The sequence below is a fragment of the Lissotriton vulgaris genome, chromosome 3_1 (assembly GCF_964263255.1).
Source record: "Lissotriton vulgaris chromosome 3_1, aLisVul1.2, whole genome shotgun sequence".
NCBI classification, from domain to species: Eukaryota; Metazoa; Chordata; class Amphibia; order Caudata; family Salamandridae; genus Lissotriton; species Lissotriton vulgaris.
The window spans coordinates 1,389,227,926-1,389,300,014 of NC_141689.1; positions in this window are offsets into that span (position 1 = coordinate 1,389,227,926).

Genomic DNA, 72,089 nt, shown 5'->3' on the forward strand with positions numbered 1-72,089 from the left:
TTGGAGTCTTTTATAGATCTCACCTCATATTCCAGATTCCCATCCTTGGCCAGCACCGGAGGTGCAGTTCTGCGTGAGGTAAGAGCCTTTTTTAGCAACTGGACATGAAACACGGGGTGGATTCGTAACGTGTTTGGCAACTTCAATTTGTACGCCACAGGATTGATGCGGCGCACCACAGGATATGGTCCAATGAAGCGCGGATGAAACACGCTTCGGAGCTTGAAACGTATATATTTGGTTGAGAGCCACACCTTATCTCCTACCTTGAACTGAGGACCAGGTATCCTATGTCTGTCCTCCCACCTTTTGTATGTTTCTTTGGCCTTTAGCAGATGTTTTTGCACTGCGCAGTGTATTTTCCTCATCAGTATCACCCGCTCCTTCACCGAGGGCTGATCGTTTACCTCTTCTGGTATATTTATCGGCAAAGTACGTACATCATACCCATAATTGGCTTTGAATGGGGACATACCTATGGAGCTATGCCAAGCGTTGTTGTATGCCATCTCCGCCATCCACAACAGCTCCACCCAAGACCCATGAGCCTCCTTCGAGTAACACCGCAAGTACTTCTTTAGAGTCTGATTTAGACGTTCTGTCTGTCCATCAGTTTGTGGGTGGAAGCTAGTAGATAGTGCTGCTTCTATGCCCAAGGCACTACACCATACTCTCCAAAAACGAGCAATGAATTGTGGCCCCCTATCGGACACAATGACTCTTGGAATGCCATGTAAACGAAAGATTTGTGATGCCATTATCTGTGCTGTTTGACTAGCTGTGGGGAGGTTCACACAAGGTACGAAATGGCCCATTTTTGTCGAGTTGTCCACAACCACCAGCGCTGCGGTGTTCCCTTGATCTTTTGGGAGGCCCGTGATGAAATCCAAACTAATGTTTGACCATGGGCGATCAGGCGTGGGCATTGGCATTAACAACCCTTTCTTTTTTGATGTTTCCCCCTTGCTTCTAGCACAGACTTCGCAGCTGCCTACCCATTGAGTGGTGTCCTTCACTAGAGTTTCCCACCAGAAATGCCTTCTAAGCAAATCCACAGTCTTTGTAATCCCTGGATGTCCAGCCGCAGGCGCTTCATGACACCAACTGAATGCCTTCTTCCTAATCTCCATATTAGGCAGAAACAAGCACTCTCCCTGGAAGGGTAAACCCTGCCTAATCTTCCTGTCTGGTTTGGCGGAAGCCCAACGAACCCAACATTCCATGGACCTAGAGTCTTTGATGTCCTCCAGAAACCTCTCGGCTCTCACTACACAAACCACCTTCGTGGAAGGGAGTATGGACTGTTCCTCTGCATTTTGTTTGGTGGGGATTCCCTGTCTAGAAAGAGCATCCGCTTTTCGATTCTCCGATCCAGGACGAAATGTCACAACAAAGTTATACTCGGAAAAGAACAGCATCCACCGCATCTGCCTTTGTGTAAGGTGCCTAGCTGCGGACATGTACTGGAGATTCCTGTGATCTGTGTACACAGTTACTGCCTGTCTTGCTCCCCACAGGTACGGCCTCCACTCCTGGAAAGCCTTTTTTATTGCCAAGAGCTCTTTTTCTGCGATTGAATAGTTGACCTCAGCAGGACTCAGTTTTTTCGACAAGTAGGCCACAGGATGAAGCTGACCTGTTTGTACATCTCTCTGGGACAGGATTGCCCCGATGGCTTCATCCGAAGCGTCTGCTTCAACAATGAATGGATGTTCCAAAACCGGATGTGCCAACACTGGAGCAGTAGTAAAAGCCTTTTTCAATGCCTGAAAAGCGTGCTCAGCCTCCACTGTCCACTCAAAAGACCTCCCTTTCCGTAATAGCCTAGTGATAGGGACAGCGGTCTGGGAAAAATGTACGATAAACCTGCGGTAATAGTTGGCAAACCCCAAAAAGCTCTGTACCTCTTTTACATTCTTGGGGGCTGGCCAATCCCTCACCGCCTGTACTTTCCTCTCTGACATCTGTAATCCTTCAGGACTTAGGTTCACACCCAAAAATTCTACTTCATGCACCCCGAACTCACATTTACTCAGCTTTACATATAGATGGTGTTCTCTCAATTTATCCAGAACCTTGCAGACATGGTTGTTGTGGCATGAAACATCCTGAGAGTAGATCAAGATGTCGTCTATATACATCACCACGAATTGATCCACGTATTCCTTTAGCACATCGTTTATAAAAAACTGAAAAGCTGCAGGGGCGTTGCAAAGCCCAAAAGGCATCACTAGGTATTCATATAACCCAAACCGTGTTTTGAACGCCGTCTTCCACTCATCCCCTTCTCTTACTCTAACCAGGTGATAGGCCCCACGTAAATCTAAACGGGTGTAAATCCTGGCCTCTCTCACCTGGTCGAGCAAAACTGAAATGAGCGGAAGAGGGTATCGATTACGAATGGTGTTCTTATTCAATGCCCTGTAGTCCACACACGCTCTCAAGTCCCCGTTGGCTTTTGATATAAAGAAAAGAGGGGAAGCTGCGGGAGAGCGAGAGGGGCGAATAAAGCCCAATCGAGAATAATGGTCAATGTACTGCTTCAAATGGGAGGTCTCTGGCACAGACAAAGCATACACCCTACATGATGGTAATGATGCCCCCTCTACTAAATCAATTCGACAATCATATTCTCGATGAGGGGGCAGTGTTTCTGCCTTCACCTCACTGAACACATCACTGTAAGAAGCATATACTAATGGTAGCTTGACATCCTTTTCCGCAGCAGTGGCAGCCAAAAACGGTGTGGCTAACACGGTGACATTAGCAGACATACAAGGAGTTAAATGGTTCCTACAGGTCTCTGGTTCGAACGTAATAGTTTTTTCCTGCCAATTCACCACAGGGTTATGTTTATGCAGCCATGGCATGCCCAATATGATCTCGTACTGGGGAGCATCTATGATATTTAATGTTAACACCTCAGAATGCACACACCCATGCGTCACCATTGACAGCCCCAAATCACCAGTTCTCTCCGTTATCTGACCTGAGGTTAAAGGCTGCCCATCCACTGCCAACACATCTTCCGGCGTCTCCCTAGGAACTCGAGGCAATTCTAGACGTCTTACCAGACCTTCATCTACAAAATTACCAGTCGCTCCTGAATCCACCATCACCATTACCGGACACCTCTCTAACTCATATTCTAGCATCATCACCACCACCAGGTGAGGCTCTGTTTCCTCATCACCCGAAGAGGACAGGGAGGTAAGTTTCCATGCTTGTTCTCCATCTACTCCTGCTGTGCGGTCCTCCTTCTGCTCGTTATCTGATACAGTTTTAGACACCGCAACCTTCTTAAATCTACTGAAAGTCCCTGATGCCTTTGGTTTAGAAGGACATTCCCGGACGTAATGCCCCTTCTTACCACAGTACATGCACAAGCCCTGTACCCTTCTGGCTTCTCTCTCTTCTCTAGACAATGGTGCTCTAAGAGCCCCTATTTCCATTGGTTCAGACGTAGCGTCCGTACCCCCGGATGCTTTCTTAGGGTTTCTTTCAACAAAGTACGCTCCTCTTTCCCACCGTCTCCTATTACTACCCCTGTCCGTTAATCTACTGTCTAACCTTAACACCAGGTTTACCATGTCCTCAAAAGTAGTGGGCTGAGGATCCACCTGCGCTACTACATCCTTTAAATCATCATGTAACCCCTGATAAAACAAAGATAGTTTTTTCTCCTCCGGCCATGATGCTTCTACCACCAGCCTATTGAAGGCCGTTAGGTATGTTATCAACTCTCCTCTACCTTGTCTTAATGTCAACAACTCACGATCAGCACAGAAAGTGGTGGCTCTTCAGTCAAAGACCCTTTCAAATTCCTTTTTGAACTCTGCCCAATTAGATAAAAGAGCATCATCACGTTTCACCAATGGTACCACCCAATCAGCTGCATCCCCAATTAGATAAGAAATCAAAAATGCCACCCTTGAATGATTTGTGGGGAACGAGGACGGTTTACAGGAAAAATGCATGAGCACCTGTGTCATAAACACATGCACCTTACGTGGATCCCCTGAAAACCGTTCAGGAGTAGCCAATGGAATGGGTGGGGGTACAGTAACCTGAACGTTAGAAGAAGATGCGGAAGCGTTGAACGGGTTACCACTCAAACGCTCCACCTTCTCACGCAAAGCTGCGGTCTCAGCCTTGGAGGAGGCCAGCTCCTGCTGTACCAAAACCAAGGCTTGTAACACATCCTCCATGGACGCCATTGCTGCTACATATGAATCGGGCAGAGTGTATTTCTTGGTTCAGTGATTCTGTAAGGCTTTGCACTCCGCAGGATTCACGTGCAGCAACAATGCTCCACCTCCGGACCCTCCGAACACCCTGAAGTATAAACACAGGGTGTTCAGACGATACGGCGAGGGAAAAACCCCAAAAGGGGAAAAAACCCAAAAGAATAAAGAGGAGAAGGAAGGGGCAGCAGGGATAAAGAAACTGAAAGACAAAAATACACAGGTTAGTACACTGCTAAACCCTATTCTCATAAATTCTTAATAACACCTCACCAACATGTATTCACCTGAATATGTTTGACACTAAACCTCCCTTTTGCTGTAACTCCCGTTTTCCTCCCTGATCAACACAAAAAGAACAGAGTTACAGTCAAGCCTATATTGGGAAGCGTAAAGCCTAAAGATTACAGCCATACACATACCCCACGGTGATAACGTATGAGCTTGGAACAAGGACCCAAAAACGTGAAATGAAAAGTCACTTCCTGTGCTTGAATAAATGCTGTAACTTAATACTGTTATTCGTTTTACACAGCAACGTATAAGTTCCTTCAATATATGTCAAATCCCCACAGAGTACCCAAACACGGCAGTGTGTAGTTTAATCACTACTACACTCCGCTTTGGTATTTGCCATGTCAACAGTTACTACATGCCACTGAACCATATGCCTTGAGTTCGTAACGGCAGTGCGGAGGTCCAACAATACCCCCCTGCACTCCGCTACTTGAAAGAATATATATAGCTTTAACTACCCAAATACGGCAGTGTGTAGTTCCATCACTACCACACTCCGCTTTGGTATTTGCCTTTTCGGAGAATTCACAATGCACTTGAACCCTATGTCTTGGGTTCGTGACGGCAGTGCGAAGGTCCTTCAATCCCCCCCTGCACTCCGCCACTGGAAGGGATGTAACCTATAATCCTCTGCTCTCCCTCCAAATATCTTGTTCCAGGAGAGCGTAGCGCTTGACCACAACAATGTTTTCCCTCGCAGCCGCGAGGCTAGATTCCAACAAACAACAAAACTCGGTTTCCGTTTTAAAACGAGAAACCCTCAAGGTATCTGTGATGCGCTGCACGCTAGCCAGCGCGCTGATCGGCACCCGCCTAACCTGAACGAAGATCAGCCGGTCAGACGAACACCCCATGCCACGAACAGGAGCAGAATTCGAGGAGCAGCCGCGTCCTCGGAAGCCAACGAAGAATCACTGACACCGGCGTTCCTGGGCGACCGGCAGATATCCGGAAGCCGCCGGGAACTCTGGGTAATGTAGTTCCGCGCCCAGGACCGCCGGTAAATGTAGTTTGTATGCAGGCGCGTCGGGCTAGATCCCGACAGTACGCCCTCCTCCCAAGCGCCTCCTAGGCCCAGGCTTGGCGGGGTTTTTGACATGAAATGTTCTCACAGCTCTGGGAGCATGGACATTGTGCACGGGTTCCCAAGAGTCCTCCTCCGCCCCGTAACCTTTCCAGGACACCAAGTACCACAAGACACCCCTGCGAAACTTGGAGTCTTTTATAGATCTCACCTCATATTCCAGATTCCCATCCTTGGCCAGCACCGGAGGTGCAGTTCTGCGTGAGGTAAGAGCCTTTTTTAGCAACTGGACATGAAACACGGGGTGGATTCGTAACGTGTTTGGCAACTTCAATTTGTACGCCACAGGATTGATGCGGCGCACCACAGGATATGGTCCAATGAAGCGCGGATGAAACACGCTTCGGAGCTTGAAACGTATATATTTGGTTGAGAGCCACACCTTATCTCCTACCTTGAACTGAGGACCAGGTATCCTATGTCTGTCCTCCCACCTTTTGTATGTTTCTTTGGCCTTTAGCAGATGTTTTTGCACTGCGCAGTGTATTTTCCTCATCAGTATCACCCGCTCCTTCACCGAGGGCTGATCGTTTACCTCTTCTGGTATATTTATCGGCAAAGTACGTACATCATACCCATAATTGGCTTTGAATGGGGACATACCTATGGAGCTATGCCAAGCGTTGTTGTATGCCATCTCCGCCATCCACAACAGCTCCACCCAAGACCCATGAGCCTCCTTCGAGTAACACCGCAAGTACTTCTTTAGAGTCTGATTTAGACGTTCTGTCTGTCCATCAGTTTGTGGGTGGAAGCTAGTAGATAGTGCTGCTTCTATGCCCAAGGCACTACACCATACTCTCCAAAAACGAGCAATGAATTGTGGCCCCCTATCGGACACAATGACTCTTGGAATGCCATGTAAACGAAAGATTTGTGATGCCATTATCTGTGCTGTTTGACTAGCTGTGGGGAGGTTCACACAAGGTACGAAATGGCCCATTTTTGTCGAGTTGTCCACAACCACCAGCGCTGCGGTGTTCCCTTGATCTTTTGGGAGGCCCGTGATGAAATCCAAACTAATGTTTGACCATGGGCGATCAGGCGTGGGCATTGGCATTAACAACCCTTTCTTTTTTGATGTTTCCCCCTTGCTTCTAGCACAGACTTCGCAGCTGCCTACCCATTGAGTGGTGTCCTTCACTAGAGTTTCCCACCAGAAATGCCTTCTAAGCAAATCCACAGTCTTTGTAATCCCTGGATGTCCAGCCGCAGGCGCTTCATGACACCAACTGAATGCCTTCTTCCTAATCTCCATATTAGGCAGAAACAAGCACTCTCCCTGGAAGGGTAAACCCTGCCTAATCTTCCTGTCTGGTTTGGCCGGTAAATGTAGTTTGTATGCAGGCGCGTCGGGCTAGATCCCGACATGACTCTCCTCTGCCCCCGCAAAAACATACATCTGTGCCAAATCTGCAAGTAGCCGCTGAACGGAAGGTACTGGCTGCCCACAGCACCTGCTATTCCAGCCAAAAAAGACAGTGTGAACTGATAAACAGTGACATGCCTTCTGTCTGGGCGGTGAAATAAACGAGGCCACCGGTTTGGGCCCAGTACTGCCAGCATGAGTGGCAGGCCCTGTGAATTGGTGGCACCACCTGAAACTCTAGGAGGCGCACAGACAAGACCTCGGAAGCAGCCCACCCGACTGCTGGCGGCTGAGATGACAGATGCTGGGACTGCCTGCGGCTGTCCACTGGGCGTCCCTGGAGGTATAATGAAGCCAGGGGCAAATAGAGCGGCTGAACACTGCTTAGGGAGGTGAGGCCTGACTGCACAGTGTTACCCGGAGTATGGGACTTAGCTCAGTGGTACCAGCTGCGGCAGAACTGGGCTGCGGGACAGGGTGATGGATAACTGCGGGCCTGCATAGTCATCAGTAGTACAAGGGGGTCGGAAAGCTGAGGGGACCCAACAAGGCTATGACAAGCTACATCAGAGCACCACAGCCTTGCTGAGCCAAAAACAGAGATGCCGGGCACACAGGATGCCTAACTGCGCATTGCACAGCCCGCCGCGTTGTATGAGCCCTGGTACAGCGACATGTGACTTGCAGCGTGGAGGAGGCAAATTTGGTCCCCACACGTTACAAGTGCACAATATCCCAACAGCCATTTTGGTATCACAATAGGAAGGCCGAAAGGGAAACAAGTGGAGCAAAGCCTTGCTGAGAACTCTAGTACCACTTCTATGAGAAACTCACAGACATCACAGGAAGAAATCCCAGATTCCCCAGCACAAGCACCCCCACCCCCACCCCCAGACAAACTGGTCATTATCTTGAAAGAAATACGAGAATCTAGAGCAGTGTTGGAGCAGCAACTGGGCACGCTCACAACTGATGTGAACCTGCTACGGGTGGACCACAAAAACCTGGTTGAGAAAGTTCAATAACACTCAATGCCTTTGTCCGACATTCCGCCATGGCTCAAAGCACAAACGGAAACGGCCACACAGCTAAAACAACAGGTTAAAGAGCTCCACGTGAGGGTGGATGATGCGGAGGGTTGGACACGCAGGAGAAATATACATATAGAGGATGTGCCTGAAAAACATGAGGGACACGATCCAACGCAATTTATAGAACAATGGTTACGCACTACTGTCTGATATGTTCAGCATGGAGAGGGCCCATAGGGTACTCACTGGGAATTGTGCTCCTGGCCTACCACAGAGCCAATGGTGGCGAAAATTCGGAATTACAAAGATAGGGACACCCTCCTCCGCAAACCTAGAGAGTGAGTGCCCCTCCACTATGAAAACACAGGGGTCTCACTGAATTACAAAGTGCACGTGCAAAGGTAGAGGGAAGCATTCTTCTGGGTCAAAAAACACATTCAGCAGTTGAACTTGCGATATGCATTGATATTTCCAGCAAAGCTCAAAGTTATACATGATAATGACAGACATTTCTTCCAAGATTTAGAATCAGCATGGTTGTGGATAGAAACCAACTTTCCGGACTTGGCGATACTGGAAGAGCACAGACAGCCCGGAAAGTTGAGCCAACGTCGGGGGCACATTGAGCAACGGAATGCCAGAAGGCAGCATCTAAGGGAAGAAAGAGCGCCTACTCTAGAGGAAGAAATAGAGAGTAGGAGAGCAGCATTGAAAATGGTAGCTGGCTAGCGATGAGGACTGCAAGAGATGCCAGCAGACGCAATCCGTCCTCGGATGGGATATTATCAATGGACTCAGAGAATAGGCAACCTTTGTTTCTATCAATGACTCCACAAACAGCCACGGATCTGCTGGACTGAGCAAAGTTAATGCACAGAGCAAATGGAAATGGAAAATAGTAATGGACTGGAGTAAACAATGCTGTATTGGGCAAATATGTGACGCTATTAAGCAAATGCAGATACAAATACACATGAGCCAAAAGGCCCAGAGATGGGGTCTAGCAAAAACTGGACTATATGCAGGCATTGATGTCATTCAGCCAGATTCATCATTGTAAAATCGGCTCGCAAAGGCTAGATTCTGAGAGGCCCATAGGAATGAATCGGGAGTCATTCCTTATTTGCGATTAGCTATTTGCTAATCGCAAATAAGGAAGCTGTAGAAATCGCAAATAATATTGCGATTTCTACATGAATCCTGTTTTGCGAGTCATTAATAGCGATTCCTTAATAATCGCTATTAAGGACTCGCAAATCGGGACATTGATGAATCTGACTGTTAGCGAGATATTGGTGACCCGACTGCTACCACATCTCAGCAAGCTAGTACATGAAGACCAGTGTGGATTTGTTCCACATAGGAGTACAACACATAATGTGAGTAGGTTATAACAGGTGGTGTGGGCCCCACTGGAGCACCTTTCGAACGCAGGTTGCCTTTCTCTGGACCTCCGGCAAGCGTTTGATATGCTTAGCCTGGAGTATATGCTGGCGATACTGGTTGAGTATGGCATCCCCTTGGAATACCTGACCTGGATCAAACTATTATACACCGCACGAATGGCCCTCATAAGAACAGGTATGTATGATACACACGGGCACCAGGCAGGGATGCCCACTTTACCCCAATTATTTTATATTAGCACAGATGATATTATACTGTACGCTAGAGATATGAATGACGAGTTCCCTGCTGTGGCGCCGCTATTTGCTGAATTCAGCAAGTTATCGGGTCTTTGCATACACTTTAATAAATCGGTTGCATTCCCTTTTTATGTAGCTAATTCCCCACATACGATCTGCTTCATGGGTGACAGTATTAAAGTAGCCACAACTACATTCAAATACCTGGGAGTGGGGATATATAGAATGCAACAGGATCCGTTGGATGGCAATGTTCAGAGCACAATTGCTGCACTACGGTCTCAAATAGCATTCTGGGTAACGCTCCAGCTGTCTGTACCAGGCCACCTAGCCATAGCAAAAAATGGTTGTGTTACCACGAGTGCTGTACTATTTTACTACCCTTCCTATATTAATACCCCCAAAAACATTCCGATTATTAGACTCGTTGCTGACAGAATTGATATGGGGTCATGGAAGGTGAAGAGTCAGCATGAAAAAAATGCAACTTTTGGATGATGCCGGAGGAATGGGAGCCCCAGATTTTAGAGCCTACTCCATGGTGAGTGAGCTGCAATGGCTCTCATACTGGCTAGTGGGCAGGAATCTGCAGGAAATTGCCTTTACGCCCAGAATGCTTGCAAAAAGGAAATTGCAATCCTTGCAACCTAACACACGCCCAATTAATGATGATTGGTCGCCAATACTGCCGGTGACCTTGCGATACTGGAAGCAAGTACTGAAGCACACAGCACAGCGGCTACCCTGTGCACCATACACCCGGCTGCTTGGTCTCCCCATTCCAACAGGAATAATTATGCATAATCAACTGGCAGGGTGGGAAGACGGAGGGATATCTACAGTGGGGGCACTGTTTAGCGAGGGCACCCTACTGTCGCATACAGACTTCATACATACCCACGGGCTGTCAGATACTCTGTTTTTGCTACACCTTGGGGTGGTTCACTACATCAAAAAGGTATGGGCCCCGGACGGACAGGAGCCGCCAACACATGAGCTAGTACACATGTTGCATTTAATGGATACCTGTAGGCACCTGACAAAATGGTAGTATTTAAGCATAAGGGAGACACTGCCTTCACAGTAGAGGCTCTACAGGCCAAATGGAACACAGATCTGGAAGAAGAACTGAGGGATAGAGAGTAGGCATATTTTATAGTGTATCCCAAAGCAGTCTCGCGTAATGCGCGCTTCAAGTGTATTCATAAGATGTTCCCCACGGCTTCAGCAAACTGCCCTAGATGCACAGAAACAAAACCAGGCTTTGCCCATATGTTGTGGGCCCGCCCAGTATTAGCTGATTATTGGGCGCAGATAGCAGGAACGCTGTCTGCAGTAGTGGGTGGACGGACGTGGAACACAGCTAAAAGCTGTGTGCTTGGGTTCTACCCGCATCCAAAGGGTTAGGCAAGCCTTCCGGGTTTAGCATTCATACTTGCCAAAAGTCTTAGAACAAAGAGGTGGAAAGCAACGAGACCGCCAACGATTGATGCATGGAAAAAAGAGGTAGAGAAATGGAGCCCGGCTGAGAGTGTGGCAATCCGTAGAGAGGAACAACGGGGGCATCGTAAGATACCCATAGCGATGGCCTGAGACATGCTGCAGGAGTCCTTCAAGACATGGGATGGGAGTACGCAGACAAAAGTAGAGACTGTAACTGCTGCCACTTGAATAGACATATAAGCTAACCATACCACTAATATGCTGTAGTACTGACATTGATTTACTCGGCACCAGTGACATAGAACAGAAAACCACAACAAAAACTGTGGTCTATGTTTTCGATGTGCAATGCAGGAATGTGCTCCTAGCATATGTTTCATAATCACAGGTAATTGTATACTTTTCGTAAAATCTCGCAGACGCCCCTTGTGTTGCCCAGTTAGTTAACTTTTTTGGGGGGTGGTGGGTAACCAAGGTTATTTTGCTATACGCATTAGCAATACTGAACTCTAGATATAACAGTTGAAGTTAGCAGATTTGTTATGGACATAAATGCAATAATTGGGAGACAAATTGGGGGTCAGTATGATCATGCCTGGTCGTAAATAGTTGCATTGTATCAATACAACTGTACTCCTAGCATTGTAGTATTCATGTATGTTAGACCTGGCACCATTGCGTGCGTCTCCCTTCCATTTTTCGCTTTTGTCTCCTCTGTGTTTGCTGGTGTTAGATGCTCTGGGCGCTGTGCCCCTGCCATTCAGTGCCACAGCGCGAATACTCCCTATTTATAAATTAACTGTATGGACTGGTATAATACTCTTTGACCCAAAGAACATGATAGGAAAGTCCAATTTAGCATGCCTGAGCTCCAAATATAAACATGCATCTTTTAGTACAAGTATTTGCATCTTCCGTGTTTAAAACTACCACTTTTGGGAAGTATGTATTTTCTGGCCTAAGCCTTCCCATGTGCTCCACTGTTATGTGTATTGGCTGTCTGGTTTTAGAGGGTCAGGCAGGCTGAGACCAACCTGGATTAAATGGAGAGATCTGAAGTTGGAGTATGGGGAGGGGTGACCCTTTGTTATGTTAACCGTTTTGTAGAGCGCGCAGCTGCCACAGCGAAGAAGCGTCCCGGCGCTAACCATGCGGGGCACACAGATAAGTACCAACTGAAAAGAAGAAGGGGCATTAGACGATTAAGATGAAGGGAACAGGAAGGTCTTGATGGCTTTTCTAAAAGCAGCCAAACAATCGATGGCGCGGATGTGTACTGGAAGAGAATTCCACAACTTGGGCGCGAGGTATCTAAAAGCACGCCCGCCTGCCCTGGACAGCCTAATTTTGAGCACCACCGCCAGGTGTTGCTCTGCCGAGCGGAGAAGACGAGAAGGAACATAGTGGGTAATAAAATTGCTCAGCAGGGCAGGACTGGAGAGTTTGAGGATTTTAAAAGAAAGACAGAGTGTCTTAAAATGAATGCGTCTTTCAACCGGAAGCCAGTGCAGCCTCCGTATGATACTGGTTGCAGAACAGAAGCGCGGCAGGCCGACTAGTGCTCTAGCGGCAGCATTTTGAATGTTCTGCATTCGATGCAGTTCCGCCTTGTTCACCCCCAAAAGAAGTGAGCTCGCATAGTCAAGGCGAGAGAGGATAGTAGCCTGCACGATGAGTTGGCGTATCGGGGGATCAAAGTATTTCAGGATGGGTCTAAGGCCACGCAAGGTGCCAAAGCACGTGGCGGCCAGCTGCTTGGTGTGGGCCTGTAAAGAAAGCGAGGAGTCCATCAGGACACCAAGATTCTTTACCACGTTCTAGGGGGATGGTATCGACCCTAGGGCTGTCGGCCACCACTGCTCGTTATATAGAGTAACAACCTTACCCATCCGCAGAACCTCTGTTTCCCCGGTATTTAGCTGCAGACAGTTAGTTGCCATCCAACTTGCTACAGCAGTCATACCATCTTTAAATCTGGAGGTGGCGGGGGAGGAAGCGTCCGCCAAGGTGATCACCAGCTGCGTATCGTCGGCATATGAGACCAAGGTGAGGTCCCACAGCTTGGTGACGGCAGCAAGTGGCTGGACATATAGGTTGAAGAGCAGTGGACTCAGGGCAGAGCCCTGAGGCACCCCCTGGTCAACAGTGTGGGTCTGAGAGGAGAAAGGGGGAACCGAGACTCTGAAAGATCAGTTGGCCAAGAAGGAACAAAGCCAATCCAGTGCTGAGCCTTCTATCCCTATCTCCTCAAGTCTATGGAGTAGAATCTCATGAGACACCGTATTGAAGACAGCGCTGAGATCTAACAAGAGCACCGCCGCACTTTGACCCCTGTCCAAAAGAGATCTCAGATGTTCAGTAGTGGCCAGAGGGCAGTTTCCGTGCTATGGCCAGGACGAAACCCATTCTGAGAAGGATTCAGGATGTATGGGAATTCACAAACTGAGTTAGCACGTTGTTAACATGTGCTTCTGCGATTTTAGCAACCCACCCGAGGAGGGATATGAGCCGGAGGCTCTCTGGTTTAGTGGGGTCCAGATTGGGTTTTTTTAGGATGGGAGAAACCCAAGCTTGCTTCCAAGGAGCAGGAACGGTCCCAGATGATAAAGAGAAGTTAATTATTTTGCGGAGGGGTTCCCTGAAGATGGAGATGGATTCCTTAAATTGTGAAGGCTGCAGGGGGTCCAGGGGAGAGCCTGACCTAATTTTGCCACTCAGCCGAGTAAATTCCTCCTCGGAGAGGGACAGAATAAAAATCAGAGCGGCCCTGGGTCTCCAAGTAGGCCTCGCCTCAGCCAGAAAGGTACTAGGATGAAGAAAGGAAAGATAGATGGTACGCACTTTATTGACAAAAAAAGCCGCCAATTCATCACAATGACACTTAGATGATACCACAGGGATATCCATTTTCCTGGTCTTAAGATCCTTAAGGATTTTAAAGATACATTTGGTAGGATTGGGAGTGGAGCTGATTTCCATGGCGTCGTAAGCTGTGCGTGTTTTACAGATCTCTCTATGGTAGTATTTGGCTTTCGTCTGGTAGAGACTTTTTTCCTCCTGGGCGTAGTCTTTCCTCCAATCGCGCTCTGCCTGTTTACAGGCTTTCCTTAGAGTGGTTAAGGCATCGTTATACCAAAGGCTGTTGGTAGAGGTGCGCCCTTTAGTCCATTTAGCGGGAATTAGAGCATCTAAACCTCGCAAGATCCAATCACAGAACAGCTCGTAATCTAGACAATTGTCTGGAGGATTGGCATTAAGAAAGTGATGAAAGTCCTCTAGTTTTAATTTATGCCACGAGCGCTTAAAATCCGATCTTGGCGTTCCACAATTGGAGCAGACCAAGAGCGGGACGGACCACTTAACCAAGAAGTGGTCCATCCAGTCCATTGGAATAGGCAGTTCCATATTTACCGATTGAAGATTGGTAAATAGGGGATCTAGCAGATGACCTGCAGAGTGCGTGGGACTGGACACCAATTGTTCCAGCTGGAGAGAGGCCAGGTCAGAGATAAAGCTACATTATCATGTTTGAGGTCCAGGTGGAGATTAAGATCCCCACAGATGCTAAAGTTTGCGGAACCCGCAGCGAGCGTACTGCCTAAGTCTGGGAGCACTTCTTTAAACTTAGCAGCCGGGCCAGGAGGGCGGTATATTAAGAGGCCTGATAAGGTAAACTGAGGGCTAACTGACACCTGCAAACTCGTCGCTTCACATCTGCAACATTAGCTTTCTTAAGTAGGCAGGTGTACTGAGATTTAAAGACAACCGCTAGGCCGCCACCCCTGGAGTCTCTGTTAAGGGTACACATGGAGTAGCCTAAAGGCAGGCAGTGCCAGGTTCGATATCGCTGCCATATCATCTTTTAGCCAGGTTTCACACAAGAAAAATATGTCTGGCTGTTCGTCTGAGATTAGATCGAATACTTCGGCATGGTGTTTTGCCAGAGATCTAACATTGAGTTGTAGAAGTCTCAGTTGGAACTGGGGTTTAATGAGATGGCCACAGGAAGGGAGGACAGGGACCGAAATAGTAAAGGTATCATAGAAAGGGCAATCCCACGAGGCTTCCTCTAAATTCGGAGGATAGGCCATACAGAGCGCGGAACCGGTGTTAAGAGCCAGAAGTTCGTCCCTCCCATAACCGATGAGGCAGGGCTGAGATTGACCAGGGGCCCTGGCGAGAGGCCACGTACAGGCGCGGACGGGCGCAGGCGGGCTTGCCTTAGGCGCGCCTTCGGCACGCCCGCTGTGCGCGTCCGCTGCGCATCATCCAGCACATCGGTAATGAAGGGTAGCGGTGGAATGACAACTAGACCGCTCCCCCCTTTCGCCGGAAGTGTGAGGAAATGCAGAGCAAGTGACAGAAAGGAACTCCCTCCACATCAAACGAGCTAGGCTCTGGGTGGAACGGGGAGTATGAGGCAAACGCAATAGTAAAAATAGGTAATTGAAGTTTTAAAACAAAGACACAGTGCGAGCACCTAAATCGTGCTTCCTGCAATTACCCAGCTAGCGCAAAAGTTCCACAACAAAGAAGCGTAATCATACAAGTAGGAAGTGAAGTTTTTTAAAAACAGAAAACACAGTGCGAGCACCAAACTCGTGCCCCCTGCTATTACACAGCTAGCGTTAATGGTCTGAATCTAAGCAGCGCGGCACCTAAATTGTACCCTCAAGCGTATGGTCCGCTGCTCAACCACAGCCTTGCTTTATGAAGGGTAGCGGCGGTATGACAACTAGACCGCTCCCCCCTTCCGCCGGAAGTGTGAGGAAATGCAGAGCAAGTGACAGAAAGGAACTCCCTCCACATCAAACGAGCTAGGCTCGGGGTGGAACGGGGAGTATGAGGCAAATGCAATAGTAAAAATAGGTACGTGAAATTTTAAAACAAAGACACAGTGCGAGCACCTAAATCGTGCCCCCTGCAATTACCGTGCTAGCGCAAAAGTTCTACAACACAACAGCGTAATAATACAAGTAGGAAGTGAAGTTATTTAAAAACAGAAAACACAGTGCGAGCACCAAACTCGTGCCACCTGCTATTACACAGTATAAAAGGGGGTGGTCATGGACGGAGCATCTGAATCAATCAAACACTCACACCCAGTCAAAAGATCTGGGTTTAATCCATCACCGTTCTTTAGCTCACTCTGCCACCCCAGTTCAGACATGGCTATATGCAAATCAGTCTGACCCAGTGCCTCATGGGAACAGTCCAGCCCGATCTGCCAAGCCATGTCTTCCCTGGACCGGAAACAAGCATCCGAGGACTAGTTTCTGGCATTCCAGCCGTCTTCAGCCCGGCTTGCTTGAATCCAGTGGCAAAGTGAGCAAGGGACTCACGTCTGAGCATACCCTGCCACACTTATGGCAGCCAAAAGCGGTACAAAAGGGTGTGGTGATGGACGGAGCATCTGAATCAATCAAACACTCACACCCAGTCAAAAGATCTGGGTTTAATCCATCACCGTTCTTTAGCCCACTCTGCCACCCCAGTTCAGACATGGCTGTATGCAAATCAGTTTGACCCTGTGCCTCATGGGAACAGTCCAGCCCGAACTGCCAAGCCATGTCTTCCCTGGACCGGAAACAAGCCTCGGAGGACCGGTTTCTGGCATTCCAGCCGTCTTCAGCCCGGCTTGCTTGAATCCAGTGGAAAAGTGAGCAAGGGACTCACGTTTGAGCATACCCTGCCACACTTATGGCGGCCAAAAGCGGTACAAAAGGGGTGGTGATGGACGGAGCATCTGAATCAATCAAACACTCACACCCAGTTAAAAGATCTGGGTTTAATCCATCACCGTTCTTTAGCCCACTCTGCCACCCCAGTTCAGACATGGCTGTATGCAAATCAGTCTGACCCTGTGCCTCATGGGATCAGTCCAGCCCGAACTGCCAAGCCATGTTTTCCCTGGACCGGAAACAAGCCTCCGAGGACCGGTTTCTGGCATTCCAGCCGTCTTCAGCCCGGCTTGCTTGAATCCAGTGGCAAAGTGAGCAAGGGACTCACGTCTGATCATACCCTGCCACACTTATGGCGGCCAAAAGCGGTACAAAAGGGGGTGGTGATGAACGGAGCATCTGAATCAATCAAACACTCACACCCAGTCAAAAGATCTGGGTTTAATCCATCACCGTTCTTTATCCCACTCTGCCACCCCAGTTCAGACATGGCTATATGCAAATCAGTCTGACCCTGTGCCTCATGGGAACAGTCCAGCCCGAACTGCCAAGCCATGTCTTCCCTGGACCGGAAACAAGCCTCCGAGGACCGGTTTCTGGCATTCCAGCCGTCTTCAGCCCGGCTTGCTTGAATCCAGTGGCAAAGTGAGCAAGGGACTCATGTCTGAGCATACCCTGCCACACTTATGGCAGCCAAAAGCAGTACAAAAGGGGGTGGTGATGGACGTAGCATCTGAATCAATCAAACACTCACACCCAGTCAAAAGATCTGGGTTTAATCCATCACCGTTCTTTAGCCCACTCTGCCACCCCAGTTCAGACATGGCTATATGCAAATCAGTCTGACCCTGTGCCTCATGGGAACAGTCCAGCCCGAACTGCCAAGCCATGCCTTCCCTGGACTGGAAACAAGCCTCCGAGGACCGGTTTCTGGCATTCCAGCCGTCTTCAGCCCGGCTTGCTTGAATCCAGTGGCAAAGTGAGCAAGGGACTCATGTCTGAGCATACCCTGCCACACTTATGGCAGCCAAAAGCAGTACAAAAGGGGGTGGTGATGGACGGAGCATCTGAATCAATCAAACACTCACACCCAGTCAAAAGATCTGGGTTTAATCCATCACCGTTCTTTAGCCCACTCTGCCACCCCAGTTCAGACATGGCTATATGCAAATCAGTCTGACCCTGTGACTCATGGGAACAGTCCAGCTCGAACTGCCAAGCCATGTCTTGCCTGGACCGGAAACAAGCTTTCGAGGACCGGTTTCTGGCATTCCAGAATTCTTCAGCCCGTCTTGCTTGAATCCAGTGGCAAAGTGAGCAAGGGCATGTGTGTGCGCAACATATGTGCACATATCAATTTCAGGGGTGCAACAGGGTGTCCTTTGGACACCCCTGCACCCTTGAAATCGCAATCTCAATTTGCGAGTTGCTAATTGCGATTAGCAAATTGGGATGGTCTTCCCATTCATTCCTATGGGCCTCTAGGCCCATCGGAATGAATGGGGAGATATTTCTTAATTGCGACTCGCAATTTGCGAGTCGCAATTAGGGAATTATTAGAAATCGCTATTTTTTAATGGATTTCTTGATGAATAGCATTTTGCTGTTCCTTAATAGCGAATCTGTATTTTTCGCTATTAAGGAATCGCAAAACGTGTTCTTCATGAATCTGGGGGTTAATGCCTTAACCGCGGCGGGAATTCCTCTGCTGTGCGGGCGTTCTAAAAAGTGGGCAGGGCTGCGACGGCCGTTGGCCGTTCGCAGCACCAGGGAAGGAGTGCTCTCGTCGGCCGTTGGCCGACGGGAGCACGGAAGGTGTTAAAACAGGAATCTTGAATTGGGATCTTCTTTGTGCCTAAATACCTGGTTAACATAATGTATACACAAGCTCTCAATTCTAGAGCAATTCTTATATCCTCTAAGTAATTTATGTAGTAATAACGTGGTATTCCTTTTTACTTGCAGGAATACAATGGTGCAAAAGAAAACAGAAAAAAACGGATCTCCAGGGACCTGGTTTCCAACAGATAAGTATAAGTCAATTATTAGCATAAACACTTACTTGCAGCGTGAAACACTGTTACCGTCTTACTGACAGTTTCATTTCTTTGTTTCGGGGAGATTGGATGGCCAAACCACGAAAGACAAGGAGGAGAAGTCAGGAGTCTGCTGCAGAATCGAAAACGCCTGAAGTCAGGAGTCTTCTGCGGAATCGAGAACGCCTGAAGGAATCCTGGATCTGGCGCGGGACTCGTGAATGCCTAGGTGAAAACAGGAAAGACTCAACGCGAACAGGAAACTCCGGACCCCCAGCAGTGAACCAGACGAGCATCAGGTAGGTGACACAGAAGTGAGGCAAGCGTCCTAGTGCAGGATCGGAGTAGTTTTATGCTCCTCTACAAGTACCCGCAATTCCTCGCAGTGGGACCGGAATGCATGATGGGACACCCCCCTTCCCCCCAACAGGTTTAGCTTTCTCAGGATGCCGAATGTGACAGAGGCGCAGCAAACAAGAGGCGTGAATATGGCTTGCAGGTTCCCAAGTGAGGTCTTCTACACGTAACCTTTCCAGTGGATGAGATTTTGCAAATTGCGTCTAACCCTTTGTGAATCAATGATAGCCTCGACCTCGTATTCAGGTTCCTTGTCAATTATCACAGGAGCCGGATGGGCCGCTAGATCTGTTCCTGGCACCACAGGCTCCAATAGGGAGACATGAAAGGCAGGATGTATCTTAATGGACACTGGGTGGTCTAGTTTCATGGCAACAGGATTAATAATTTTACAAATCTTATACGGGCCAATAAAGCGGGGTTTGAATTTACAGGATCCCCTTAAAGTGATGTTCTTAGTGGATAACCATACTTCATCTCCCATTGCATAAGTAGCATCCATGCGTCGATGAAGATCTGCCTTTCCCATATACACCCTCTTAGCTCTCTCTAGAGATCCACAATTATGAGGATAGTTGTGTTGCCTTGTGTATTCTTTGGCAAGTCAACAATAAAATCCATAGATATAGTGTGCCATGGCTTAGGGCGAGTGGACAATGGATTCAGTAATCCTACAGGAGCCTGATGAGATGCTTTTCCCTGTGCACACACATAACAGGTTTGAACGAACTGTTTGGTATTCCTAGCCATATTGTTATGTTATGTTAAACGAAATGTATTAAGCGCACTAACACCGATTGGTTTCATGGCGCTATAAAAGACAGGGAGCGGGATCCCGAAGATTGTACTTATGTGTTTGAGTTGATGATATGCTTGTTGATAGAGCCAGGTCTTGAGTGCTCTTCTGAATTTCATGAGGTCCGGACAAATCCGGATCTCAAGAGGAAAAGAATTCCACAGGCGAGGGGCCAGTGTCGAAAATCGACAGCCACCGGTGCAGTTCCGTTTGAAAGAGGGTGTATGCAGGAGGCCAAGATGGGCGGACCGCAAATTGCGGGAAGGGGTATGCCTTATTATAAGTTTGTCAATGAATATGGGACTTTTGCAGTGTAAGGATTTGAAAATCGTGCAGCCTATTTTAAAGGTGCAGCACTGGGCCATGGGGAGCCAATGAAGTTTCATAAGCAACAGGGTGGCAGGTTGCCATCTAGGTTGGCTCAAAATCAGTCTGGCCGCATAGTTCTGCACCATCTGGAGTCGCTTCAGAAAGTAGAGAGGTAAGCCAAGAAAAATAGAATTAGCATAGTCCAGGTGGGACAGCACTGTAGCTATCACCACCTGGGTAATGGCCTCCGATGTAAGGAGGTGCTGAACCTTCCTAATTTTTCTGAGTTGAAAAAAGCACTTGGAGACCACCTGGCCCACTTGTGTTTTTAGTGAGAGATCACTATTTAAGGTGACTCTGAGTGTCTTTGCCGATGAGGAGGGAGTCGGAGCTGGTGCCCATATCTAGTGGCCAGTAATGGGGGCCCCAGTGTTTGACACAGTCCCCTGTCAGTACCAGCTCGGTCTTACCCGGGTTCAGTTTCAGATGATTTTGGTCCATCCAACCTTGGATGAACCTCATGGTCGACTGAAAACTGGAGATGGCGATTTCAGAGTTATCTATTGTAAAAAGCAGTTGCAAATCATCTGCATAATTGAAAACTGTCACTTGTCTATCTCTAAGAGACTGAATTAAGGGGGAGATATAGAGATTAAACAGGTGGGGGGACAGGGAGGAGCCCTGTGGAACACCGCAGGTGATGGTCTGTTTGTGGGCAACCAGATCTCCAAGACGGACTGCCTGAGATCTGTTCTCCAGGAAGGATTTTACCCAGCTGACCGCAGTGCCCTGGATGCAGGCCTGGATGACACGGTCGATCAGGATGGTATGATCGACCGTGTCAAACGCGGCCGAAAGATCCAGGAGCACCAGGGCCTGGGGGGAGCGGTTGTCTACACAGTCACCGAGTGTATCCAGAACCGTAAGTACCACTGCCTCAGTCGAATGGGTGGGCCGGAACCCTGCCTGATGGGGCTCAAGGTAATTTGATTCCTCCAGAAAGTTAGACAGGCATCTGGCTATGTGGGCCTCCATCACCTTTGCTAAAAAAGGGAGAAGGGAAATAGGGCGGTAATTTGCCTTGCATGTGGGATCAGCCCCGGGTTCCTTCAGAAGCGGTACTACCGTCGCTTCCTTAAATGCTAGTGGTACCTGTCCCGACACTAAGGAATCGTTCAGGAGGGTGCAGGCAGTTTCCGGGAAAGCAGAAAAGCAGTCTTTTAGAATATGAGGGGGGCAGCTATCAGAGGGGGTGCCAGATTTGACTCTCATTAGAAGCTCTTGAAACTGCTCTGGGGTGATAGGGGGGAAGCTGCTGAGTATGTCGTTGATTTTGACAGTAGCATTTATAGGGGTAATGAAGATGGGGGATTGTGAGATACTAGCTTTAATAACCAAGATTTTCTCAATGAAATAATCATTGAGTGAGTCACAGAGGGTCTGGGTAGGGGTCAGCCTGGGGCGGACACTGTCTAAATTGGTTAGCTCATTCAATATGAGAAAAATGTCCTTCGATCTATTCGTCGAATTAAGGATACGTGAGGAAAAATAAGCCGCTTTAGTGGCAAGGATGGCCTTCATGTATTCCTTCCGGGCAGTAGTGAATCTTATCTTTAGGTCGGGGGAGTAACTACGGCGCCATTGTCTCTCCAGTTGGCGCAGGGCCAGTTTCTTTGCTTTTAGCTCGGACGAGAACCATCTCTGGGCGTCTGCACGCTGAGCCAGTTTAACTTTCTTATAGGGGGCGTGTACGTCACTCGCTGCTTACAGCCAGCCAGAGAGGTTAATTTCGTGTGTATATTAATATCAGGATGGGGGGGAGGAATGGTGTTAGAGAGTGTTCATAAGAGTTCTGATTTATCTAATGCATTCCATTTCCTTGCCCGGCCGCTATGGCAGTTGTCTTAATAGTAGAGTAGACAAGATTAAATTTGAGTAAAAGATGGTCAGACCATAGGCAGGGGACAGTTGCCGGGGTCGTGACCAACAAGGAGTTGGTCCAGACATGATCCAAGATGTGACCTTTGCGGTGGGTTGGCAAGAGAACCTGCTGAGAGAAATTCAAGTTTGTGAGAAGCTCGGTGAGTTCGCTAGAGTGCGGGCCTTCCAGGGGGTCATTAAACCAATAATTGAAGTCACCTACCAGAAGAACCCTGGCGTGGTCCATGGCCATATTTACAATTTGCTCGCATAACGCGAGGGGAAAGGACGGCATGTTATTTGGAGGTCTGTACAAGAGCACACACGCAATAGTTACATGGGAGAGGTCAAGTTTTAACACCAGATTTTCTGTGTCCGGGAGGTTTAGACAGGTAAGGGCATTTACTTTCAGATTAAAATGGGTAATTGCCGCAACCCCCGCCAGGTTTACCTGTAATGTGGTCAGCATGTAAAATGTAATAGTCCGATGGGAGTGCTGCTAGAATATCAGGGGCGGAATCCGGTGTCAGCCAGGTCTCGGTGAGTAAAAGGATATCGGGTTTGTCAGTGGCTAACAGGAGAAAGATGTCAAGCTGGTGTTTCACAAGGGAATGGGTGTTTAGGTAGAAAATGGCTAAGGGGTGAGAGCCAAGCTCCGTCTGAGTACTAGGGTTAGGACTCATAGGGTAAATCGAACCCGTGACTTCCAAGGAGGGGGAGCAGTCAGCTAGAATTCCTTGTCTCATAGCCAGGTTGTACGTGTCCTTAGACAGGCGACCTTGGCCTCCATTGTGTTTAACCCCTTTGATGCTCATGATGAGCTCAGCTCGTCATGAGTTACGCCTCTCGTACACTCATGACGAGCTGAGCTCGTCATGTTACTCGGGATTTTAGAAAACCCAGCACACAGCGGGAAAACCGCTAGCAGTTAAGGTGTTAAGGAGGTCATCACTGGAGTATGTGATCTGACAGGAGAAATGTCTGGTCCCTGGCCTCGTATGGGCGCGGACGGGCGCAGACGGGTCTGCCCCTGGCGCGCCCGCTGCGCCCGTCCACTGCGCTTCCGAGGAGGGGTGGCCATTTTATGCCGGGGAGGGCGGGAGGGCAGAGCAACTGGTCCGCTCGCCCTGCTCCTCACCCAAGATGGCGGCTAAAGGGCTGGTTCCAGGGCATCACCTGATCGGCTGCGGTGGGAGCAAGGCACTAAGAGCAGCAAGGTGTCCAGATGGGAATTAAAACAGGTCAGTGCCGATAGTTAGAGCACAAATACAATTTTAAAAGTCTAGGTCCGTGCCAATAATCCGAGCACAAAATACAATTTTTAAAAGTATGGCATACGATAACACTAGCACACAATTCCCGGCTTCCGCCTCAGGAATACACGCATGCACACTGTCAATCGGTGCGCGCGAGGAAGATCTCGGTTTTTATGCCGGGGAGGGCGGGAGGGCCAAGCAACTGGTCCGCTCGCCCTGCTCCTCACCCAAGATGGCGGCTAAAGGGCTGGTCCCAGGGCAGCACCTGATCGGCTGCGGTGGGAGCGAGGCACTAAGAGCAGCAAGGTGTCCAGATGGGAATTAAAACAGGTCAGTGCCGATAGTTCGAGCACAAATACAATTTTAAAAGTCTAGGTCCGTGCCAATAATCCGAGCACAAAATACAATTTTTAAAAGTATGGCATACGATAACACTAACACACAATTCCTGGCTTCCGCCTCAGGAATACACGCATGCACACTGTCAAATATTGGGACACCAGAAGTGTCATTTAAGAAGTTCTATGGTTTTTTTGTACCCAGGAGTTCCAGAAAGGGGATGAATATGACACCATTCTAAGGCTTGCTGTTGAAAGTGTTGTGTAGGAACCACCAACCCCCCCTTGTACATACAATAGGCTTTGGATCTTGATAGCATTATGGGATTGTACTAGCTCCTCCACCTCGGGGAGGCACCATTAGCGAATGGGGTTGCCCAGGGGGAGGGGCCACTGTTCTCTCCTAGAACTTCAGGGTGCAGGATATCCGCTTGCTTGGAAGGGTGCGAGGGAGGGAGTCACGCTTTCCTCGGGCTGGTAGCCACCCCGCACATACACTATGACGTCAGCAAATGGCGCGAGTGTAAGGGACGTATTTTTTGGTTAAATGGAGTTCACGGAGTGTACGAGGGTAACCAGGAGAGGGACGAACTCTCCCGGTAACCGGGCCCTTGTCGCACATGCGCACTCAGACGTGAGGGCGTAGCTGGGGAAAGGATCTGACACCGGTTAACGACCTTGCCGTAGGCCCAGAAATTATTAGAATGCAAAATTGATATGTAGGATGTTAGATTAGATTAGGAAACATGCTGTATTAGACATTTGTTAAGGTTAGCCCATCATACCTGTCTAACTTGCTGTAAATCTAATGTCAGAATTTTGCATTTAATAATTATGTAAGTAATGTTTATTTTTACTCATTTTAATTTGTTTTCATATTTTAATAAATACGGCCTGGAGGGCGGTGAGACCCCTGCCTTCCAAAGAATTCTGTTGCTTGACTGATTACTATGTGGTTGGTAATTATTGTTTGCATGATGAGGGGGGGTGGTCGGTAGTCCCAGACCATGATTCCCTCGCTAATATAGAGGGGGGATCATTTAAAGATTCCTCAGGCTCATAACCTAAACAAGACAGTGCGTCTGCCTTCCCATTTTTCTTTCCTGCCTCAAATTGAATGATAAAATCAAAGTCACTAAAGAACTTCATCCAGCACAGTTGCCTCATGGACAAAGCTCTAGCTGACTTGAGGAATCGTAGATTCCGGTGGTCAGTGAGTACAGTGACCCTGTGATTTGCCCCTAATAGATATTGCCGCCATTCCTCAAAAGACTTTTTAATGGCTAAAAGCTCCTTATCACCTACAGCATCATTTTGCTCAGCTGGAGTTAGCATATGTGAGTACTATGTGACTGGATGTAGACACCCCATATTTGGATCTGTTTGAGAAAGGACCCCTCCTACTGTTACTTGTGAAGCATCTGCCTCAACCACAAAAGCACGTAAGGGGTCGGGCTGTTTCAGGATGGGTGCTTGAGTAAAGGCTTCCTTCATCTTGTGAAAGGCCTCTTCAGCTGCTGAAGTCCAAAGAAACGTAGCTCCCTTTTTCAGCAGTTTGGTTATGGGGAGGCTAACTATTTGAACAAAATTCTCTACCTGTATAATTCAAAATGCACTTTACGTTGCAGGTAAATGAACACCCAAAAAGCTGGTCAATGGACAAAGGCATGCCACAGTCAAAGATTGAAAATATATCAAAATGTATTAATTATCAATTCAAATTATATTGTTTTGAATAGGCGATATAAAAGAGACAGAAGACATCCCATATCACACTCACTCAGCCATTCATATGAACAGACTCATAACCATGCATACTCATGAGTTCTGAAACTCAAGAATCCAGCCATACCCACAGCAACAAGGCAGTACAAAAATAGGTGGACCAACAATATCCAGGTGCTAACATTAATAGTGATGTCTTTAGTACAGATAATCATTTTTAGGATAGCAGCATATATACCATCAGCCTTCATATTTAGTTTGGGCAATTGGTGCAGGCAGAAACATAGATCATAGGTTTAACATGGTCCACAAGAGTATAACAACGCCGATGCCCTCTTCGGTGTACGACCTCTTGTGGGTCTCACCTTCCTCAGGGCGTGTATATCCGAGGTAGTGGCAGTGGGATGTGCCTGGAATTAACAAATGGCAATGGGATACAACACATATAAGGGGTGAGATGATACACAAGCAGTCATGATAAAGTTAATACATTGCATGCTCTTTTAGTCAAAGGGCTCAGCTTCAGAATTGGGTTGAACAGTATACAACATTAAGGGAACCGAAGTGCACAAGAGAGGTCTAGTATGTTGGAAATAATCATAGAACCATCACCCTAAGTACAGAAGTGGGTAGAATATCCATACTAATATAATAAAGAGAGAGCCCAAACCTTTGAGGCGGGTAATCTCAGGAACCACAGCACCAATCACAACACCCAATACAGCGTTGGAAAGGGCAGTTGCAGCAGAAGGACATAGGCTATGCAGACGCCCACCATATACATTTAAAAGGTAAAATAACAGTGCCAGCAAAGTAGTCCCTTGTGGGCGTGTCTGCGTTGTGCTGGGGGCGTGACAAACGCTGGGGGCGTGTGGTACGTTCCGCCCTTCATGCCATGTCTCATATCGTGTGCTAATCCCACCCTGCTCCCTTTAAACACCCCTGCACCCCATAATCATAACCCACCCTTACTCCTTAAAATACCCCAACACTCTTAAACACTAACCCATCTTAACCCTATTAATATACCCTGTACCCCCAAACCCAAGCCTATCCCTAAACCCTAAAAATACCCCTGTACCCCAAAATCCAAACCTAGCCCTGAACCCTATAAATACCCCTGTACCTCAAAACCCAAACCTACCCCTGAACCCTAAAATACCCCTGTACCCCAAAACCCAAACCTAGCCCTGAACCCTAAAAATACCACTGTACCCCAAAACCCAATCCTACCCCTGGACCCTAAATACCCCTGTACCCCAAAACCCAAACCTAGCCCTGAACCCTTAAAATACCCCTCTACCCCAAAACCCAAACCTACCCCTGAACCTTAAAAATACCTCTGTACCCCAAAACCCAAACCTAGCCCTGAACCCTAAAAATAACCCTGTACCCCAAACCCAAACCTACCCCTGAACCCTAAAATACCCCTGTACCCCAAAACCCAAACCTAGCCCTGAACCCTAAAAATACCCCTGTACCCCAAAACCCAAACCTAGCCCTGAACCCTAAAAAAAACCCCTGCACCACAAAACCCAAACCTAGCCCTGAACCCTTAAAATGCCCCTGTACCCCAAAACCCAAACCTACCCCTGAACCCTAAAAATACCCCTATACCCCAAAGCCCAAACCTATCCCTGAACCCTAAAAATACCCCTGTACCCCAAAACCCATACCTACCCCATAACCCTAAAACTACCCCTGTACCCTATAACCCAAAACTATATGTGAACCCTTAAAATACCCAAACACCCCAAAACATATACCTCAGTACCCCAAAACATATACCCCTATACCCATACTTACCTTATCCAAACATTTTTAAAAAACATGCTTTTACCATTCACGCATTTACAACGAATTTCGTTGTAAATGTATGCGTGGTAAAAGCATATAAAATGTAATGCCATGCGTTATAATGGCATTGCGGAGTCATGGTACTTTCGTAATGAAAGTATGTGAAGTGATGGTATGCGGTAAGAAAGTTGCGGAATAATGAGTGTTTACCCTTCCCCGGTAAGTACATTGGTGGCACGGCGGCCAACATCTCCAGCAACATACTCATATTTTTTCACCACCCATTTGAAAAATGCACAGGTCTCTCTCATTGATGGCCAGCACCGACATACACTTTTAGACACACCTCCCGCCACAAGTTCTAGAATTGCGAACTTTAGAGCTGGGGAGCTACGTTCGAATCTCAGCATCAGCTCAACATCGTGTGATTCCAGGCAAATTGCTTTGTCTCCCCGTGCCTACCACAAATGAATGTGTTCTTCTGTAATGTAAATTGTGCTCATGCCATGTTGTCGAGTTCGCGCTATATAATATTGCAAGGAAAAATAAAGTAGGGAAACTCGAGTTCACACACTACTGAACGCGCACTCTTAAGTGCATCAGCAGTGCACTGTGAATCGGAGCATTTCACAGGCCTGTCACAGATAAGAAATGCTATCAAAACGAAATCCTACAAAACAATATACTACTGGCCGGCAGCAATTCATACCCGGACAACGTCGGGACGGGCTGCTAGTAGGAGATAAGGGGATGACGAAAGTCTTAACTAGATAAACAGAAAAATAAGTGCTTGGAGTGCCCTGGTGAGATAATAGTAACCAAACCCATAGAGCAGTGAGTGGTATAAAATTGGCGGAGCCAAGATAAGAAAAACATTAATACAGGAGGAGAAAGAATATATACATATGGCTATGGAGAAATGTGACTCAATGATTAGAGCGGCAGACCCTGATGCAGAGGTCTAGCCCGGGACCAGGATTCAATTCCCCGCCTCGGCGGGTCTTGGGCTCAAAATTCCACGGACCTGATAATTCTCGCCTCGGTGCCTATTCCAATCATGGAGTCCCACTCTGCAACTCTGGGCAATAACTTGCTTAATCTCCACAACGGCCCCCACAATGCTAAGGATGCCTGGCCTCCACCTTGGGGGTGCCCAGGAGTGGACGCCTCACAGAGAAAGCCAGGATGGGTTCCACAGCGGTATTCGTACAAGCGCCTTGTGACCCTTGCGGGTGAGTAGTGCGCTATACAAGTATCAATTTACATTTACATTTACCCGGACTTTGACCAGACGGGCTGATCACAGCTGATGGGCTGACTTTCCACAAGGTGAAAAGAAAGGGTCCCGAGAATGCTTGGGGGGGACAGGAGAAAACGAGAAAAAATGGAGCATGAACACAGTCTTACCAAGGTTATCAGACAAAGATCAATAAGCATAAATAGAACCAGGCAAAATTGGTTCAGAACAACGAGGCTAGCACCATGGGTATGATGCAGATAATTGTACCTCCATGCATCTCCAAGGGGTACAATAGGGTCTGTTCAAAATAAGTAAAACATTTGTTTAGAACAAACGGGTCCACTAGCTAAATAGGTGGATGATCGACGATTGCAGGCGTTGGTGGCTAGATTGCCCTCATATGTAAAAGATATATACAAAATCGAAGGCCTCCCATATGACAAGGATGGTGAGATGCTGTGACTATTGACCTTGAATCCTTATACACCAAGGGGCAGATTTACAAGCCCCTTGCGCCTCTCTTGCACTGCCCTTGCGCCTCTTTTGCGCCGCCGTTGCGTCACTTTTGTGACGCAGCGGCGGCGCAAAAGATGCACCATGGTGTGGGCTATTTACAACTTGATGTATCTGGGAGATGCGTCACGTTGTAAAGCCCCGCGCCTTAAGGTGGCGTTCTGGTGCAGGGGGGGGCGTTCCCACGCAGGAACGCCTCCTAAAAGTGGCTGAGTGAAATCTACAAGATTTCACTCAGTCACTTTTAGGCTAATGCTACGTCAAAACCCTGCGCCTGCTTGAAGAAGGCATAAGGCTTGACGCAGCATTAGTAGAATGGGCCCCCCAGAGCATTGCTGGAGCTGCGTCGCGCATGCGACGCAACTCCAGCAATGCAATACCTTTACGGCATAGATGCGTGACGCATCTGTGCCGTTTTTGGTTTTTGCCCCATGGTGCGCCGCATTGTAAATGCGGCGCATCATGGGTGGCGGAGGCATGGCGCACAATTACAGGTGCATCCCTGCTAATTTGCAGGGATGCGCCAGTAATTGTAAATATGCGCCCAGCTTCCCCTATCTGGAGCACTCAGGGTCATTGAGGAATATCTAGAAGCTGAAGATGGCTGCAACAATGTACAATTCATCCTCCAATGCCTCGACATCCTTCTTGGTGATAATTTCTTCGAATTTAACGGTGGTATGTACCCCTGACTCGAGTCCTGGGTGGGACAGACGATTCCAGTGACGTGGGTAGGTGGCATTACATCACATGTCGGGCACTCTTGGAATTCCAGCCTCGCGCGCACTGTACTGTACGTGCACGTGTGAGAGGAGGCTCAGCCGCTACTACAGTGTGATAGTCCCTGCGTCTAGCTCCAGGTTGCTGAACTTAATGCCCTATGACCAGTTCATTTATCCTTCATCAAAGCTTCATTCACAAACCACCAACCAATCTTGTGTTCGGCGCTAGCTTAGCCCGCAGAAGGCAGGGAAGTGCTCTCTGGGCCACATCTCTCCTCTCCATTTTCTTCTCCCATGTACTCTGCTTTTATTCCCTCGCTTTTGCTTTTTTGGCTACCCATCTTCGTGTTTCACCTCCAACTCTGCCACCACCATCAAGGAAAAAAATATAAGTGCCTGACTGTATTTGGAGGGAATCGTCACAAGGACTCAGGTAAAACCGCATTTTCAAAAATGTTGTAGTACCGTTTGTTGAAATTACATTGTTTTTTAATTTCATTTGTAAAATGTAATAGATTGTTACAGGACCCTATTTAAGATCACTAAAGACCCAGCTTTTTACTGTTGCACATCTTGAGTAAGCGAAGCCACTTAAAAACGCTCAAAGCAAATCACATTGCTTCAAGGCGCTGCCTTTATACTGTAATATTACTTAAACAAAGAGTGGGGATGTGTTGAAAGTTTTCAGGCTAGGTTGAAGTATTACCCCAGAACATGCCTAGTTGTGAACTGCAGTGCCAACCCCCCCAGGGCATCCTTTCTTTATTATACAGTTAATAAAAACCGTAATGTACAGACATAGCAATACATGTTAGAGTAAAATTTTTAAATGTATAAAATCATGATCAGATTCTTAATGCTAAACGTTTATGCAGTGCGGTTAAAATATTATTAACGAACTTCCCAGCTCTTGCTAGGGCCTGGGCTGAATTGTTACTAAAACACAAAGTCGATGCTTCCCTACAGTGTCTCAGTGATTGTTCCCGAAAGACAGGGATCAGTAGGCGACGTCGATCGGTAGCAAAGAATGGGCAGCAGCAAAGCAGGTGGAGCGAGGACTCATGTATGTAATTGCAAAACCTGCAAATGGGTTGCTCATTCCACCAAGCCCACTGTGGGTTAAAGTCATAGATTGGTAGGGCAAGCAGCCTCATGTATAATATTTTGTTGCGAGTCTGGGGGTTGAGGGAGTAGTTAAAGTATAATTGAGGTTTCCCCTTGATATATGATTCATTCAAAGCGATGAAAAGTTTGTTTTTAGATAGCCCGGCAACGTCTGTCTGAAATGAAACTGAGATGATTTGTTTTGTTATTGTTTTTTTCCACATTGACAGGGGGATAGTTGGGTTAGTGAGAGAGGTTGGTTCAATCTTTAATGTGGAGATGGCGAGGTGCAACTGTTTATGCCAAAGGGCGTGTTTGTCCTTAAACGCAGCTTGTAGTTGCTCTTTCAGAGATTGTCCTGGTGCTCGTAAGGTGTGTAAGTAGAATTTGATTAGGTCTCCCAGGCAGTAGAGGTTTGCTCGTGTCAGGCCCAGCTCGAGTCTCATCCTCGACCTCCTCGCGTGCTGCAGAACGGAGAAGATTTTCTTATAAGCTTTTATTTGTAAGTTTCCCAGAAATACATCCATTTTCCCGGGAAAAGCCAAGTGGCCGTAGGTCACTGCGAGTAGTAGTTTGGCTCGTAGCACCCTTAGGATTTGTTCGGCTGAAGGGCTATGCAAATGATGATTCAAACGCCTCAGGCTGTGAATGATCCCCATACCCTTAGGCCTTAAGTGTCTAAGGTGTGCTGCTTGGTTTGCCCTACCGTTGAACCAAACTCCTAAGTAGTTGTAGCTGGTACGGGTCGCTATTTGTGATCCCCCTGCTCTCCAAGTAAGATTTTTCTTTTTGTAGCTACCAAAGATCAAAGGGCATCCCTTTACAGCAAAAGTGTGGCACCAGTGACTTTGGCATCAAACTCCTATGAGGATTAAACTTGCGGTGCAATCTGCGTAGGCTATTATGTCCCATTAGGAGGAAAGATACTTGGGATAAGTGCCAAATATGGAACACTATGCTGTAACATCTCAGAAAGGTCTCAAATCTAGCTTTTAGAGAAAAGGATTAAAGACACTGTGTGCTCTCTAGACTAGTAAGTCAAGCATGGGAAATGTTCCCGCCACCTGCATAGCCCCTGTACCTTAAGCGCCTGGATGCTTTTTGATTTAGGCACTATACAGAGGGATGCTGAAGAACATAAAGTGGATACAATAAGTGGAGTCAGGGCCTGGGACGTGTGGTTGGTTGGAATATATATATCTAGGAAAAAACAAGCAAGTACCAACCACACTTTCTTCACTCCTTTTACTGAAGGAAAAAACAAACCAATATTACTCTTAGGTCTGTTGGGTGTTTTTTACCCTTTTAATTTCTATTTTTTACTTTTCAAGCAAAGATTTTTTATGTGTAAAAAGAACACAAAACATTTTAGACATTTATACAAAAATACAAGACATTCATCACATATATATACAAACTGTACAATATTTACTTATTTCAATTAATGCACTCAGATCCTTGTCTAAATTTGACAAAGTGACGCTCGGTATCAATGACAATCAAGATATATTCAAATAATATAAACCATATTTCAATTCATTGGTCTATAGATCAATTGATGTCGTATTTTCTATGCCTACGCGTTTCGAACCAGATGACTTGAATTCCTAGGTTCTCTTCAGGGCTCTGTCTTTTAGTAAGTATCTGCAAATATGTACAAAGATAACAAATTTATTTTAAGTTCTATATTAATAGTTTCTTCTCTCCATAACTTCAAACTTATCACTATTTATACCTGTTCTTCCAGCAGCCACCGGTCTACAGGTTTGACGTTTTTCCTTTTTATCGATCTTGATCCTACACCCAAGGTAGAGATTAAATTTATCACTATTTTTGAAACATACCTATGTCCAACAATGCCAAGACTTGTCTCCCAGACATACCTTTTTTAGTTTAGCAGGTAGTTCAAGTTCTCCTGGATTATGATTATTTCTCTTTTTAGGTGTTCTTCCTGCCTTTCTATAGGTGACCTGTAATTTATAAAGGTGTCTTAATGTATATCAGGCCTATGGTGCAATTCGCCTTTACATTACTGTCATTGGGGTGCAAACACTCTATGAGCATAGCTGTTGCAGTGTTGCAATCTCATATCATCAGCGCATTCCGTTTTTGTGTATTAGGACGGTACTCCAAGATTCAATGATCTTCTCACGATCTGTGAATTAGGGATATCTCTGTCAAATCAGTCCGTTTTACACTCTCATTGTTTAACTGGCTTTCACATGAGAGGAGGCATACCTTCGGTCTTTGAGCAGAGCTCCGCGTTTATTTTCGTTTAACCTCGCACAGGATAGGAATCGCGGGGACACTCGTTTCATTCACCTGTTTAAATGAACGCTAGAGTCAGTCTCTGTTTTTATGTTTAACCTAAAACTAACATTGCCCTGGGTTATTCTATCTGCCCCTTACCTCTGCTTGGCGCGATCCGGCAACTGCAGAAACAATCTGTGGACGCCGTCGCCATCTTGAATTGGGTTCATATAGCTAACACCATGCATAGCGTGTCGGCCATTTTGGGAGAGGTGGGTTTCTCATTACGATTTTTGCAACATTATTCATGGATTAAGGCGATTGTGGACCAAAATTTTATTTTTTATTATTAAGCGATCCAGTGAGCATTGTATTACGGATATTAATCACTTTTTAATAATGTACTACCGTGTTGTGGAAGGGGTGAGATTCTCATGCCGTTTTTGGGGCATAAATCTTAGATTGTGCGCACAATGGCTATATTTTTATTATTAGGCGATTAATTGTACCTGGAAGCCCGGATATTTGAAACTTTTAGGTAATGTGATTCGTTTCTGGTGGTGTCAGCGGTGGCCATCTTGGAGTGGACTTGGTCACCAACTACCAACTTCATTCGCCCTTGTCTGGATCTCCCTGTAATTACAACCTGGAAATTTCAGATAATGAATTGAGGCCTGAGAGGGCACTGTTGAATTTTAATATGAGGTACGCTTCCTTTTGTAGCAGTACTCTCTCAGGGTCTACTGAAGAATTCCTGTTTTGGACATTAAACAGCACAGACCATTTAAAATCGTTCTCTCCATGGCAGTTTTCTACAAAATGCTCCACCATTGGGGCAGTTAGGACTTTATTTTTTGTTCTTGATCTGTGTTGGGTCATGCGTGTATTTACTTGTTGGGTCATTTTTCCAATATAGATCTTCGGACAGGGGCACACAATTACATATATGACGTTTCTAGTTTTACAATTTGTAAAACAAGGATGCTTCCATTTAACATTGCCGATGGCAAATTCTTCACCTTCCAACGGAGGCCAGCCATTGGAGGAGAGAGCCGTCCCTCCAAAGAAGCTCCGTCTTTTTCGGATTTGGGGGCGTAAGTTTTGCTGTACTTTAGACAGTGACATTGTCTGTCACTCAAACCAGCAAACCCACACCCCCGATTCCGAAAAAATCGGAAGCTTGCGGCTGCCATTTTGTTTCACCGCAGTGAAGGTGAGCATCGAGCCTCTGCCTCTGCCCCCGTTTATGCCGTTTTTAGTGCTCCTGCACCCCTGTTTGTGCCGTTGTTCGTGCCACCGGATTACAGGCCGGTCCCTACTTGCCTGGACGGTGGCTGACGTGCGATGCGCGGTGACGGAGGTGACTCGCCCTGACAGACGCAGCAGCAGGCAGAGACGGAGCTCGACGGCCATGGCACCTACAGCAGCAGTATCTCCTCCAATTCCCCCGGATGCTGTTTTTCCGCGTGGTGAGTGATTCCCTCGCCCCCCCTCCTTCTCCCTTTTCCTGGGTCCTTCCGTGTTTTCTCGATGTCAGGGCTGCCTTTCTGTGCGGGGGATGGGTTGCGGGCTTTGGGCGGGGAGACCGGGTCCTGTGGGGTCGCTTACACGATGCGGGGATGTGGGGGGTGGGCCTGGGTGTGGGCATTTTGAGGACCGGGGGTCCGTCCGTTATGCGCTGGTCTGTCTTTTGCAGTGCAGGCTTAGTAGAGAAGCTGGTTTCCTCGAAGGACGCTTCACGGCCAGATAGAGGAAGAATGAGGAAGGAATGCATTGATATATCTACACGCAATTTGGTGTAAACTGCTATTCGACCGGCCCTTCCACAACTGCAAAGAATGCACAAATGGCCGAATTTTCTCGCTTGCAAACCGATTCGTTTTTTCAGATTCCTTGTGTTTCTGGAATTTTGTGTAGGTATTAGTCGTATATTAATACCGATTTGATCTAGCATACGGTTTTATTTTCAAAATTGCTACGCCTAATCACGCTGCACCCCACCCCCGCCCTATGCGTTGCTTTCCCGTCTTCCGTCTGCATCATCACTCAGATGTCAAGCCCTCCCCCGGTTTCTACTCTCCTCCGTTTTTTGCACATTAGTGTGTGTTGGATACACATAATCCACAGCTGCACTCCCTGCTTTTCCCTGCAGTTCACACTGCAGCCTCTCCCAGCATTGCATCAAAATAAATCTTTACATGTATGCATACAAGAGACGACTGTGTACAGACTACCGCCTAGCTGATTTAATTTATTTAATGTGATGCCTTTTTCCCTAGCTGCGCTCGTCTTTTTAGCTCGCCCATCTCCTCCCTGCTATTGTGCCCTCCTCCCTAACTTGTATTCCTTTTTTCCTCCGCTGCACGATAAGGAGAGAATTGGGTCGTCCAATGTCGCGGCTTGTGTTGCTTTCAAAGTCACCCTGACTAATGTTTGCAGGTTTACCTCGTGCGCTGTGTAACAAAGTCAATACATGCCAAAAGGAATCAAACGGGAAAACACTAGGGCCCGGCCATCCGCAGTTACCGTTTAAAGCCTGTACTTTATTCATTCTATCATCAGGATTCAAGCAAGCCAGGCCGACGACGGCTGAAATGCCAGAAACCGGTCCCCGGAAGCCTGTCTCCTTTCAGGTGAAGAATTGGCTTGGTAGTTTGGTCTGCCCTGTTCCCATGAGGCACTGGGTCAGACTAATTTGCATATAGCCAGGTTCTGAACTGGGGTGATGCAGTGAGCTAAATAACGGTGATGGATTCAGCCCTGATCTCTTGGCTGGGTAAGAGTGGTCTGCTTAATTCAGACACTCTGTTCATCACCACCCTCTTTTTTGAATCGTTTTTGGCCACTATAGGTGTGGCAGGGTATACTCAGACATGAGTCCCTTGCTCACTGCACCACCAGGATTCAAGCAAGCCGGGCCGACGACGGCTGAAATGCCAGAAACCGGTCTCCAGAAGCTTGTCTCCTTTCCGGTGAAGAATTGGCTTGGTAGTTTGGTCTGCCCTGTTCCCATGAGGCACTGGGTCAGACTAATTTGCATATAGCCAGGTTCTGAACTGGGGTGATGCAGTGAGCTAAATAACGGTGATGGATTCAGCCCTGATCTCTTGACTGGGTAAGAGTGGTCTGCTTAATTCAGACACTCTGTTCATCACCACCCCCCTTTTTTGAATCGTTATTCATTCTACAGCACATTCTTTTGGTCCGCCAACTGATGAGATGGATTCACTAACAAACGATCGTGTTTACAGCGTTGCAATCAACCTCCGCATTCTCTGCATTTTTTGTTTTTTTATCGTTATAAAAACATCTGTCCCACAGACACTCATTTTAAGCGCCACCAGGAGACTTGTTGAAGAAAAAACTACTTTATTGGATGTTTCAAGGCTCAGCGACGGTCATTTGAGTGTCGTACTGAAGAAACGCTTACGGTTAATCAGATTAAAGATGCACATTCGAACTGTGGATCCGTCTGAACTAGTTAATGATCCTTAAAACAGTATACTGCATGACCACTTGTCCAAAAGTCAGCAGATCATTACTTCATGCGAATACTCTTTCGTTCTGCTGGAATGCAGGGGCTTTCGTAGCGTGAGTCTGCACGCTTTCCACCGGACGCTCACCCAGGTTGTGTTGGGAGGGATATTATCGTCCCCTTTTACCCTGGCGAGGGTGAGTGAGACAGACATGCCCTCTCTTCCCACTAATATTCACAATTACGATCGAACCTCTCTTCCCACTAATATTCACAATTACGATCAAACCGCCTAGCCTGGAACATCTGATTGGGCTGTAGGTTATTTGGTCCATGATGAGACTTTACCCTCGGTGCGCTGCGGAGGGATACAGATCCTGGAGGGTGAAAATGTGTTCCGGCTCAGCACATTGTGTATAAGTAATTAGGGAGCCACCTTACTCATGTAGAAGAGATAGCTCAAGCTAACATCACCCCTCTCCTGGATTACACTTTTGAAAAAGATTACCCTCCCCCCAAATCCTAAATACGCTACCAAACTACTCGTTCATCCTCATAAAGGGAACTACTTTGTGTGGATGTGTACTTTTAGAAACAAGTGAAAGCCACAGTGAAGTTAGCCAAAGGAGGAGCTGCCAGTACACACATGAGTTGTATTCAGTTTGTGGAGATGTTCGTTCATTAGAGCAAGTGAGATTGAAACTTTGCTGGCTGATTGAGTAAGCACTGATGCCCTGTGAGTCAACGCCCATAGAGATATCCACACAAAACCCCCCAAATAAAGATGTCATTTATTACCTTGTTTTCAATACTGAACTTTTTGCCGTGCAACATTCTGGTGATAATGTGTCACATTTCCAGATGCTGCTCTAACCGATTTAGTCAGTGCACCCTCCTTCTTGCCCCGGGCCCCTTCCGTCTATCCCAGGCGGCTCCTCCCTCCTTCAGTCCTGCCCTCAGACAGCCCCTCCCGCTCAGCCCCGTATCCCTGCCCCGTTCAGACTCTTTCAGCTCCTCTGCCCCGGGGTCCCCCTCCACGCTTTCCGGAGCAACTGCTCTCCCCCCACACCCCAGCTCTGCCCTCAGATGGCCTCTTCACCCCCCACAGCCGGCGGCTCTTTCCTGACCCCCCCCATGGCCTCCCACTACACGGCCTCAGGCTATGCCTCTGACCCTGGCACGCAGCGTTTGCACAGCAAGCTGTACCCCTGGATGCGGAATACCTATCTGACACACAGCCACCACTCACCAATCTGACACAGCCGCCACTCACCTCACTGTCACACAGCGGCCACTCACCTCATTGTCACACAGCCGCCACTCACCTCACTGTCACACAGCCGCCACTCACCTCACTGTCACAAAGCCGCCACTCACCAATCTGACACACAGCCGCCACTCACATCACTGTCACACAGCAGCTACTCACCTCACTGTCACACTGCCGCCACTCACCTCACTGTCACACAGCCGCCACTCACCTCACTGTCACACAGCAGCCACTCACCTCACTGTCACACAGCCGCCACTCACCCATCTGACACACAGCCGCCACTCACCAATCTGACACACAGCCGCCACTCACCTCACTGTCGCACAGCAGCCACTCACCTCACTTTCACACAGCCACCACTCACCAATCTGACACACAGCCTCCACTCACCTCACTGTCACACAGCCGCCACTCACCTCACTGTCACACAGCCACCACTCACCTATCTGACACACAGCCACCACTCAGAAATCTGACACACAGCCGCCACACAGCCGCCACTCACCTCACTGTCACACAGCCGCCACTCACCTCACTGTCACACAGCACCCACTCACCTCACTGTCACACAGCCACCACTCACCAATCTGACACACAGCCGCCACTCACCTCACTGTAACACAGCCGCTCTGTCTGTGTGTGTGTGTGGCTCTGTGTCCGCGAATTCTCTCTACTACTCTCTAATGCTCACCTATTGCCATTTTAAATGACAATACCATTTATTTATGTTTTTTTTTTTTAAATGAAAAAAAATGTCATGAGCAATGCCAATAGCTCTACCTTTAATAATGCTGAGACCATTGCATTGTAAATGCTTGTTGGATAACCTATCCAGATGACGAAACACAAAAGAAACTGTGGGTAATAGAGCTGCATAAGAGAAAAACAAAATCATTGTAATTACCTGGTTGATCTGTTTTTCCTTCCTCGACTCGAATTTGAATGTGCTCAGGAAATTTGAAAGTTTGCAACAGTTGCCTTCTCCATTTCTAATTCAATGACTGTGCTAGTGTGGCAGTCTAACGTCCTACGAGCATATAAGCACTTAGTTTTCCAGCACAGGTCCTGGTTTTTGGAAATGTTAGACCTGACACAAATTCTCGCCTTGAAACTTACGTTTACAGATGAAAATGGCAGGTGCTACCTCCGCTAAGTTCTCCCAACAAGAAACAAAGTAAATCCTCTAAGACGGTGGCGATTGTATGCCACGAGTGCAACAACAATGCAGGTGTAAACCCCACCCTAGTGGTGAAAAGTGGGTGCATTGGGGTAAGGCTTGTCTTATGAGTTTGTGAACGCCCACAAGTTTGTGGACCTGCTCTCTAACCCTTTCCTCCCCGGAAATGATTAGAGATTTGCTCCTCCAAATGGTTGGGGTGAATGGCCTTCTAGGGTAGGAAGGGAAATGGAATACCCAGGGCTTTAAGTGGGCCAGGTCTCACCGGGTCTGAGCACTGGCAGTTTTTTTTAAGGATACCTCGAAAAGGGTCTCTATTGGGCTCTGTTTTGTGCCCTGGCACAGGCGGTATGTTTTTTCGAGCGTGATAGGGGAAGGGAAATCATTTGAAGAGCCATTTTCTCTCTGGATTTCTCTTCTCGGAACTCAGGAGCAGCAACATTGTCGTGGTGTCACCAGGGCTTTATGTGGAAGATTTTTCAATATTATATACAAGCCATAGTTGCTGCTTATTTATCTTATGCAACTAACAACCACTGACAAAGCCAATAGTTCTGACTTGTTGTAGGTATGATGTTACTTGTTTTTCTTCTCGTCAGTTTTATATAGGGCAAACTTGGATCAATGACATTAGAGCGCTTTACACGAGCACCGGATCGCATCTCCAATGGCAGATTCGTATATTAGTCACCAGAGAACACGTGATGTGCCCTAAATCAAAGGATGTTGGGCCGACGCCGGGTCTCGAACCTGGTTCCCCAGTTATAAAGTGCAGCTCAGGCCGTTAGGCGGCATCTGCCCCTTTCTTGTGTCACTTGCTCTTATTCCAATGAAGACAAAATAGTTATTGCAAATGAAGGTAAGCAGGCACTTTGTGTCCTGCCATTTGAGGGATGGGGCAATGGAATTAAATCGTAGATAGTGGAGAGACTTAAGAAGAAAAAAGGGGAGTAGCGGCTGGAAAAGATACTTGGGCATTTTGTTGAGGGACATCTGGGCGTTACGTTGAGGAACATCTGTCCAACCATTCGCTGATCTCCTGGTGAGCATTTACTGAAAGGAAGTCCTCAAATGGTGTAATTGCTATGTACGTTTATTTGCCTGTTGCTTGGTACGTTTTAGATGTTTTGGTGAGGTAGGCCGTTTTTGCCTTGACTGGAAACTCCTAGGCCACATTCCTGAGCATCTACACCCATAAGGGGAAAGGAGACAGGGTGGCATGCAGATGTTAGCCACACCTGCTGCACGTAGGAGAGCCACACCCCTTCATTGCACAGTCAGAACCGCAGCCGGGTTAAAGGTGGGCAGCTCCAATATCAGCACGTGAGAAATGTTGCGTCCTTTATGCATTGTGCTGATTTAGTTTTGGGTTCCTTGCTGCTGATCACTTTCGGCAGGGCGCGGGGCTGATGTCTTGTCTAGCTGCCATGAGGCAGAGGGGAGTGCATGCTTCGCAGAACTACTCTTTGTTTACAAAACTCTTTGTTTACAAATATAAACAGGAAATAATTCTCAATGGGGATTTCCGGTTGGCTAAGGCTTGCGCCAAAGCCAGGCAGAAACCACCATTCTACGTCAGGGCTAGGTAGTCACCCACCAAAGATAACCCCTGCTCACCACCTTGGTAGCTTGGCACGAGCACTCAGGCTTATCTCGGAGGCAAGGTGTAAAGCATTTGCGCACGCACCCAGCAACAACACCCAAGGCCCACCACAAAGGAAATTCCACACAAGGTTATATATAAAAGTAGCCTTTGTATTATACCAAACACATTAGATAATAAACACACAATTTACACTGTGCCACTGGCATGGGCGGAATTTACAGGGGATTATATACATGGGACAGGGCCACCTGCACCACCGTCAGGAATAAGCACTTGGTAGAACTAGCACTTAGAACACAGAATAATTGTAGCACCAAATAGCAAATGCAGCACACAAACTGTAACCGCAGGTAACAGGTAAGTACCTGCTACGCAATCCTAACCACCTTAGGCATATATCACGCAGGGAACTATGAACACACTAGCATAACCTATATTAGATAAAACAACCTCCTAAGCATAAACATATGTCTAGAGGTATCAGAACACAGGGTGCGCAAAACATACTACACACAGTACATTTCCTAACACCCACAAAAAAGCAATAGCACATGAATCATACCAGCACATAAATCATATTAAGGGTCCAGGTTGCACCACTGCACCAAAACCTATACGTTGCAGCTGCCCACTACTTGCTGGGCAGCTGGGGACAATAGCAAGGGGCCTAAAGGCTGCAGCTGGCACTAAGTGCTGCGCAGCTGTGGGAAGGCCAAAGTAGGGGCGAAGGAGTGTGCCTCACTCCTGAGTCACATAGAGCAAGTCCCTAGGAAGCAAAACCTAAACGGTGAAGCTGCCCACTAATTGCTGGGCAGCTGGGATAAAACTGTGACATGGGCTCTCCCTGGCACTCTGGGACAAAGACTGCGCATGTGGGAGCCCTGTAGGCTCGAGATACAAAATGCCCCGAATCACGGTGGAGCGGCCCACTGCCTTCCGGGGCCGCTCAACAAGCCAAAAGAAACTGCCCCCAAATGCAGAGATTAACGGCGGGCAGCCCGCTGCCAAGTGGGGTCACCCGAGACACCAACAGAGCCAAATGTCGGAGCAGCCCTCTGCAGAGCGGGGCTGCTCGGGTAGAGGCACCGGCGGGGTGCACGACTTCGCACCCCCCCCCAGCCGGCTTTCACTCACCGGCTTGCTGCAGCGGGGATCTCCTCTCTCCGGGCGGCGGGAGCGCTTTGCGGGATTCTCTCACCACGAGAGCCCCGCCTTCACAAGGCGCCCGGCCTGCTTCACCCGGTCTTCACCCGGTCCCCCATCTTGGGACCGGGACTTCTCAACTGGAGCCCACAAGGCTCTGGGACTTCTTTCGGCCACTCGGGGAGGCAGGGGAGGCTCCCGGCCTCCCCACGTAGCACCAGCTTCCTCTCGGTGATGAGCAGCATCTCCGGTCTCCCTCTCCACACGAGAGACCGGCAAGGCACACAAAAGCTTCCCCCAGGCAGGGGGAAGCGGAACAAAGGGTCACCAGGCCCCGCCCACCTTCACTGCTTCCGGGTCGCGGTAGGCAGCGGCCCGGCAACGCTCCAACAAGCAGCTCGGGGGTGTGGTGGTGATTCCTCGGCGGCAAGAGGGGTAGGCTCCCTCACAATAAAAAGTAAATAGCGGGGTGGGCACCCGCAAAATAAATAAATAGGCGGCATGAACGGGGTGGGCACCTGTGCTGCCATTAATCAAGGCAGCCATGAGGGGTAGGCTCCCTCAACAACAGAACAAATTGAAATAAAGCACTTCCCAGGCGCTAGGGGACACAGAGACAATAAAAACCCCAAGGAAGGACTCCCAGAGCAAAGGGGTCCAGCAACACAGTCCAGCAGGATCCAGGGGCTGGGCAGGGCCCTGGGAGACAAGCCTTCCTCCGGGCCCCAGCAGCAGCTCGCCCCCGGTAGATTCTAGTCAGGAAAACAAGAACATTTAACAGGAGGTCACAGCCTCTTTTTATACACCAAATCCCTTTGTCTCTAGGGTGCAGGGTGGGGGAAAACCAGACGCAGCTGGTTCTGGAGCACTCTGTTGTACTCAGCCCCTCTTCCCATTCACAGGACAGGCTAGGGACATCAGTCGCACCACAGGGGGCAGAGCCAGCATTGTGGAGGGAAAGCCCAGCCCTATTCAGGTCCCAGGTGCAGCCCCTACCTGCCATAAACATGCAGATCTTCCCATTCACCACCGGGGCAGACCCATCCTGACTCCTGGAGCCAGGCACACCAGCCAGCTCCAGCCAATCACAAGCCAGACAGTCAAATCACATTAACTGCACAGACATGCCAACTTCTAGAAGTGGTACTTCCACACTAGACACAGTAAATCCGCACACATAATCGCGCAGCATTTTCTCTCACGAGTTGGCACATACCAAACTCGACCCTGCACTCCCCACACATCAGGAACTACCATGGACAGACATATCCCCCATACATTCCTATAGGAGGGCAGGCCAATCTCACACACGCACTCAGAGAGCGCACGCACTTTACACTGCGCCACAGTGCTAAAGTGCGCAAAGACCAGAAATCACTATACTTATGTCATATTAAAGGCAAAAAGTTCAGGGGTGAACCTGCCAGAAGGGCCAAGCCCAACGGAGGGTTGAGTGGTTTTGTACCTCAGGCTTCAAACATCACCATTATTTATTTTCACACTTTGTATATGTGCATTTGAGAAACATGCTACAATCACAACTATCCCTCCCTTTCCTTAAATTGACAGTTGAATGTTATTAACTTTATTTTGGACAATGCATTCCATACATCTCCACTGAGCGTCTTAGAGTACATGTGTCACAGACCCAACATATTGGCCTGAGTTGTTTTTTTTCTTTTTTAGGATTCACATGCTGAGGGCCGGATGCTTCATAGGCAAAATAGTCTAAAAACTTCGGGAAATAGCCTGTGGTTAGATTTAAAGTTTGTGGAGATGACACACGCATGTAGGAGTGATTTGGGTGCGAATGGTGGCAGAAACACAATTTTAAAAGTGGAACACTGAAATCAATATACTCACTCCAAGGTAATGTGCTTTGATCTAGAGGCCCCTGACCTCACTTTGTTGTCACATAGAGATCACTCCCGCCCCTTAAAATCTGTTCTTTGTCGAAGCAGTTGGGAGCATTCATTTTCTGTCAAATGCAGTCAAAGTGTTTTTCAGCATGCTTTGACAAAGTGTATCACTCATTGGGTGCAAGTCTCACTGGTGACCTGTCCTGGTGTTTCCATTGACTTTACTGAGTGCGCAGGATGGGAGTTTCACATATGGCATACTTCTGCAGTCACTTATGTCACTTCCTGGACTACATTCTCATAGCTACTCAGTTCAGCGGCACCAACACATTTTAAACCCAATCTCCATGTTGCTTCTCCTCTGTCTTTTTAAGTGTAAACATGACAACGTGCTTTGCTATTCAAAAAATATACAATGTCTTTGTGCTACTTCCACTCAGCTGTTTTCAGCATTTTGGCACTTCTTACCCATAAATGCTCATAAGTGTTTTGAGAGTTTTGACATTTTGAAGTTGAGGACCTTCTCCAGTGAATCAAGGCTAGTGTGAAGATTGGAACACGCTTAGGCAGATGGGAGAACAGTGAGAAGGTGTTATCTACATTAAGATAATGTAGACCAGACACCTGGAACTGGAAACATGTGAACACAGACGATGGGCACAATACAGTGTGTTTAGTGTGTCTCTAGTTGCTATTGACTTGAGACTTTGACAATGATGTCTCGGCCTAGCCCAGTGGAGTATTCATCTCTCGCCTGTGTGCGTATTGTTATGCCTGCACTTGTCCTTGCATTGAACTGCATGAGGAACTACTTTACAACTGTAGCCCTTTTGTTCTTCGTCTCGTGTGTGTGCCTCTAATGTGCTAATACAGCATGCATTCGCCCATTAACCCCAGACCAATTGAATTAGCTAATGGTTGCTCCACTTGGTGCCACAGAAGCATTGTCTCTTCGTGGTAACGAATAGTACTCAAACACTATGTCTGACAGTCACAATCTTGTGTCCTGTAGATCTGGTCTACCGGACATACCAATTCATAAAGGCAATTCATTAGATTCAACTATGTTGTAAAGTGATGCAAAAAGAAATTGGGCCTGATTCAGAAAGGGCCTCCGCATTCGTGGCGGAGGCCCAGCAGTCGTGGGGGAATCTTGGCACTCGGCGCGGAAGATGTTCAATGAGAATTCTCATTACAGAGATTCCACCCCAAGTGCAGAGATTCGCCCATAACTGTTGGGCCTACTCCACTAGTGCGGAGGCCCTTTGCGAATCAGTCCCATGATTTCCTCACTACAGTGTAGGAACGAATCTCTAACAGACATTCTTCATCGGCCTTTATTTGAGAGAGTATAATTCATTTTGATTCAACGCTCTTTCAAATTCCTTGGCATATTGCTTCACCACCAGTGTGAGATGAGGTAAGAAAAATAAACTTGGAGCAACTTTCAGTGCCGCCTATTTGCTTAAGCACTTCAAGTGCCTGAGTTTTTCAGCAGTCACACCAGTGTATTTCTCCCTCACATCTGTTGTAATCTCTTTTGTCTCTGTGCATCTCTTCCTCTGTTCTCTACATTGCTCTCTCTCATCCGTGTTCTTCTCTCCACCATGCACAGTGGTGTTCTTGTGCCTCTCCCTTATCCCCGTGCTGTTTTCTTCCTCGTGCGCTTCTCCCTCTAACCTCCCTTTCTCATGCGCTTCTTTTCTCTTGCTCCCATCCTACCTGCTACCTTATCCACTCGTCCATTATGCTGGGTTAGTACACCAAGCTAATATCGTTCAACATTTGTGTTGTTAATGGTAATATATTATCCATTTTGAATCCTTTTAAAGACTGGCTTTTATTTGTAAACTTTTAATATGTCCTTATTCACGTGTAAACATGATTACCCATCAGTATTACCCACTGTACATACACTTGTTTAAAATACTTTCTAGCAAAGGACGCCTCAGGTAGATTCATAGTTAACCAGTATAGTGCAGTTACCCCACTGGCTGTATTTGTAGGTAGTGACTGACGTGTAATACAACTGTATGAGGGTGCCAGTGCTGTTGATGTTGAAGTACTATTTTTCAGTACAAACTCTTCCAAATAATATGACCTTGCTTAAAATATGCAGAGTTTATACTTTGCACGCATTCTTTATTTCTGATCCTTGTCCGCAGTCATTCATCCAGTCCTGATAGGCCGTTTGATTTCTGGTGAAAGCATTCGGGTGACCCTTCACTCCATGTCTCTAGAAATGCCATTTCTGTCTCAGAGCTTTTCGAACACTAATGCCTTTTCTCTTGGTCCCGAGGCAGTTGTTGCCTGTGGGCAGTAGTTGTGTTGGGTACTGTCTCAGTTCTATTGTACTTTGGTTAGATAATCATATTGCCTTTCAATAAACTTTATGCACTTGCTTCTCCAAGGTTATGAAGTTGATCCGTCAAGACTTACTTCTTGAATTAGCAAATGATTTGACACTTAGATACTCTGAGGTGAGTAACTGAACAATATAGTAAACTGCAACTAAATAATTTAGTCAAATGCTGCTTGGACATTGTTCACACTTGTATCATTACTTTAATGTGTGACTCAAGGCATACTCCCTCCTATGACAATCCGGTCTGGGTCCCTGCCTTCTCACTTATTGAAGGAGGTCAAAGTTTGATTTATAAGCCTCCTAGAGTCTTTATTGACACCAATCAAATCTATTTGCCATGCAATGACTTGGCTAATTACCAACTAAAGAAAGTTGGATCCCATCCATCCTATGGCAAACATTTTGTATTTGTTGTCTTCCTTCCCGAATCCACTTTTAAGTCATTATTAAAGTTTGAGCTATTGTTGTTGCATTATTTACCAATGCCAATAGCTCAAACTTTAATAATGCGAGACCTATTGCATTGCAAATGCTTGTTTATTCTGCCTCTAATTTGGTCAATGGGAATATGGATGTACCCCAGATAGGTTGTCGACCCCTTCCAGCACTTCTATATGCCGATGATTGTGTGTTAATTTCCAGAACACGGGTGGGGCTGCAAAGGCTTTTAACTAGTTTTAATAGTTTCATGAGTGATATTGGTCTGAAAACAAATGTTGCTAAATCCCATGTCATGATGGTGGACAAACCTCCTATTAACACAAAAACATGTTTTATTAATAATGAAAAATTACTTTGTGTACCCACCTTTTCGTATTTGGGCATTCTTTTTAATCAAAAAAATACATGATCCCACTTAGTGGAGGCAAGAATTGGAGGTTTTAATCGTAACGTTGAGGCTATATTTAGGTTCACAAAAAAACTAGGCTCCCGGCCTATAAAAGTCATCACAGATATATATAAGGCTCGCACTTGCGCCATTACTTTGTATGGCGCTGGTATCTGGGGGTTCTGTAACACTGCTGGTCTACAGAGAGTTGAAAATATGTTTTTGAACAGATGTTAACAGTGCCTAAAAGTACAGCCGTTACTATTTGTCATAATGAATTAGGTGTAACCCCACTATATTTTTGTCTCCAGTTATCACCACTTCTGTTATGGCGTAGTATTTGGGTGAAATAAGAGATTGTCCTAAATCGTGCCATAATCACTGACTGAAACTGGACTGTGTCAAGAAAATTCCCTGGATCATGTATATACACAAGTTACTAGGGAAGTTGGGGTCACCAGACTGTATTGACACTCCCTGTAATATAGTCAAAATTCCAAGAGTCAAATTGAAAAGAATGTTTATGACATATAGCTCTGAAGTCAGAGATCGTGTAGAATATAGCAAGAAAAGAGTTGTCGAACACTCATTGCTGGTTTGTTCTTTAGGCACTGAACCCTATCTCTCTTTCTATTTTAATCATCCTAAGATGTTTTATCTTATAGGATACAGGATGGGTATTGCCCACTTTTTGGTTTCCTATCTGCGTAATGCACATTGTGAGGCAAAATTGGATTTGTGTCCTTGTGACTCAGAATCAGCACAGAGCACTTAACATTTTATGTTTTTCTGTGGACTTTATACTACTCCTAGTTGCGCTTTTTAAAACCACTGTTACGTTTTTTAAATATAAGAAAGAGCAGGGCTGCGTTACAATAGTTGCTCCTCTTGAAAGATGAATTTATTTGTTTAATGATTTATAAATACATTTCCACTGTGGTGCGGCTTCGGAACATGGTTGGTAAATGATTTTATATTGCTTAAAGCAATATTTTAACATGAATTTGATTGTTTTAATTGTATGAAATGGTTTTATTATGTAATCTTTTATGGTTGATGTGCAGCCGAATAAAGATTTATTGATGATAATGATAGCCAAGTGGTTCGCAGAGTGTAATAGTCTTTGTCTAGTACAAAAAAGAATGGTAGATTAAAATAAGGTACCCTTACTGTTAGAGAATAGTAATCACAATAGAGAAGCCATCTAACACCCACCTAAGACTACTAACGTCTCTTAAGACAGGAATCTTGAATTGGGATATTTTTTGTGCCTAAATACCTGGTTAACATAATGTATACACAGGCTCTCAATTCTGGAGCAATTCTTAAATCCTCTAAGTAATTTATGTAGTAATAATGTGGTATTCCTTTTACTTGCAGTAATACAATGGTGAAAAATAAACCAGAAAAAATGGATCTCCAGAGACCTGGGGCCAGATGTAGGAGCCCTAATACCGGTCGGTAACGGCCGAATTCGGCCGTTACCGACCGGTATTAGGGTTTTCTGATGTAGGGGGCCTATATTTTACCGATTCTGTAAATTTACAGAATCGGTAAATTTACAGAATCAGTAAAATACCGAATCGGTATATTTACCGATTCGGTAAATCCATATGTAGGTGACACTCCTAAGAGTGCCACAGGCCCTTAAGAGTCGGTATTTTACCACCCAATCCTATTGGGTGGTAAAATACCGAATTCAGGTGTGCATGCACATCTGTGCATGCACACCTGTGCAATGTGACACACTGACATGCCCTTAGGGCATGTATGTGTGCCACATGTAACACAAGCCTGTATTTGGGGTGCTAGAGGGTGTCAAAGTGACACCTCCTGCACCCTTGCAGGATTCGGTATTTACCGATTCGGTAAATACCGAATCGGTATTGCCCATTGATTCCTATGGGCTTCAAGGCCTATAGGAATCAATGGGCAATACCGATTCGGTATTTACCGAATCGGTAAATACCGAATGTTAACGATTCGGTAATTCAAAATTCAAAATTTGCTACATCTCCCTCCTTCTAATTTACCGATTCATAAATACCGAATCGGTAAAATTCAGTATTTATGAGTCAGTAAATTAGAGTTACCTACATCTAGCCCCTGGTTCCCTACACATAAGTATAAGTCAATTATTAACATAAACACTTATTTGCAGCGTGAAACACTGTTACAGTTTTTCTGACAGTTTAATTTCTTTGTTTCAGGGAGATTGGATGGCTAAACCATGAGAGACGATGAGGAGAAGTCAGGAGTCTGCCACGGTACTCAAGAGCGCCTGAAGGAATCCTGGATCTGGCACGGGAGTCGTGAACGCCTGGATGAATAGAGGAAAGACGCAACGCGAACAGGAAACTCCGGACCGCCGGCGGTGAACCAGATGAACATCATGTAGGTGACCTGGAAGTGGTGCAAGCACGATCCTGAGCACTAGAATGCGTAGGAGTTTTATACTTCTCTCCCTGTAGCCTCGATTCCTTGCAGCGGGACCGGCATGCATTACCTTCTCGTCCTGTCTTCCCGTCTCATTCCTTACAAGTAAGCAACTAGTCTGCTCCACCAAAGCCTATTACCTAGCCAAGCTTTTCGCACCTCCCCAATATGGCGCCACCATCAGGTGGCCATAAAGGGGGAAGTGCGTCATAGTAACATCCTGTTCTTTTTTTTCTGCGAGCAGTTTCCTTATTACCTAGCTGAGCGGTGGGGTAAGTTTTTCCCTTTCTTCATTTTAATGTTTTTTCGGCGGCCTGCTATAGTGGCCACTTTTCTTTATATTCACACATTGCTGCTGTGCCCTTCTATGCCGTCGGGAGCCTCTCTTTGTTCCGAGGTTTGCTCTAGCAGCCGTTTTGGTTCTGTGGCTGACCTGATGTGGGGTCTGTTCTGGGCTTGCTCTAGAAGCCGTTCCTGTTGCTATCATTTCCCGTGGCGTCTTGCTTTAGCAGGCTGGGTTTGCAGTGATGCTTTTTGGAGTGCCTGGGGCGACATTGGGGCGGACGGCTCCTTTTTATGGCCCGCTCTCTTTTTGTATTCCCACGTGTGCTCGGCCCCTCTGGACTTCGTGTGTATTTCTGGAGGTTACTTTTTGGCTGTCAGCGTCCTATGTGTGTGCCTGTTGGACTGGACTGTAGTTGCTGGCGTTTTTGGAGTTTTTATAGCTCTTGCCTATGTTTTCCTGGGTCTGTGATGGATTCAGGTGCCTCTTCCTCGGCTCCTCCTCTGGGTGCCTTGCACATTCTCATTGATGAGGCGGTGGCTGCTGCCTTCCGGGTTAGGGAGGCTGCGGGCCCTCCTGCCAAGGTGCCTCATGGGTCTGTTGATCGTCATGATGCTCCTGATGGCGATTTGGGTCCTGATGAGGAGGAATGTGTCCGGGGGCGCTTTGTTCAGGGTGCGGAGCTCTCTGACTTGTTTGCCTGTGTCCGTGTTACCTTGGGGTTCACTCCTCCTGTGTCGGATTTCATGGGGGTTGGCTTCTTTACACTATATCACCAGCCACCCCTGAATCCTTCCAGTTGCATGGTGCGGTGTACAAGGTGCTGCGTAGTTGACAATTTAATGGTCCAGGTCTGGTCCCGTTGGATGATGCCCTCTCTTCAGACGCTGTGGATAAGAGTGTTGAAGGGACGGAGAGGCGTTCCTATGCTGCTTCCAATTTTTCTGTCAGGGGCGATGGCCTGTTCTGTTTACATGGTGCGGTCCCTCCTCAGAGTTTCAGTCCCTGTCTCTTCTTCTGCAGGATGGGGAGGATGTTTCCTCTTTTTTGGCCCTCATGGGTTTGCACGGATATTTCTTTGATTCTTTCCGGATCCTGCCTCCCCGGAGGTGTTGGTCCTCCATTCTTTGGTTGTGCTGCGGTCTCTCTGCATATACTTGGATCGGACCTCTGGTTTCCGTACAGTTGTTTCCTTGTTTGTCGCCTGCGTTATTTCTGGGCGGGGTCTTCGTCCTTCCTTGTCCACCTTGACTCGTTGGGTCGGGTGCTGTGGTTTCGGCTTGCGGTTCTGCCCTCTATCCTCTCCCCTCTTCTGTTCAGGGTAGGTCGACCAGGGGCGTCTCCTCCTCCTGGGTATTGTTTGAAGGGGCCTCCTTGAGGGACATTTGTGATGCTGCCGCCTGGGCTTCTTCCCAAACGTTTGTTTCCCGTTACTTCTTTATTTGGGGATGGCGGCCTCGGCTGCCTTTGGCTCACATGTGTTGTCTGCTGTAAATGGTTTGTAATTTGTACTGCTTTCTGTTCATTTAAATGGACCTGTTTATCACACTTTTTGGGTCTGTTTTCTTACAATCACCGTGTGATTGGGTATGGGCTCACTTGTAAGGAATGGGACAGGAAGACAGGAAGAGGAGGTAATGCCCGGTTACTCACCGGTAATATTCATTACTCCGAGTCTTGGTCTTCCCATCCCATTCCTGACCCATGCCCTCCCTCCAGTTGTTTTTTTTTGGGGGGGTGATTCTTTTGTTTCTTTCTGGGTTTTCTTTGGTATTCTCAGGATGTTACTATGACGCACTTTCCCCTTTATGGTTACCTGATGGTGGTGCCATATTGGGGGAGGTGCGAAAAGCTTGGCTAGGTAATAGGTTTCTGTGGAGCAGACTAGCTGCTCACTTGTAAGGAATGGGACGGGAAGACCAGGACTCGGAGTAATGAATATTACCGGTGAGTAACCGGGCATGACATGCTGTAAATGATACATCTGCAATGAAAATGATTTTTTTTAAAGAAATGTTCACATGCTGTCCTTTCCTAACTCATGCTTCTCTATTTCTCCATGTAATGTCTGAGTATTGTTATTTTTCAGTCAAGCTGGTGTCTAAAGAATAAGCCTCAAAGATAAAGCAATAAATAATAATCCCAACACCTGTTATTGATGGCAATGCAAATAAACAAAACTAGTTTCTGTTTATACAGGCTCATGAAAGTTTGCATTTGCTTTATTAAATTATGCCGTAAATATTTATTAAAATGAAGAGTGTCAATATTTTGCACAACTTGCTTTTCTTGTTTGACAAACAAGAAGCCATGAGATTCCCTTTTGGAGTGGTGGTTACGCTTTAACAATAATCCTAAATAAATATATAAAAGTTTGTAAACTTCTTGTACCATATGTGTATGTCTATCAAAGTGGTTAATAACGAGCATATAACTGTCTCTCTTCCATCAAAATATTGAGTATATTTTTCTCAAAACTTGTAACCCGTTTAGCATTGAAAGCAGGAGAATTAAACAACAAAGATGATTTTAAAAAGGGCAATGATTCTACTAAAATATTAACAGATCAAAGTATGTACATGGACAGTTTTTGAAAGTTCACCAACACTTCAATACAGTAACAACAATGATTTTCAAACACTTTCCATAAACACATGATTTACAAAGGTAAACAGAAACCAACGCTGGGGTAAGTGGAACTGTAAAATTTGACTTATACATGGTGGTGTGTACATAGGTTGTTAAACTGTGTTCTTTATGGTCTGGTTTGACAGCCCAGCTGCCACTACACAATTATATGAGCATCAAAATTGAGGGGCTTTGGCTCCACCCACTTGTTGGGAGGCAGGAGTTCATGTTTTCATTGGGTAGAAGTTATGTGCTTCCAAAAAAAAGTGCTTGCCCTCCACGCAGCTGCGATCAGTTTGTTTATCTATCCAGCTGCCTAAGCTTGAACTTTCAGGGGCAACACATGACATTTGAATGCTATTCAAATGTCTTAGATAACTAGATAATTTTTTTTTTCTTCGGCACCAGCACAGTTGGGAGGAGGGCAGTCACTAACCTGCATGGATTTCTTGCTCTGGCTTGACATCACCTGATCTTTAAACCTACACCAATAATATTCTACAATTCTTTGCTTCCACACAAATATATATCTATACACATGCCATTTATTGTTATGCTTCACATTACGATGAAACATTCCTTAAATGCCAGACCTACTGGCATTGCCAATGATCATTTACTATGCAGTGTGGTACTTGTAGTTCTCCTTTCTAATGAGAAAAGGAGAATAAACAGCTACTCATTCTTAGGTTAAAGAAAGTTGAGCTCGCACCATTATACATGAAAAAAAGTATGCTCTGTTTTCACTTGACAAATGCAAAAAGAACAATTGATGGACAGAATGCAGAACAATGTCATATTTTCACCCCAGTACAGAGATATGGGCCTAAATCCATTGTTTTTTTGCTCACCATGCCATACCAGTTTGGACCCAGCCATGTGCAAATCAGTCTTCACTCTTTACCAAATGGGAACAGTCCAGCCAGAACTGCCAGGCCAGGTCCTCCAGGATTGGAAACAAGCATCCTAGGACCGGTTTTGGGATTTCACCCCTCATCAGCCAGGATAGCTTGACTCCAGTGGCATGGAGAGCACGAGACCCACGTCTGGGCATAGCCATCCCACTCGGGGTGACAAATGCAAAAAGAACAATTGATGGACAGAATGCAGAACAATGTCATACATTCACCCCAATACAGAGATCTGGGCCTAAATCCATTGTTTTATTGCTCACCATACCATACCAGTTTGGACCCAGCCATATGCATGTCAGACTTGACCCTGCACCCAATGGAAACAGTCCAGCCCGAACAGCCAGGCCAGGTTGCGCTCTCCATGCCACTGGAGTCAAGCTGTCCTGGCTGCTATGGGGTGAACCCCAAAACCAGCCCTAGGATGCTTGTTCCAGACCAGGGAGGAACTTGCCTGGTAGTTCGGGCTGAACTGTTCCAATTGGGCGCAGGGTCAAGTCTGATTTGCATATGGCTGGTTTCAAACTGGAATGGCATGGTGAGCAAAGAAAACGATGGATTTAGTCCCAGAGATCTGTACTGGGGTGAATGTATACTGGATGGTTGATGGCTTTAGGCGATTTGAGCCTTGACCCGAGGGATATAAAGGGCTGTCCTGGAAGTATGAACTTACTCATACCAGGAGTGCTGGACTGGGAAACCAAAGCTGCCCTGGCAAATTTGTTCAAACCAGCCCCTGTACAGTGTCTAGCGAGCAGGCGCAGCAAGCAGACAGGACCACTACTAGGGGTTCTCCCCCTCACAAGAGAATTTTGGGAAAAATTGAGCTTTCTACAAAACATTTTTCATTATATATTCAATTGTATGAGCTTTTAAAGCATAGGACATGATGACCTTACAGTGCACAGTGATGTCTATCCACTTAAACAATTATAATAAGGCACCTTTTCACATGCGTGGGTTATAGGTCCAGTTAGAAAGTCTGCACATAAAACGACAATGTGCAGTTAAGACTCCCTTTCAAATAGTCATTCTATCCTTCTGCACAAAAAGACACTTATAGTCATGTTGAAAAGCAATTTGTTTTCATTGATGTTTCAACAACGAACACAAAGGGGCTCATTAGTATGTCCGCCCGCCATACCAAGGTGAAATGGGACCGCCCGCTAGGGGTGCGGCAGTCCCGCACATCCCATTAGGGTGCGCCCGCCACACTGGCGGGCACATCCTGCATTTCTGACATTGCGGCGGGCTGAAAGCACCGCCCGCCGAATGCCAAAAATGCATGTTGTGCTTTTCAAGGCACAACGAGACAGGCACCGCGCGGTGCCTGCCACGTTGTACATTGACATGCAGGGGGGTACCATAGGTACCCCGCATGTGCATCCCCCCAGAGAACCTGGGGGCCCGCAACGGGCCCCCGCAAGTGATTCCTGCATGCCTTTCCATGGCGGCAATGCCACCACCGAAAGACATGTTCCTGCCCACATCTTAATATGGCTGGCGGTGTCTAACAGACATCGTCACCATACTGAACCCTTTCCCGCCCGGTCAACTTGTCGACCGGGCAGAAAAGCGGCGAATGGTCTTTCCATCCACCGCGGACCCCCAGCCACCCAGCCATAGTAATATGGCAGGGGGTCTTTGCAGCAAGGAGGGAGGGCGGATCGTCCCGCCTGGCTGGCGGTGGCTACCGCCGGCCCGGCGGGGGAGATCTGTCCAACATCCTAATGTGGCCCAAAGTTTGTTAATCATGTCATCCTCTAACCACACCACAATTTGTATTGCTATGATTTGCAACAGATATATATTTCTTAAGTACCAAATCGATAGTTGATTAACACAAGAAAGCCAGAAAAGGCAATTTAGTCCTTCAAGCGAGCTATTTATTACCCTCAGAGCTTCAAAAGCAAGGAGGGTCAAGGCTAAAGATCCTGCACCAGTCAAAATACCCTATCTAGGCAAAGTCTATTGCTTCATGCAATGGTGCAAAGGGGCCTGGAACATGACCTCCATATGTCCCAAAAACAAAAGTGGCACAGATGCCACTGAAACAAATTAAGCAGAGGGTGGCCCTGCACTCAAGCATGTACATTTTGTGTAAGTGGAGCTTACTTATTATCCACAAACGCAAAAAAACAGGTAAACAGTGTATCAAGATCTTCCCAAACATAGATAAGAAAACCACTAGTACATTTTGATTGTAGATATGAAAGTTCGTTATTCTTTTTCAATTCTTAAAATTCAAGATCACTGACGCGTTTCGTCCTCATACGCACTTCTTCAGGGCTCCCCTATACTCGAGAACTTTACTTGACTTGAAAATTCTTGTGTGTAATCAAATCAAATGGCATAGCAAGAGAGTATAAAACAAAAATGTAAGTGTGTGTATATAGATGTCACTCCTCTTAATCCAAGGGGATCTTATTTATTCTTGAATTTCCATTTTAAAAGTGATATGGGATATGTATCTCCCGTCTGTCTAAGGTATCGTCTGGTTCAGCGTCCAGAGCCTCTGAAATCTGATGTGGAAAAAAAGGTCAGGGGGCTTCTCTCTAAAGGAGGGCCAGGGATGACTTTAGCGCTGATGGTTGACAGTGTGACAATCTTTGTTGGGATCTTTCAATGATCCTCTCACCATCACCCTCTAACAATTCTCCTCATCTCTCCATAGCCCATCTCTTACATGTATTTCATTTACTTTATAGTGCCTCTCATACTAGTGTTGGGTGTCCAAGCAGTTTAGATCACACACCCATACAGGCCCAATGAATTATAACTATGTTAATCAGTGTATAGGAAATGTTGCATAAGACAAAGGGAAACTATAAGGTGTAGGAGTCACGTGTCATCCATACTGGTAGGCATTTTCTAAGAGTGCTTGGTCTGAAAAAGCGCAAACTCAGGATTTAAAACATACCACAGTGCTTGGAATTGGTTTTTCTAATAAGAATCTATTTGTACCTAAACACACCCTTTTTAGCAATATTAGGTTAATGAAAGACTGGGAAAATACAGAACCTTCTAACCTGTATGATGCATTTTGCAGTCAGCTTTTTAATGGCAGATCATTTATGAATTGCAAGTAACAAAAGGATCTCTGTGACAAAAGCAATAACCCACTGAGCCATGCACATAAAATATAGTTCTGTGATCTGCATGGTACACGTTCTTTGCAGCATGCATATTAACCCTCTGTGCTAATTTGTGATGAGTCAAAACGGCCTAGACAAAACAACGATCTCACTCCAGCAGGAACATTAATCACCAAAGTTATCTTGACTTTTTTTGTTGCCTAAAACTGACTTTTGGATACACAATGAACTCTGCAGCAGGTGCTTTTAAACCAATGTCAAATTTCAAAACACATTTTCCCCTGGAAGATGGAAGGGTGGGGTGGTATTGCAGCACCGCTGCAGAAAAAGCCCCAATTAAGAAAACCAACCTCCAGTAAAAAAAAACAGCCCCCCACCCTTTCAGGCTTCATGGAAATACGCCTGCCGGTATAACCATCCTGGTCTTGCATATTAGCTGTATACAGGGGTGGTATAGGATACATGTGTTTGGTCCAGATTCATAGTGGAGGTTTGTTAAAAGTTATGTAAACAAGCATAGGTTGGTGCCATCCTCACTCATAATGATAATGATATATTTAGTCTGGGGTGTCAAATTATCTAGGCTCAGAGTTTATGTGGCAATAGTGCCTTGGGAATTTAAAGGCAATTTCATTCTTCAATTATGTCCCAGTGCAAGCTTTGAACACCAGCACATGGCCACACATGTAACAATGTTTTGGAGTGTTACCCAGAGAGATTGCCAGTGGTTAGAAGTTTTGCAAGCTGGCTCCCATCACCTTTTGTGTGTTTCATATACCACCCTAAGTGGCTTGGAAATGCCCAGACGTTGGTCACATGCTCAATGTGCCACCGGAACCAAGCAGAACCCGGCTGTTGAGCCCATAACTAGGGGGAAACCGGTTCTTGGTTGCTTGTGTACTGGTTCAGAGAGGACCTGGCTAGGCAATTCGAGCTGGACTGTTCCCATGAGGAACAGGACTACAACTGATTTGCATATGGCTGGGTCCAAACAGATGGCATGGTGAGCAAAAGAACAATGGGTTGGAGTGCTATCCTTAGCGATTACCTACGGTTAAACTTATTGCAAGCAGCCTCCCCTCACTGCCACACATGTAGGTTAGCCATGACAGATCGCTGCAAAGAATAAACGGTCTAACAACAGCATCAGAAACCATGATGCTTCAACTGAGCAAAAGAGAGAGGCCAGAACCTGAGGCAGAAGAATACAAGGCATCTGTAGTAGCAAGGGTAGAAATGAAGCCTGCCAAACATCAGCTATGTCACAATCATGCTATGGATATATAATGCAATTCTGTGTAGGTAGCCTATGCATTCAAGTAGAGAATGTATTTTTAGTGAACAATTGAGTGACTTCTGTGAACCTTGCTTAAAATAAGTCAACTAAGGCATGACAATTAACTGCTGAACTCTCCAACTGTTTCCCAAATTGCTAAAATAAAAAAATTACAATTTCCTGTCTATGGCTGGTTATCATATTAAAACTTTAGGTATAGGCCGGAGAGTTGACTATCCAATATTGTTCATTTATATGGTTACTAAACCAATAGTGGAACCGATATCTGACTTTTTAGTGGAGTATGGCACCTTATTTCAGATATTTACATGTTTGTGGAATGGAGTGAATGTGGTTTGATGCTTCATGATAGTTTTTATAAGGCTGGGTCTTTCACCTATTCGATTGTTAAAATTTTCCTGGATTGATATTGTCTATTGTCTTACTTAATTCATTGAGTGACACTGCAGAAACAAAATTGCTAAATGCTACTGCTGAACACCAATGTAAGAAATTGGGTTATTATCTGAAGGGATAGTACCTACCTCAAGTAATAATCACAATCATTGTCAGGATGAACCCAAAAAATTACTAAATTAACCTGAGCTCAACCCCCTGGTATCTATGGCACAGAGCATGCAGGCTTAACTTAGAGGTAAAGTTTCTATGGGGTACAGAAATAGTAATACAATCAAAACGTAAACAATAAAAATACCAAACTGAATTAGAAAAATAAAATAACATGTATTAGACAAAATGACACATAAATAACCAAAATTCAATAAGGGGGACCCGAGATGTGAAGTTTTAAAGTTTTAAGGAGAAATAGTGCCAAGAAAGAAAAGTGATAGCGATAGCAATGGTCGTGGTGGAACAGGACCTAGGCAGAATTTGACACTGACGGATGGAGCATGGGTCGGATACACCAACCAGGTTTATCCTGGGCAAAAGATTATACCTTCTGAATTAGGAGCTAATTTAAATGTTGGCGGAGAGAGTGAACACCATCACTGTTGGCGGAGAGGGCGGAGAGGCGGAGAGTTGGCGGAGAGGGTAAACACCATCACTGTTGCAGCAGTGATGGTGTTCCTTCATTCCCAGCTTAGTGGTCTGCTCATCCAATTTATATACGTACAGACCATAGGATTAATCACAGTGGCGACTGCTCTGTCTTTGCCATGATTAAATCCCTCTGATGACCCTGTGGTGTAAGGACCATTGGAGGCTGACCTCTAATTCCGCCCACCTAATTTAGATGGGCAAAATCAGAAGTTAGTTTTTATTGCCTGTTGCTGCTGGGAAAATCCCGGCATTGAGGGGCAACGAAAACTGCTGAAGGCTCCCCTCGCCATGGTAGAGTTCCATGGTGAGAGGAGCATTTTATTTTTTATTTTCATAAAGGAAATCCCGCTTCTTGATTTTCGTTTTGAAAATAAAAAGAAAACAGTTTGGTGCACCAAACTCCAAAAGGCATTGTCAGGAACTGCTGTGACAGAGGTTCCTGCCAATGCTTTAGAAATGACTACCAGCTTGACAGTCATTTCCAAATCAGGTGCCCAATTTCAAATCGGGCCCATTGTCCTTTAAGTCCCAATTCAACAGAGTAGTACACTTTTAAAGCCCCTGAGGACCTCACGGAAGTGCTTAGAAACTCAGTGGGTGTCAGGTAGAAGCCAATAGTAGAATCCAGTTCCAGTCCAGTTGCCATTGATCAGCTGGGCAGTTACTGGAAAGGTCTCTAGAGTCTTGGTATATACCTGTAGCTTGAACAGGAGGTCTGACTTATGGACTTTGGAGTCCACGTCTTTGACCTGGGTATAAGAGGGAGAGCAGGTCCAGTTCTTTAGGGCTCTTCTCAGGTTTCATACAGAAGGTTCAATACTCTTCTGATATTCCACAGTTCCAGGAGTCTTTTGGCATTGGTGCCTGTAGATGTCACATTTATGCCTGGCATGAACTAGTTGCTGGAGTGATCCTTGGGTATACCCTAACCAATGAGGTAAAGGTTCCCAGTGCTAACCCAAACCACTTTAGGCATTTTCAAGACAGCGAAAGCCTTTGGCCACACTAAACCTGCGCTCTGAGGGCTGAGGGTGCTTGTAGGCAGTGAACTATGGTAATCCTAATGTCTTCAAACAGCGATCACTAAAATACAATTTAAAGCCAATCCAGTACCAACAAGAAACTCATGAACAGAAGTCTTGTAGAACAAAAGCTGAGTTTTCCAGAAACCAGACAATAGATACCCAAGAACTGTTTTGGCATCTGGTTCTCATTCTTTGTAATGCGCCCCGAGTGTTATATGTAAAACACCAGCAGATCTGTCAAACAGATTTTGACATTCAAGCAGGATTTGACACTGCAATGTCAATCAGAAGCCCACTGTGATTGGAATGGGGCAGGCCTGGGTGTTAGCTACATCTGTTTGTGACAGGGTAGGCCTCTTTGAAGTTGGTGAAGTTCCTAGGCCTATCCCATCAGTCAGGCTGTCATGACCAACACCTCTCCACACCCAAAGCATTTGTTTCAACTATGGGAGCATCATGTGGTGTTTTGTAGTAGGAAGTAAGCAACCTGTCTTGGTTGCGGTTGCTAGGCTATGATGTAATTTAGAATGTCCTCCCAAGTGAAAGAATGTCGTTGTTCAATCTTTGGCAGCTGATCTGACTGTCTGGTGGCGATGGTCTCTTGTGTATGGATGTACAATAAAGTTACTGTCATCGTACTTACTTAGTCTCCTGTCTGTTGTTTCATGGTGAGGGCATCACCTCATTTTGGCGACGAATGAACCTAATCTATCCTTGCTGGAAGAAACCTCAACACAACTCAGTGTGGGAGATCTATCTCGTCTTCCTAACTCTGAAGAATTTTCACTTACTGGAGCTGCTGTAGCAAACTAATGACCCTTCAACTTGCTTGCACGATCGTCTCTGTTACCCTGTGTTCAGCGCACTCCTCATCAATCCTACCACGCCCATCATGTCTTCTGCTCTGCTGTAGGGCACCTTTTCTTTCGTTTGTTGATGCGCTTCCACTGCTTCAGTGCTGCGTCCCATTTTCTTTTTGCTTTTGTGGTTCCTGACTGCCTAACTTTGCTGGATTTCGTAAAGTGGCACAAGTACTAACTTGATCCAATGCCAGACTCTGCCTGATCTCCTACGTCAGGTTGTGCAACCCCATTTTGCAAGCTCTCCATACATGCGCAAGTGTTTTGCCTGGTGTTGCCTGACTTCTACGTCAGCTCGCGCAACACGTAGCCGCCATTTTGAAGTCTTCCATTTCACACAACGTGGCAGTCATTTACTCATCCTGCCTGCCCCTGCCTGGTTTCTTGTCAAGTTTCTTCGTGAGGTGTCACTTTTAGGTGACCTTTGATTAAAATTATTAACCAGCTTGCGCCTGCACTGGGGCCCTGTTAGATTTGGGGGTCTCTAGTTGGCAGAGGTAGGTACCTTTGACCAAATAGGGACCCTTGTGTCTAGTCAGGGTAAGGGGCTACACTCCTAAAATAACCCTTGCTCATCCCATTGGTAGCTTGGCACGAGCAGGCAGGCTTATCTCAGAGGCAGTGTGCAAAGCATTCGTGAACACATACAGTAATACAGTGACAACACTACAGATGGACACCACACAGGTTGCATTATAAAAATAAGTATTTTTATATAGACTTAGCACAAGACCAAACGACAAAAATCCACAATACTGTACTCAAAAATAAACTTTAGAATGTTATAAAATAGCTCAGTTCTCTCAAGTTGTAAATGCAACACTTTACTCTCAATGTATCTTGAATGCGTAACACTAAGAAAACAAAAGGGATGGCAGGGAAGGTGATGCGTCAGTTCCTTACACGCAGGGGTGTGGATGCGTCGGTTCCTTACTGCCGTGCAGGGGAGTTGATGCTTGCTTCCTTACTGTGTGGGGAGGTGATGCGTCAGTTTCTTATTGCTCTTCGGTACGATGCGACAAGATGGCACCTCGATGCGATACTCTTTTCCGGTGCGATGCAGCAAAATGGCGTCTTGGTTACGATGCAACAATGTTGGTGCGATGCATGCACGCCCGACGGCCATGCAGTGACTCGATGATCTTTGGAGCCGCGACAGGCCCTGCCATGCGCTTCTCCGGTGATGCGACCGCGACCTCCGTGGTGGCGTCCTGCTTCTCTGGTGACACCCTTCTCGTCGTTGCATCGCGCTTCCAGCTCCCAGTGACACGCAGTCTCTCAGAAGGCCTAGCACAAAGCAGGCACTTCCATTCCCAGCAAGGGAATTCAGGGGGGAGCTGGTTGGTGAAGTCTTGTATCCCTGAGACTTCAGGCAGGAGGCAAGCTCTAGGTCAAGCCCTCGGAGATTCTTCTTCAGGTTGATAGAAAGCCCACTCCGTCCTTTTCTCCTTTCTTTGGCAATGAAGCAACCACTGCAGGCCAACCCCCAAACACACAGCACAGGGGTAGTCTCCTCCTTCAGCTTCCTGGTTCTTCTCCTCAGCAAAGTTTCGTCTTGATTCCCAGAAGTGATCTAAAGTGTTTGGGTCTGGGTACCAGTATTTATACTCATTTTCCATTAGTTCTCTGAAGGCAGAGAGGACTTTGCCTAGTTCAAACCAGTTCTGGTCAGTCCTGGAACACTTTGTTGACAAGACTCCTTCTTTCCTTTCACAGTGTAGGTCAGGGACTTCAGACGCACCACAGGATGTGGAGTCAGCATTGTGGAGAGAAGGCATAGCCCTATTCAGGTCCCAGGTGCAACTCCTCCCTCTCATCTGCATGCAGATCTCTCTATTCAGCCCTGTGCTAACTCACCCTGCCTGTCTCCTGGAATCCCCCAGCCCCTGTCACTCAAACTCCAGATAAGTAATACACAACCCTTCAGAGGCAGGCTTGGATAGTTAGGCAAGAAAATACCTACTTTCTAAAAGTGGTATTTTCAAACACAGAATGTTAAAACCAACTTCACTAAAATGTATTTTACCATTCTCAGTTCAGGCATAATAAACTCAAATTTCTACCTAGTTCCTTGAGTCAGTTAGAATTATAAGATGCTATAATCAAACTGCCCATTCTGACCTATGGGGAACAGCTAGACTTGCAATAGTGAAACACAAAAATGTCTGTCATTCACTATTAAAACATGCCACACACATCAGGGCATATCCTACCTTTTACATACAATGCAGCCTGCCCATGGGGCCTACCTTAGGGGTGACTAATATGTATAAAAAGTAAGGTTTAGGGACTGGCAAGTGGGTGCATTTGCCCAGACAGCATGCCAGTCCCAGACTGCACACAGGCTCTGCAATGGCAGACCTGAGACACACTTTAAGAGCTGCTCCGTTAGGTGGCACAATCAGTGCTTCAAGCCCACCAGCAGCATTTGATTTACAAGCCCTGGGCACACGCAGTGCACTGCACTAGGGTCTGACAAGTAAACCAAACAAGCCAATCATGGAGTAACTAATCCATACATCAATTTACCATAGGGAGAACTTGCACTGTGGCACTGAACAGCATTGGCACAGAGCCCAAAAGCATCTAAAACCAGCAAAAACATAAGAGGCAACAGCAAGAAATGTAAAGGAGACCCACGCCAATGGTGCCAGGTCTAAAAGGCCCACTCACGGTAGGATAATTTGGGCAGTGAACTTTCCATTTGCTCGTCTGTGTCTTCAGCACTGACGCGCACAGGTGCTCTTCGTGTCACTCACAAGGTAGCATAATATTGGCAGAGTCCTTTCCGTTTGGTTGTCTGTGTTTTCAGAGCTGACGCGCACAGCTGCTCTTCGTGTCATTCATCCTCAATGTTAGACCTGAAGCGCACAGCTGTTCTTCATGTCACTGATCTTTAACTTCAGCGCTGATGCGCACAGCTTCTTCACTGGTTATATTGTTAAAAAAATATATATATATTTTTACCAAGTGCTTTTATTATATATAGATATATATATTTTTTTATATGTACAGGGCTGACTCAAACACTTGACATATTAAAAAAAAAACATTTACCTAGTTATTGTTACAAGAACAGTGCTATCCAATATTTATTTGTTTTTTAAACTATTTTTATTTAGCCATCATGCAGAATGTGACTGCTGCTCTCTTTTTTTATCATACCCAGGAACCCGTTAATTCTGTGGGTGAAATGGAAGAAGGTATTTGATAATTACACAAGAGTATGTGGCATTTCTTTGAGTGCAGAAAAAAAGCCTCTTTTTTCCTGCAATGTCTAGGTTTGGAAGGACAGGTGGTTTTTGAACATCTTCCTGACAGTGAGGCAGCAGACTTAAATGAATATGAAATGTGCATGTGTAAAATGGATATACATTATCTTACCAAGGTGAGTACGGTGTAGGAGTGTTACCACTTTGGGAAGAGAATGCAAAGACAGAAGGAATCTGTGGAGCAATATATTACAATGTTGAGGAAATTAGCATTCACATGTTGTTTTGGTGTGAGGTTAGATGAGAGGTTGAGAGACCAACTTATGCTGGGATATTTAATTGATAAAGCAAAGGACAGTTTGTGGCAAAAAGATAATCCTTCTTTACAAGAGGTAATCTTTATTTAAAAAATGAATGAGCATTCAAAAGCTTGCGTTGACACTATTCGTAAAGAGTGTACTAAAGATGGCGCTGTTGAAAAAAATTAAAAGGAGGTGGTCAGAGAAGTGAGTAGTAGACCCTTTATTAACACCATGGCTGCTAAGGCTTTTCCCCCCCTGTGCTGATTTATTGTGTTTCCCATTGTTCATGACGAGCTCAGCTCGTCATGAGTGTACGAGAGGTGTACCTCATGACGAGCTGAGCTCGTCATGAGCGTCGAAGGGGTTAAGGCTATAAAAAATGGTTCTGACAAAACTGTGGTGTCAACTAAAACTTCTAATACTAGCACGTTTCAAGGCAAATGTTTCAGATGTTGGAATGCTGGTCATATGGCCAACTTCAAAGACTGTCGAGGCTGGAAGGTCTTGTGTTCCAATTGTGGTAAAAAGGGACATTTCTCACAATGCTATAAATCTAAAAATGAACAGAAGAAGGTCCGGGAGGTAGACGTTTATGATCAAGACAGCGAGGTTGTTGGGATATGTCAAGTTAATAATTCAAGTAATGAAGGACCCTTGGAGGAGGTGTTAATAAATGATCAGTCAGTAAGAATGCTTTGTGATTCTGGCACAAAGGTCACTCTCATTCCCAAGGGTTTTTATGACCAACAACATTTGTACAAAGTCAAGTTGGTTAAGCCTGACATCAAACCCAGAGGTTATGGAGGAGAAATCATTGACCTCTTGGGGTATTTTTGGGGCACTATTGAATTTAAGGGTAGAATTGTTTCTGGAAAGATCTATGTCTCCATGAAAGGGCTCTTTAATCAGTTGGTTTCACCAGCGTGATCTTTATGTGTATTAAGATCCCATTTAGAAAACAAAGACATAGGAAAGCCCTTCTCTTTCAAAAAGATCCTCCAAAAATACCAACACAACCTCAGATTGAAAGGCGGTAAAGAAGACACTTGTGGGTGTTAGTGACTGGGTCAGAGTAAAGTTACCAAAGAAGGGTTTGGGTAATTCCAAGTTTGGTAAGCCCTTGAAGATCATTACGTTGTTTAACAATGCAGTCAAAGCTAGTGACTAAAATATGGAATCTTAGTAGAATTGCCAGATGTTCTCCACAAGAAACTGAAAGTGATGAGGTTCCTGTGATTTTTTCTTCATCTCATGCGGTGAGGAGATCTATCCATATGAGGATCACTCCTCGACGTTTGGCAAGATTGTGTTCGCTAATGTATTTACTAAAAATGTTTTATGTTATAAGGGGGAGGTGATGTGGTGTTTTGTAGTATGAAGTAAGCAACCTGTCTCGGTTGCGGTTGCTAGGCTATGATGTAATTTAGAATCTCCTCCCAAGTGAAAAAATGTTGTTTGGCAGTTAATCTGACTGTCTAGTGGCTGAGGTCTCTTGTGTATGGATGTACAATAAAGTTACTGTCATCCTACCTACTTAAAGTCTCTTGTCTGCCATGTCATGCATCACCTCACATCACTAAAAATAAATCTTTATTCGAATGTCAGAGACAATCATAAAAGACCATCATAAAAATTGCTCAAAGGAAATTCGTACAGAAAAAATACAATTGAATATCAAAATAAAAAAGGAAACACAATAGTAGACTTTAAAAAAGCATCCCAAACTAAAATATACATCAGCATTAGGTAAAAGTTGTAAAAAGCGAAGAGCGACACAAAATTGCTTGAAATGAAGCCTCCTTAGGAAAGGTAATACAAATCTTGGTCTGTAAAGACTATAAAACATGAAACATAATGTAAAATGAGAGGTGGTTCCATCACAGATGCATTTTTTCCCTTCCATGTAGCCAAAATATCCCAAAGGGAAACAAAACACATGACAGATGGTGCTCGTTCTAAATCTCAGCAGCAGAGCTTTCTTCCAGCTGTTAAATACATATGTCAGATACGGTTCCGGACTGTTATTGTCTATCACTTTACATAGTTTCAAACTAAGGGCTTTTTAATTCCAAATATTCCCTTTGCATAAAACGTCTATCCAGAAACATAAATTTAACCAAGGATTTATCAATGATTTATCACCTTTACACATAGTCGTTGGATTATCAAACAATAAAGATCAGCCTAGTCAACACAATTCTTTTTAATATAAATAATCCAGAAAATTTTTATTCCATGCCCACACCGAAGGTAATCCACTATAATGGATTGACAAAAGTAGCTAGTGAGTTATTCCAAACAGAAAGCAAGAACAGGAGGGGCCATAATTTGATCTAATCTTCCAAATATTGCAAGGCGAGTTCTGCATACCAAAAATAGAGAGTTGATGAGTGGGGAAGGGAATGGAGACACCTACAGAATTACCTACAGAATTGTTTCCTCCACTTCCAATGCCTGACAATCAGCATAACGTAGAAGCAATGTGGACTGGCCCACTATGTGTTGAAATATACTCAGATATCCTAAGTTACTTGCAGAAATGGCCTTGTGACTGGACCCAATAGGTCTTGTTAATAAACCCCTCACACACCAACCTAGTTGGTGGCATGCTTCATCATCGGGGTCCAACCAGGCAGCCGAGTGCCGCCTGGTTGTGCTTCAACGCCTGACTACAGCGGAGCAGGTGTCGTGCAACAGTGTGATGTGAGCATCGCCCCATACCCCCTTTCCATAGCTAGCTAGAGGAACACGCTGATTCTGATATCTTTCCAAAAGAGGGGGAATCGGCTGGCCCCCTACTAATGTTAAAAAGTTACATATTGCTTGTTTAAACTTAGTGTTCGAGGCTTAAATAGATAAATCTGGCCATGCTTTCTAGCCTGTTCACATTAATACAAACGGCTTATGACGAATATTGTTTTTGGCCACAAGCCATGGTGTGTGATTTAGTAGAATTGGTTGATAGATCGAGATTCAACATAAAATCTGAAAAGGCTTGCACCAAAGAGCGCAGGGGGAACGAGCAAGAAGCACAGCATCATCTGCATACAAAATGACAGGAATAAGGACAGAGTTATCATGAGGGACATCTGAGATTACATCTTTTAAAAGAGCATTACGTTTATTAAGGTACAGGATAAATATTAAGGCGCCAACACGCATCCTTACCTCATGCAAAGATGTAAAGTAAAAGGATTGGACAGCACCCCATTAGGTCCAAATCTAGCCCTAACTGTCAAATTCTAGTGCAAAAACTCCAAAAAGTACATGATAGTTGAATGAATCCCTAGCTCTCACAAAGTTGACCATAAATTTGTTATGCTAACCTAGTCAAAAGTGGACAAAGGGCTTTTCAAATGCTAATTACTGGCTGGAAATTGTGAAAGAGCGAAAGGCAGATTAGTCACAAGGAACTTCAGGTAGGGAAAAGGTAACTTTCTAGACGTTACCTTTCCTTAATATTTAGTAAACATCTGTCATGCAACTCAACTGGATCTTGTATGCAGATACGATGTTGGACCTCCTATCTCTTCTAGTGTGCCGTCTGATTAGTGAATTGTAACCGTGAGTCAACTGCTGCCCCAGAAGGGAAAGGAGGTTTAGACAAAATACCAAACAGAGAAACTTGTGTGCCTTTGAGATCAGCCGTTGTCTTCTTGGAGTTGAATGTACATCTCTTCTCAGTCTTGAAGAGGATCATCGTGATATAGGTGTAATGTAGTGCATGGTGAGCTGTACTGCAAATACAAGTAGAGAGGTTATTCAACAAATGAGTAGCTGTGCAGTATTCCCTCCCACCCTTGACATGTGTACTAACAGTCACTTACACGACAATAACCCTATTGCTGTATAAACTTCCAATAATCAACTGTTACCCTTGGAGTTTGTGGCACTCCTGGTTGACGCTATATTGTGTTTTCACATCACACTCTAAGGTACACCTTGTTTGTTCAACAATAGGCACAAGGTGCACAAGGGTGTGCTTTTAGATTCACAGACTACAGCACAATAAAGGATGGCACATAAGAATGTCACTGGGCGCTAATACCAAGGCCTCGGGATGCGTGTTAAATAATACCCACAATGTTTCAATGTTCAAGAGTTGTCCTGTTTTCTGATTTTCAGCATCATAAAAATAAGTCTTTGGTTGATATGTGTTCTGTTACTGCACTAACCTTAAGGGTGTTCTCCTTTTATTTTGTAGGTGTGGATGGTGTAGATGTAGAGATGGTGTTCGCTGAGTCGCTGGATTTGCAGGGAAGAAGATGTTCACAGTATCGGAGATATGCAGGAGAGCCGCAATGCAGAAGAAGCTCAGCCCTGTCGTGGAGATGTTCAAGTAAATGGGATTGCTGAAGGAAGAGGAGCTGTCCTCTTCAACCAGTGAGTAAGCCAAGCACTGCCTTGTGGTTTGGATGCAGTATGAATTCCATTCCCAAATTCGAGATGACAATCAGAACGTGCGCTGCCCCAGGGGACTACTTGGTGTTTCATAACTTGGTGGCCTAGGACTCAGGGGATAATTACCATGCCAAGAATGTTGTCAAGCCTATTGGGCAATGAGTCTCATTAAAAGCCAGGGAGGCATTGAGACGTTTGCCCGATCCCACGAGCACCCCACACACAAGTTACAGGAGGAGTGAGAGCACAAGGAGGTCAGGTTCATGACAACATCCAACTACACCATTGAATTACATTTTTCATAACTATTAAAAATAGTTGTTTAAATATTTTCTTGCTAGCCCCATTCCCGAGATACAGTATTAGTATTTAATATTGTATCCCAGTGTTTTCCCATGGCACAGCCAGCCTTGCTACAGTAAAAATAGCATTATGGGCAAAAATCCTATTTGGGCTTGCTTATACATAATTAAAAGGAAGGTTTAGGCCTGCCAAAAGGGTTTTGTTTTTACAGATCAAACTTGCAGCTTAGAAATGCACAGCAGGTCTACAAATGGTAGGCCTCTAGTCCTGTTTGGACTGTTAATGTAGTGGAAGGCTCAATGGGTGCTGCAGTTCACTAGTGACATTTAACTTACAGGCTCTGAGTACACTTTGTAGCATATACTTGGGAATTATGGCTAAGTAAAATATGCCAATTAAAAGTATTCCAATTTTACCATGTTGAAAGGAGGAGTGCAAGCAGTTTATCCCTGGTTAGAATGGGTAAAGTGCACAGAGTTATTTTACCTCCGCAAACATATAGGGTCCAGGAAAAGGTAAAACATCTGGGATAACCATGCAAAAAAGAAGGATTTCCTAAAATTGCCAAACAAAATAAATTATAAACATAAGTAACCAAACAGGTAATTTTGAAAAATGGTCTGTTCTCAAAAATGCAGTCCACAATTTAGTAAAAGACAAGTAGGCATAGGGATATTCCTGAATAAATACATCTAAACAAAGACCATGTAAAGTCCAAAAACAATTCAATGGCAAATTAACGTTTCAATGCTTCAAAGACTTACTTTACATCAATGTCTTACAAATGCATCTCCAGTTGTCATGGTTCACTGACAACACTCCAAGCACAATATAGCAAAATCAGTACAGACATTAAATGATGACGAGATGCAGTGTGCTGTAATTTATTAAGTACAATCACTTGCCACATTGAAGTAAATGGTACTCCGTGTCTAGATTCCAGGTTTGCTCCTTAAGCTGGGCATTAAGGCTGGGGCTGGTTATCAGAACACTGAGAACGTACTCAAGCCCCATTTTCGCTGTGAGCACAGGCACAGAGAGCCTTTACCTTAGACATCACAATCTCATCTCCAATGGGTACTGCTGGTTGCTCTCCCCCTGGAGCTGACCAGCAACACCTCTGCCTTCTGGTGGAAGAGGTCTTTACCAAATCCTTCTCAAATGAATATTATGGTTCTTTCTCCTCTCAGGAAAAAGGGTATGGTCAAGAATCTCAATTACTTGAGACTAAACTATGAATTGCTTCTTCTGAATGAACAACGTCTCAATAGCCAGTGATTTAAGGTTATGACAGCTGATTACACTAGAACCAGACACCAAATGACAGAAAGAAGATATTTAATGGCAATAAAGCATACAACACAAGATAGCATGTTTTGTCAGCTGTGCTCTAAATGAACTACAATGCTTGAAGGTGTGTACATTATACATCAGGTTAAACAAAGAGGAACAAATATATATGCCTTAGGTTGTTCCATCCCATATGTCATAGTGTTTCTCCCTTATGCCAAGAAGTATCTCCAAAAAGCTAGTGCCAGCATTTTTTTCCATGGGTGCCCCTTATGCCAACAATTTCCTCAGGCATGCCAGTATGTTTCCATGGGTGCTCATTATGCCAAGAATAACCTCCGAGCTCCAACATGTCAGTACCAGTATTTTTCACAGGTGCCTGTCATGCTAACAATTGCATCCAGTAAGCCAGCGTTAGGATTTTGCCATGAGTTCCTCTATAACCAAAGAATTAATTTCAGTATGTCAGACCCAATGGCAGACTAGCAGGCATAAACTTACATTCCAGTAACACTCCATTATTAATTCTCACATGCACTCATTTATTCTCACTCACTATGTGGCACTCACTCTAACTCGCTCTCACTTATTCTTACTGTGACTTAATCATACTTACTCATACTCACTTGCACTAGCTCTGTCATTCTCACACACTCTTACTCACTCATTCTCTCTCCTTCATTCATACTCACTCTCACTCAGATTCACTCTAACTCTCACTCACTCATACTTTCTCAATCATGCGTACTCACTCTTATTGCCACTCATTCTGGCTCAATCATACTCACTGACACTCAGTCTCACTTATTCTTACTCACTACCTGTCCCTGAGTCGCATTCACTACCCGTCACTGACTCTCACTTACTTTCACTCACACAGACTCATGCTCACACATACAGATACACTCTCAAACGAACGCCGTCTTGCACACAAACACAATCACCCAATTGCAATCACATTGCAAACATTAAAAACATTTTTTTACTTACAATATCTGCCGCTGAAGGAAATGTGGTAGCTCCCGGTGCTGCATTTTGTTATTAGACTATAAAGTGTCATAGAAAATTGTCAAAAAACGAAGGTGAAGGACAACACCCATAGGATCCAGCTGTCTTTGTCTCCTTGGCACTGATTCTGCTCACTCTGAATTCAGGGGTTGCAAAAACAGTGTCAGGTGTCACTGTTGTGTGTTTATCTAGGAACCATAATCAATATTACCATTTTATGCCCTTACATGACTATAACCGATAATATCCATATAATGGCATAAAGATCAGATCCATATTTTAGTAAATCGCCCTTGCAGTCCAAAGCACGGCAAAAGCCACTTCCTTAGATTCCTAGAAAGCACAACGATTTCTTTCAACATACCAAACCTCTAGCAACCTGGGAAATCCCCGTTAGCTTTGTTTTGATTTCGTCCTAGAACTCCTGCGAAGCACTGCAAGAACGGCCAGTTCTTAGTGACATCTTTATTGACGTCTTATGTCCAACCTTACGTCAAACCCGGCACCTTTCAGGTATAAATATGCCAACATTGCCTTAATGATTTGATTTGGGGTTTTATAGAGCGCACAGCTACCCTAGGGCATCCCAGCGCTAGTGACCACTGTCCTGTGGGGTGTGGAAACATGGGAGGAGGGCTCAGGGGAAGAGTAGGGTCTTTAGTCGTTTCCTGAACCTGAGGTGATTGTGTTCTTGCCTCAGGGAGAGAGGAAGGGCATTCCATAGTCTGGGGGCGTTGTACGAGAACAGGCGACCGCCTGTTCTGGACTTCCTAATTCTGGGAACGTTTGCAAGGGAAAGGGAGTTTGATCTTAATTGTCTACTGGACTGTTGTTTTGTCACAAGGGGCCTAAGGATGGGAGGGCCTTCGTTGTGCATTATTCTATGGGCTATGCACAGGGATTTGAAGTTGACCCGTTCCTTTACTGGCAACCAGTGCAAGCTTCTAAGGGCTGGCTTGGCCGAGTTCCTTGCTGCGGTTCCTGTGAGGATTCTAGCGGCCGCATTTTGTGCACATTGAAGTCTGTGGACTACAGAGGCTGGGGCCCCCAGATAAAGGACATTGCCATAATCCAATCTGGAGTTCACCAGCCCCTGCATTAGGAGCTTCCTG